The sequence below is a fragment of the Neoarius graeffei genome, chromosome 23, assembly GCF_027579695.1.
Source record: "Neoarius graeffei isolate fNeoGra1 chromosome 23, fNeoGra1.pri, whole genome shotgun sequence".
Classification (NCBI taxonomy): Eukaryota; Metazoa; Chordata; class Actinopteri; order Siluriformes; family Ariidae; genus Neoarius; species Neoarius graeffei.
Window position 1 is genome coordinate 47,440,575 of NC_083591.1, and position 72,089 is coordinate 47,512,663.

Consider the following 72,089-nt stretch of genomic DNA (forward strand, 5'->3'; position numbering starts at 1 on the left):
AGCTAGATTGTAATTAATTTGTAACAGACGCGAGATGGACAATCGTAACAGAAGTAATGTAACAGACATCATTTTGGAACTCATAGGCTTGACTTTGGCATATAAATATGTTTTTATTACATCTCAGAAAATTAAAGTTATCTTTTAACATATCATTCATTAAAGATTACATGTTTTGTGACCTGATGGTAAAAAAAGAAATGGTTTTAGGTGAATAAGTTCATGTCCCCATTTCAGTACCCATAAGCGTGGAATCACTCTGGTATACTATTAATGACCAACTCTTCACATTGTTTGATAGGCATGAGCTCACGTTTGGTGATATTAAGGCATAAACCTGAGGCTTTGGAGAACATTTCAATCCCTTTAATCACCACTGGGATTTGATGTTTTTCCTTCAGAAAAATTGTTGTGTCATCCACTAATTGACTTATGACTATATCTGTATCAAGCACACGGAGTGCTGTTAGTTCTGTGTAATTTTTGATATGAATAGCCAACATTTCTACTGCCAAGATAAATACCGTAGGTATGGGCTAATAGGACAGCCTTGTCTTACCCCTACTTGAATTGGAAAACGTGTGGTTGTTCCGCTGGGTAGAGCAACCACACTATTTATGTCCTTATAACATGTCTTGACAAAATTACAGAATCCATTCCCAAAACCAAAGTATTCAAGAGACTGAAAGAGGAAGTTATGTTCTAAAGTATCAAATGCTTTGAAAAAAACTAGAAACAGTATAAAACCTTCATCTTCTATCATATCACTGTAATCTATAATGTCCAGAATTAACCTGATGTTATTATGAATAGATCTACAACCCCAATTCCAAAAAAGTTGGGACAAAGTACAAATTGTAAATAAAAACGGAATGCAATAATTTACAAATCTCAAAAACTGATATTGTATTCACAGTAGAACATAGACAACATATCAAATGTCGAAAGTGAGACATTTTGAAATTTCATGCCAAATATTGGCTCATTTGAAATTTCTTGACAGCAACACATCTCAAAAAAGTTGGGACAGGGGCAGTAAGGGGCTGGAAAAGTTAAAGGTACAAAAAAGGAACAGCTGGAGGACCAAATTGCAACTCATTAGGTCAATTGGCAATAGGTCATTAACATGACTGGGTATAAAAAGAGCATCTTGGAGTGGCAGCGGCTCTCAGAAGTAAAGATGGGAAGAGGATCACCAATCCCCCTAATTCTGCGCCGACAAATAGTGGAGCAATATCAGAAAGGAGTTCGACAGTGTAAAATTGCGAAGAGTTTGAACATATCATCATCTATAGTGCATAATATCATCAAAAGATTCGGAGAATCTGGAAGAATCTCTGTGCGTAAGGCTCAAGGCCGGAAAACCATACTGGGTGCCCGTGATCTTCGGGCCCTTAGACGGCACTGCATCACATACAGGCAAGCTTCTGTATTGGAAATCTCAAAATGGGCTCAGGAATATTTCCAGAGAACATTATCTGTGAACACAATTCACCGTGCCATCCGCCGTTGCCAGCTAAAACTCTATAGTTCAAAGAAGAAGCCGTATGTAAACATGATCCAGAAGCACAGACGTCTTCTCTGGGCCAAGGCTCATTTAAAATGGACTGTGGCAAAGTGGAAAACTGTTCTGTGGTCAGACGATTCAAAATTTGAAGTTCTTTATGGAAATCAGGGACGCCGTGTCATTCGGACTAAAGAGGAGAAGGACGACCCAAGTTGTTATCAGCGCTCAGTTCAGAAGCCTGCATCTCTGATGGTATGGGGTTGCATTAGTGCGTGTGGCATGGGCAGCTTACACATCTGGAAAGACGCCATCAATGCTGAAAGATATATTCAGGTTCTAGAGCAACATGTGCTCCCATCCAGACGACGTCTCTTTCAAGGAAGACCTTGCATTTTCCAACATGACAATGCCAAACCACATACCACATCAATGACAGCATCATGGCTGCGTAGAAGAAGGGTCCGGGTACTGAACTGGCCAGCCTGCAGTCCAGATCTTTCACCCATAGAAAACATTTGGCGCATCATAAAACGGAAGATACGACAAAAAAGACCTAAGACGGTTGAGCAACTAGAATCCTACATTAGACAAGAATGGGTTAACATTCCTATCCCTAAACTTGAGCAACTTGTCTCCTCAGTCCCCAGACGTTTACAGACTGTTGTAAAGAGAAAAGGGGATGTCTCACAGTGGTAAACATGGCCTTGTCCCAACTTTTTTGAGATGTGTTGTTGTCATGAAATTTAAAATCACCTAATTTTTCACTTTAAATGATACATTTTCTCAGTTTAAACATTTGATATGTCATCTATGTTCTATTCTGAATAAAATATGGAATTTTGAAACTTCCACATCATTGCATTCCGTTTTTATTTACAATTTGTACTTTGTCCCAACTTTTTTGGAATTGGGGTTGTATTCTTCATAAAGCCTGACTGAGACTCAATAACACATTGTTCAATACCTGTTTTAAGACGGTTTGCAAAAACATAAGTTAAAATCTTGTAGTCTGTTGTGAGAAGTGTAATAGGTCTTCTGTTATCTAAAACCAGTGAATTTTTCCCTGGTTTGGAAATTAATATTATAATACCTTGTTTCATGGATGGGGAAAGTGTGTGGCTGTTTAATATTTCAAGGAATGTATGGAAAAGAAAATGGCGCATGTCTGGCCAAAAATGTTTGTAGAAATTGGCAGTTAAGCCATCAACCCCCGGGGATTTGTTAATTTTAATTTTACTGATAACTGCATCCATTTCTTGAATCTGTAACTCTCCATCACAAGTGTCCCTGAATACTTCTGTAATTTGTGGAATGTGGTGTTTAATACCTTCAAAGAAAGTGAGTGTCTCGTTCTCTGAGAACTTGGAAGTATACAGTTGGCTATAGAAGGTTAGAATCTCTTTAGAAATAACCCTTTGATCCTTGCATATGTTATTATCAATCAGTAAAGATCGTATTTCATTCCTTTGCTGTCTGGTTTTTTCAAGGCGACAAAAATATGCTGAGTTTCTTCCCCCCTCTTCTATCCACCTAGCCCGAGATCTAACACAAGCACCCTTGGCTTTTCTTGCATACATTTCATCCAACTTTGTCTGCAGAGTCAATAGAGTTTGTTTGTCATTATCTGTAAGTGTGGGCTTGTTGCATGTGGCATTCAGCTCCTTAATGAGCTTCAGTTCCTCTTGTCTTTGAGACTTTTTCAGATTTTTACTGTAAGCAATTGAATATTGTCTTATTTTATACTTACAGAATTCCCATTTCAGTATGTATGAGGAAAAATCCTCCATATCCATAACCTCTTTTATAAGTTGCTTGACACCCGTACAGTAACAATCATGTGAAAGTAACTCTGAGTTGAATTTCCAATAACCCTTAGAATGAAATTGTGGTTCAGGGGGTTTTAGTACCAGAGAGATAACTGAATGATCTGTTAACGGAGCTGCCGACATTCTTACATCGGACACCAGTCCTAAAAGAGGGTCTGATAGCAACCAGTAATCCAACCTAGACCGATGACTCCCATTTGGTTGAAACCAAGAAAATTGTACTTTGTTACCATTGTAGTGCCTCCAAGCGTCTTGTAGCGCATTTGAATGGCAGAATTCTTGAAATGTCTTATTCGGTGAATAAGTATGGCCTCTTGGGGGAGACCTATCCAACCATTCATCGTTTACCAAATTAAGATCCGCTCCTATTAATACATTTTCACATTGGTAAGATAGTTTGCATCTCTCTATTTCGTTTGTCATGTCTTTTAACAAGTCCAAATTCTTCTGTCTGTTGTTGTACCCATACACATTCAGCAAAATGAGCCTTGAGTCATTCAAGTCCATCACTGCAATCAACCAATGTCCATGTTCGTCTGCCTTCACATACAAGTGTTTCCCAGAACAGTTATTTAGCAAAATTGCCACTCCTCCTGACCGTTCTGTGCCATGACTGAAAAAAATCTTTTCTCCCCATTGTTGTGTCCAAAACGTTTCATCCTCCCTCATAGAATGTGTCTCCTGCATAAACGTGAAAGTACTTTTCTGCCCTTTGCAAAACAAAAACAAAGCTTTCCTTTTCGTGTTGTCTTTAAGACCCCTTACATTTAGAGATGTAACTGAAACTTCTGTGGTAAACAACGACATAAATAAAAGAACGATGGAAAAAAAAAAAGAGCCAAACAGGCTACTCTAGTGGCTTTCAATCAAGCACCTGCCGTCAAAAGTAACGGTAAGTTTTTAACTTCAGCAACGCCCCTAATAAACATTTTCCTCCCTTTACATTTTATCGTAGTCAGCTGGTATACCTGATCAGCTTTCCTATTCCTGAATGCGTTGTCCGTTGATGAATCCGAAGGGTCCTCTGAAGAATGCCTTCATTCCCTGCTGTCTCGCTCTTTCAATCTTTGGCCAGAGCGCGTTGCGAGCATCTCGTTCCGCTTTGGTGAGGTCCTCTTTGAAGCGTACCTTCCTCTCGGCGCACACCCTGTCGTCCTTCGCTTGTTTCTAAAGTGCGTCGCGGTGGGTTCTTGAGGTGAATTGTAAGATGATCTGACGAGTCTTTCCTGGTTTCGGTTTCCCCAGTCTGTGAACAGTGTCCAGAATTATGTCCATTTTGTGTGACCATTCTGGTATCATCCTTGCTATTAGCTCTGCTACCTCCTGTCGGGTATTCTTGCCCTCAGTTTCGGGGAGCCCGTTTAGACGGAGGTTCCATCTTCTTTGATATCGCTCCAATTCCTCAGTTTTTTCTTTCAGCTCCAAATTCTCCTTCTGAAGCTCCCGCACCGCATTTTCAAGCACTTTAGTCTTTTCTTGTCCCTCTTTGATGTTCGCAGCGTTAAACTCAGCTGCCTTTGCGACGTTAGCTATCATGATGTTCTGTTTTAGCTGTGCACCGAAGTCCTCTACTAATGCCGTTAAGTTCTGGATAGCAGCTAGGACGTCCACATTAGACACGAATTCCGGCTGTAGTTTCGGCATTCCCTTCTGTTTCTTAGCAGAGACAGTGACATTGGATGGAGGGCCGTGTTGTCTTCTTACCACAGAGCAAGTTGCCTCCATATCCTCTGTTTCTTCTTGGCGAACACGTTAGCTTTGTTAGCCGATGCTAGGCTCACCTTGGCCCCTATTTCCAGCGTCGACTTTATTTCACTTCCCGAGGCTTTAACTTCCTCGAACATCATTTTTCCGTCTTCGGCTGACTAAAAATGAGGTAAACGTTGGGAGAATATTTTAATTTTGTTGCAATTTGGGACTAGGCTTGCAGAGCATACTAAAGGCGCAACTGCTCAGCACGCCATCTTGCCGGAAGTCCATTCTTACTCAAAGTGAGCCAGAATGATTTCATCTCAATGCTCTGATTTGTCTAGAGTCTGTTTTACACTTTGGGGTTTTAAGATTATTAATACTCGCACTGTATGAGATTATGAGTTGATCCCAAGAAAATCCTAAGAATTCCTGCGTGCATCTATAGGGGTGTTCACACGACACGTATTTGCATTGATGCTGCACCGATGTATTTTGTTGCGATATATCTTACACCGGTGTAAATTTTGTGGAGCGTTCACACATCACAAACCTGCTTACTAGAGAGAAGCGTGTTAGCACTGGTAAAGCCCCACTTGCGGTCACACGGCAGTTTTTGTGACCGTGCTATACGATAGTAATAATGCGGAAATGAAATATGCGCATGCGTGAAAATGTACTTCCTTTTCCCGGTTGTCATGGCATCACCAAGCGCCGGGAAAACAACGTGGATGAAGACACCAGTGTTGCCAGATACTGCTGACGTTTTCCAGCCCAAAATATGTTCAAATCTGCCAAAATGCACTTAAAACTGCCCAATCTGGCAACACTGGAAGACACGCAGTTCTGTTGTTGTTGATATTCGCCATTTTGGAAATGCAAAATACCAGAATGCAAATTATGCAATGCCCGTATGTAATCAACTCTCCTCACGCGTAGCGAGTCTACCCCTGTAGCGTTCAGACGTCTCATTTTATATCAGTGCTGCCCCGCAAACTAGCATTTACTCCGGAGTAAATTTCTTAAACCACCTCCCGAGCAGGGTTAGATTTGCACCGGTTTAAGCAGCTTTCAGGGGCTACACCGCTATAACTTTGTACCGTGTGAACGCTCTACCGGGGCAGCCCTGGTGCTACACCGGAGTAAAGGTTGCCGTGTGAACAACCCTTAAATCACTGGGATCAGTACTTGAGAAGATGCCTCAATCACAGCACTGTGAAATTCTCTTCTTCGCATGTCCCAGCTTGTTAGGAAGTTCGGGTTGGAGCACAGGGTCAGCCGTGATACAGAGTCCCTGGAGCAGAGAGGGTTAAGGGCCTTGCTCAATGGACCAACAAAAGAACACCTTGTCGGTGCTGGGGCTTGAACACCCAACCTCTTCTGATCATTAACCTCTAGAGCCTCCACTATTTGTTTTATCTGGAACCGCTTATCCTGTGCAGGGGGCAAGCTGGAGCCTATCCCAGCTGACCATAGGCGAGAGGCAGGGTACACCCTGGACAAGTCACCAGCTCATCGCAGGGCTGACACAAACAACCATTCACAGTCGATTTAGAGCCACCAATTAACCTAACCTGCATATCTTTGGACTGTGGGAGGAAACCCATGCAGACTCGGAGAGAACATGCAAACGCCACACAGAAAGGTCCTCGTCGGCCACTGGGTTCGAACCCAGACCTTCTTGCTGTGAGGCGACACCTACACTGCTAACCACTATACCACTGTGCCGCCCGCCTCCACTGTACATATAATACGTGCCATTATGTACAAAGCTGTAGAGAAAGCAGTGCTGCTTTTTTGTTCTTAACTGACATTGGAATTTGGAGCCATAATCTCTTCTGGACTAAGCTGTCTGGAGTTTCACTGTTCAAATAATTTCTTCCACGTTTCATTTTGAATCTGAGATTTATGTGTGAGATCTAAATAATCACACACATCTTGTTTTATAAAACATTTTTACCAAGGCTGCCAATAATTCTTGAGCTGGCGACAAATATTCAGAGAGGCCAAACTCCCCGTTTGAAAATTTTGGTGTTTTACTTAATGCCGAGATCAGACTGCATGATCTTTTTGTCTTTCACGATGGTCACCATGTCAGGTTAAGCAATCCTAGTGCCATATATTCTTGCTCTGTCTTGGTCATGGGAAGTTTGACCCCGCCCAGTCATTGTTCATGTCCTTGTGTGTCGTTGGGGAGGAGGGTCAAGAAATTGCCAATCGTGGCTACAGAAGGAACGTCAAGGAAGACGTTGTAGGAGTGGTCAACCTAGGCGAGAAAATACAAATAATTCTGACATGCTACCGTAGATTTTTCGCCATGGTGTTGTGGAGCGTCCCAGACACCACATCGCTGTTCTTCGATTCAGTGAAAATACAAGATACGTTCGTCTTTCCCAACATTCATATTTGGGCCTGACGCTGGAAATTTTTTCGGCCATGACAAAATCGTGTCAAAATTAAGTTGGATTTGTGTCGTCTGATCCCAGCATTAGTCATCTTTTTAGGCAAATGGCTCTTGTTTTTATTATCTAGGAAAATAGTTTTAAATGAATGCCTGTCATTTTTGACATTTTCACACATTGTAAAATTAGCTGTGTGACTTTGTAGTCGTGAACATTTCCAATAAACATGTATTGTTGTCGTTCTTTAAGTGGTTGGATCTGAAATGGAATTCTCTCGAGGCATAAAGTGCACTGTGGTTTCATGACATTATTGCTGTGTTCACACTTATACCGGTACGAAAGTGGTATAACTGTATCGATACAAAGTATACCGGTACAGTTTAGTGCACCTGTCCACTCTAGTGAGAAATGTTTGCGGTTTTCTTTCACGGTAGTTGAAATGCGCGTGCGCAAAATGTTTCCGTGGTTACCGAGTAACTTCCTTCTGAGAATATATGGCGGATGAAACAACGTGTGTGTGCTTTTTGTTGTCAGTGTACAGTCTGTATTTCTGGTGGTCATTTATTCAGTCAAATCGTATAAAACGTGCGAGGCAGTTGAGAGAGAGAGAGAGAGAGAGAGAGAGAGAAAGAAAACGAATCTCCCTTTCTCCCCCCTCACTTTCTCCCTCTTCCCTTTCTCTCCCTTTTCTCCTCTTCCTCCTTTCTTCCTCCCTCTTTCCCCCTCCCCCTCTCCCTTTCTCCCCCCTTTCTTTGCTCCATGTAGCTCCACGGTCATTTTGAGCCATTTTGACGTTTTATTTACAGCTGGAAAGCACGGGCGTATTGTATTGTATGAATAACCCGGAAGACGTAGGAATGGTTCATTGCGCTTGCGCATTATATTTGTATCGATACAGAGCCGCTTCATCTGTCCACACTACAGCGAAGCTCTACAGTACCGATACTGTACCAGTACGAAACCCATACATTTGTGGGTTTCGTACCGATACAGTTATACCGCTACAGTACCGGTATAGTTGCTAGTGTGGACAGGTGTTGCGGTACGAAAGTAGTTTCGTATCGGTACAAAATCCCTAGTGTGGACAGGGTATATGTTGTACCTGATGTCGTGAGCAGATATAGAGTGACCGAATGTTGAGTTTTTCTATTCTTCCTGGTTGTCCCTTGGGTTCGAGGAAGACGTGGCTGTGCAGCTATCTGTGAACTCAGACGTGGCTCTGCAGTCCGAGCCTGGACTTGCAGGGTCTGGAGCAGACGGGGTACTGGAACTCAGCAGGGACAAACGCTGCTCTGTGGTGGCGTTCTGACTGTCTTCTGCGCTCTAATTGTCAAAGCGCACCAGCGAGGTCTGTCTTGTGCAGTTTCAGCAAGATTCTGACTGTTCTTCAGATTTTCCTTGCATGGCCGACCTAGTTTCCTCTGTCCTTGCGCTCGCTCTCCAAATAACAGCTGCTTTTGGTATTTGGTTGCCAACCATCCATATGACATTGAGTTAAATTTACTTAAACAAAAAAGCAGTGTAAAGGCACAGATCTTTTACATGGTTCTACATCCTGGGTAGCTCAAGGAATTGAGCTAAATGTAAGAAAGTAATATTTCTTTTTCACTTTCCATGAGTTATGCAGTATGAGCGGATACATTAAACATGCTGCTAATCTTCACTCTTTTTCATTGGATGTGTAAAATTAAAAGTTCAAATATATTCAAAAGTCCTAGAATATGAAAGTAATTAAAGTTTCACACCTAAGAATAGGACCATGAGTTAAATGTTCACCAGTATCACCAGTTATTTCTATTATATTTGCATCAGGTTAATTGTGCTGCTTTGGTTTTTGTTCTGCAGGCAGTCGCTCAGCCAGCAAACACCCCCCCCCCCCCCCCCCCCCCCCCCCCCGAGTGCTGGCATGGGGAATGGAGTACAGGAACATCGGGGGGCGCTCACACAGGGTGAGGTGCTGCCACGGCCCTCCTCCAGCCAATCAGAGGTAAGTAAAGAACAGTCGATAGCAAATCGAACTGTCTGGGGCAGGTGACGCATCAGATTGAATTTTATCTCACTTTTAGGCAAATTAGTAAACGGTGCCGTGAAGTAACTAATATCCTTTGTTAAGTGGTAAAGTCAGTGTTTGATATTAACGCTTGCTTCAACAGAAAACCAGAAGCAACCGGTGAAGAAATGTATCCGTATATTTTGAACAGAGGTGATTTTAAAGGAACAGTCCACCGTACTTCCATAATGAAATATGCTCTTATCTGAATTGAGACGAGCTGCTCCGTACCTCTCCGAGCTTTGCGCGACCTCCCAGTCAGTCAGACGCAGTCAGACGCGCTGTCACTCCTGTTAGCAATGTAGCTAGACTCAGTATGGCCAATGGTATTTTTTGGGGCTGTAGTTAGATGCGACCAAACTCTTCCACGTTTTTCCTGTTTACATAGGTTTATATGACCAGTGATATGAAACAAGTTCAGTTACACCAATTGAAACGTAGCGATTTTCTATGCTATGGAAAATCCGCACTATAATGACAGGCGTACTAACACCTTCTGCGCGCTTCGACAGCGCATTGATACGGAGCTCAGATATCAATGCGCTGCCGAAGTGCGCAGAAGGTGTTAGTACGCCTGTCATTATAGTGCGGACTTTCCATAGCATAGAAAATCGCTACGTTTCAATTTGTGTAACTGAACTTGTTTCATATCACTGGTCATATAAACCTATGTAAACAGGAAAAACATGGAAGAGTTTGGTTGCATCTAACTACAGCCCCAAAAAATACCATTGGCCATACTGAGTCTAGCTACATTGCTAACAGGAGTGACAGCGCGTCTGACTGCGTCTGACTGACTGGGAGGTCGCGCAAAGCTCGGAGAGGTACGGAGCAGCTCGTCTCAATTCAAATAAGAGCATATTTCATTATGGAAGTATGGTGGACTGTTCCTTTAATATATATTTAAAAAAAAAAAAGGCTAAGAAGCCATTAGTGAGTCTTTTTTTCCATTAATGCGAAAAAAAAAACCACACACGGATGCCAACATTAGCAGTCATGACATGCACCTTATGATCTTTATGCAATGTCTGTGTCAAAGTTAAGACCTTCTGTATGAGTCATAACTCACCAGTATAATTTGCTAATCACTCTGGATAACTAGCCAGAGTTGATTTTTATTGTTTAATTTCCTCTGTCACCTGAAAGTCCGAGGTCTTTCCTGGAATTCTGTGTAGGATGAAAGCTTGATTAAGTTATGGCAACTCCTGTCTACAGTCTAATGAAAGAATACTGTGTGTGTGTAGGCAGGCACCAAGAAGTGTGTACATCCAAAGACAGTGTGAAAATATCCTGATGTATCCGTACTGACAGGGACGGCTGGTGTAAGAGTGCTGACCAGGCTAAGGCTCCCACTGTTTCAGAGATCAAAAGACGGCAACCTTTTTATTAGAATCCATATCAGACGATTTGTTTGTTAATACTTTGATTTAAAGGAGAACTGAAGGCAGATTTTTTTCTTCATCAAATTCTATTTATCTCATTTTATTAAATGTAGGAATGCGTTTTTGATAGCTATTTTGTCACTACTAGAGCAAGTTATGAGTGTTTGAAATATGCTATGTAATATATCGGTCCATATGTCAAAGCAACGGCTGTAAACGAGATTCGTCGAGACCTGTGCGAGACATCGTAGGACGGACGTAAAACGTACAGCGGAAATCAAAGTGACCAACATCTGCCAACGTTGTCAAAAGATGCACGCGCCCTCCTTCGAACGCTGACGTAATCAAGCCGGAAGTTTTCCCTGTGTCCGAAATCGCTCCCTACTCACTATATAGGGCGCTATATAGTGGGGACGCCATTTTTTTATTTTTATTTTTTTAGCGCTGTCCGAAACCTTAGTGAGGATTATGTGGGACATGCGCTCAGTATAATATGTATTTATCACAAAAATACATTCATGTATTTATTATTTTTGAAAACCCACCAGCCGCCTGATCTGGCATGTTTTAATTGCGCAACAGTAATGATGTAAATACCAGCGCGACGGACTCGTCCTTATCCTGTCGTCTTTCCAACTCTTCTCAGTTGGTTCGAAGTCGTACGGAATAATCTCCATGTCACGTACGCGAGGGAGGCGGATGTATATGCAGAAGTATACAGTTTAATAAAGTGCAGAATATATAGACAGCGAGACAATATATACATAAGCAGGCTAGATCAAAAACGAGAATACAGGCAAAATAGTCGGTTGAGCCGCAAACAGTACATCAAAGGCTAATTGAGGACAAGAACGAGAAACAGGCACAAGGATCGTGAAACAGGAAATCAAGACAGCGGGTAGAAAGGCTCGGTAATGCGTATTGTAATACTTCGCGATGCAAATGCATCAGCACAGTCCTTAAATAGGCAAACACATAGTTCCTTAATTGAGCTCAGGCGCGCCTTGTTGACGGCGCGCGTGCTGGAGTCCACTCAGCGTGCAGCTCGAGACGCCCCTTCAGGTGCACACGCCGCAGCGCGCAGGACTGACACTTCATCACTGATGATGAAGCTGGCAAATCTCGAAATTAATCTAAATTGGAATGATATGGCGATCTGGCCGCTTTGTGACCAGTTTTCAAAATGGCGGCGCCGACACTTCACGTTTGAAGTCTCGCGAAGATCGCGCAGATAAGCGACGCCTGCCGTGGACCAAACGAACTACATTCAACATGGCTAAAAACCGAAAAGGCTGATAAGTGTAATATAATGTGCCAATATGAGTCACGATATGAGGTTACTAAAACCGAAAACGTTATTGAATAACACGTGAATTAAGAAATAAAGCAAGTTTAAAAAGGACTTCAGTTCCCCTTTAAGGCAGAACCATGTTGGTGCAACCGACAGCAAAAGCACCACCTGTGGTCACAGGGAAAAAATGCACTGAAGTGAAGCTGGAGCTGATTTTCTTTCTAGCCCAGACTGTAGATTAATTCAGATTATCAGTGATCACACAGAGACTGAGATTTAATCTCGGGTTGGGCTGACGTTTTTCAGACACATCCGTAACACGTCTTCAGCGGTGATTTTGAAAAGTTGAATACGAAATGCACGTCCAGTCTCAGGTGTGATCAGTGTGACCTGAGGTGAAGTAGATAATCTACCATCATTTTTCCCCTAAAATGTGTTTGAAGGAGAGACTAAACACACAGAGTACAAGCTATACAAATAGAAATGTAAGTTTAGTGGGGTTTTTTTTTGAGGAGCTAGATCTCCAGTAGCTGGAACTAATATTTAGTTCCTGGTTAATTTACCAGACCAGAACAGGGACTAGATAACTCGCTTCAAGCATAACATTTTTCTTGCATAGTTTTGTCTGCACTCTGGCACGCACATGAACGTGTCATTTTTGCCATGTTCTGATACTGGGTTCAAAACTTTATAACCTGATGTGCAACTCTCAACTGGATTTGATCCAAGATAAACAGTGTGGGACGTTAGAATATCGACCAGAATAGTGGCACGCTTTAAATAAAATCGAATTTTTTTGGTCTTGGGCATATAGTGATGTGAAGCTTCTGTTGTGATACATGATTATCATCATCTGTTAGGATAATCTCTTGAATAAACCACCACTGAAACTTGCACTTAAATATTCTTAATTCTTGCATAAGTTTGGCTTAATAATTGACAGGATTTTACAAGACTTCCAAGAAGCACAATTCTACAGCTGCGCATTTCTTTCTCTCTCTCGCTCGCGCACGCGCACACACAGTACATAACTGGCCAGTTCATGTCATTACATGCTGTACTGAAACCACATTACAGGCGCGCACAAAAAAATGCCAGTCATGCCGTCTCATCACTCTGAGGTCTAAAGTGTTAAGGGGGTACATTATGGACTGGATAGCCGCTGTTGGCATATCGGTCATATTCAGCATGCCTTTCCTATGCTAAGAATAAAAATGATTGCTTGGCAAACATTTAATGCTACACTTATCTAAACACTTATTTAGCTAGCCAAATGATTAAAGTAGCCTTCAGGATTTTTCTGTACAGGATTTTGCAACAAAATGTGTGTTTACTGTATATGTGCAGGGTTTTAAGCAGGGCCGGTCTGTGTTGAACTCCTTGCTCTCTGGAGCCTTCGCAGGAGCTGTGGCTAAGACAGCTGTAGCTCCGCTGGACAGGACCAAGATCATCTTCCAAGGCAAGATACATTTATACAAACCAGCACCATCGGTATGAAATGTTCTTTCGTACACTAACCATCTCTTCTCATGCCTAGTGTTCCTGGGATAGGCTCAGAATCCACCTCAATTACCAAAGATGAATAATATGTACTTATTGACCGGACGGGAAAATATTTAGCTTGAGGTTGTGCCGTACGGACCGTGCACAGCAAGGTCTGTACAAATTAGAGCCGTCACGATACGCCTCTCTCACGATACGATACGTATCGTACTTTCTCAACGCGATACAATTATTTACGATACGATATTATGCAAAGTGACATGGCACAAGAAGTTGAATGTAAACTTAGATATTTTTATTTAAAATAAGTCTTAAACAATAGTTAACAATAAAAACATCTCAAACTTTACCTGAAGTATAATACTGCTTATTATGCTTAACCATAAAACAATCAGTCATACAATTACTGACTAGACAATGTGAGACATAAATGAGTTTCTGTTCTAACAGACAGCTGCATTTACTGAAATCCTGAGATAAACCTAACACGCCAATATGGTATCTGGTCAATAAAACTTAAATGGTGCAAAAAAAAAACCATAACTGATATCTTAGTGGTGAAATGAACAAAACAAATATTATGATATTTTTCGTGAAAACAGAAATGATTTTAATTAAACAACCCTTAAACAACAAAACTATGTTATAGGCAGTGTTGGGCACGTTACTTTCAAAAAGTAATTACAGTTACTAGTTACTTTTCCCCAAAAAGTAACTGAGTTAGTAACGGAGTTACTTTGTCATAAAAGTAACTAATTACCAGGGAAAGTAATTATTCCGTTACATTTTGTTACCCCCCCCCCCCCCCCCCCCCCAAAAAAAAAAATCAAATTCAATTAGTGTAATCATAATAAAAGTGAATGTTAAATGTGTTTAATGACTGAAATGGACACTTAACAGAACCAATTAGTAACGTTATCTACACTATATTAATATTTTTGTGGGACAATGTGAGATAAGACATCTATCAAATTTAATATATTTTTGTAGTTATTAAAATTGTTACTAATTACTGGCCACTGATGAGGACAAATGCTTTGTTCCTCGACATAATGTGCATTGCACGTAGACATTTTTGCCTTTTATTTCAAGTAATGAAAAGTAATGGCTGTATTTCCAATGTGAAAGCGCAGTCTCGGGCTGACCGCTCGCCATCGCTGTGTCTTCCGATTGAAAGTGTGCGCAGTAGTGCAGTAGGTGGAGCCTACCTACGTATGTTGTCCAAATCTACTCTGATTGGCTTACTATGCCGTTGTCTCGTGTCTCCCCGCCCCACACTAAAGCAGAGTAAAGAAAGGCTGAACGAGCAGCGTGCCAGATGAAAACAGCTTTAATAAAGTAACGCATAGCATTTTATTGTAAGTAACGGGAACGGCGTTATAACGATGTAAAAAGTAATTAGTTAGATTACTCGTTACTAAAAAAAAAGTAACGCCGTTTATTTCTAACGCCGTTATTCCCATCACTGGTTATAGCTAACAGCTGAGTGACAGTTTGCAAATTGTTTGCTGTTTGGTGCCTGCATCTTCTCGAAAGCCAAAATGCTTCCAAACTTGCGATCTGAATTTTGCTGGGGCCTCTTTAATCTTTATCGCTGATTCAGATTCGTTACTATCAGGAGTATCAGCCATTTTGTAAAAAGCGCCGACTGATTTTCTGTAACAGTCGATCTGATTGGATTACGGTAAACGATTTAGCCAATAAAAAGAAAGGATAGTAAACTAAACTTCGAACCGAGCCGAAAAATGTCACTGTCGTATCGTGCTCCGAACCGCAGGTTTAAACCGCGGCGTTCGGTGCTCCGCGGAGTACCGTTACAGCTCTAGTACAAATAAGCCAAATATTTTCCTGTCCGACCCAACCTAACTCGATCAATAAGCATTTTATCATATGAGTTTTTTTAAACTAACATGCACAGTGGAAAACAATGAACGATGGTGCGTGAAAAATGACTCAACTGAGCACAGTGAAGGTGAATTTTATTATCCAGATGATTTATCAGACACAGACCTCACTGAATAAGCTGAAATTGTCAAAGAAAATAAAAAAGGTACTTTCGAGCAAAGAAATTTGTTGTATATAGTTTCTATATACAAGCAAAGGGGGAGGGAAGGAAATTTAGACTACGAACCTGATACTTTGCGAAAAAGAAGACAAAGTATTCAATGCTACTTTGACAACAATAACAGTACGATAAACATCCTGAAAGACGAAGACTTTAAAAAGTTCAAGCACAGAGACCTCAGGAAAAAAATGGAAAAGGCAACAAAGCAAATGCCACAGAAGCCCTGACTGGTGGAGATATTGATTGTATTTTTGAAGAAAACAATTTTAATAAAATTTGTTAAGAAAAAAAGAAATTCACTTTCACTATGCTCAGTTGTGTTGCCCATTTTTCAAAGTAACAATTCAGAGCAAGAGGGAAACGGGTCCAGGGCTGCATACGGCTTTTTCCGGACCGGATTCAAAAATGCGGATATGCCCAGTCACGTGACTTTTCCAGATGGTTTTATTAAGAGCGTGCATGTGGGTCCGTACGGGTCATATGATAAACAGCTGTCCGTCTGAGTTACATGTCGGTCCTGGGATCGAGATGCTGACCTCTTCTGCTCCTCTGACCTGCCTGAGCCATCCTGGTGCCCTGTGTCTGGTTGGAGTCTCATCACATCGCTCCTGTGGAGACCGGCCCCATGTGGACAGTTGGGGGTCGCGCCTGGAGGACGCTCTGGACTCTTGTGGTGGTGCTTTTGTGGCTGGGGACTGCAGTTGACTTGCTGACTTTAGGGCTACAGTTGTCGTGAATGGTTTTGCACTCGGGTTTCCGTCGGTGGGCGGTTTATAGCATCAACAAAGCTGACTTTATGTTAGGATTGTTAATGTTAGTCATGCTGTCTGTTGTTGCCCAAATGAGGATGGGTTCCCTTTCGAGTCTGGTTCCTCTCGAGGTTTCTTCCTCATGTCGTCTGAGGGAGTTTTTCCTTGCCACCGTCGCCACAGGCTTGCTCATTGGGGATAGATTAGGGATAAAATTAGCTTATATTTTAAATAGTTCAAATTCTGTAAAGCTGCTTTGCGACAATGTTTATTGTTAAAAGCGTTATACAAATAAACTTGACTATTCGTGTTTTTAAAAAGTTATGTGTCGTGCATATGATTATGGGGCTGAGGAGTGTGTCCGTTCATACGCTGCTTCCACATTTCTTTTATGCTTTAAATCATTGTAGGAGTGCCACATTTTTATCGCCCTGTTTGAAAAGGCTGGATTCATGAACAACTGGAATGCATACACAACAACAGAAAGGGCGTGTAGTCAGCGCAAAGGGCATGTGGGCCATGTGATGAAATATTGCCAAATCAAATAATCAGCCTATACAGGCATTACCGTCTTAAAGAAATATATTCTAACATTTGTCTTAATTTGTTTTTCTTTTTAGTGTCTTCAAACAGATTTTCTGCCAAGGTGAGTATTTCTGGTGTTGAAAATCAGTACTGAAGGTGTGGTTAACTGTTTGAAGTTCAAGTAGCTGAATATTAAAAATCCTAGACGTCCACATGAAGACGGTGAGAATATAAGAAAAAGAAAAGCCGGATAGACAGTAGCACTGTTATAGCGTACCAGGTTAACAAGCAGGTGTTTTTACTGTCTAGAGAGATAAAACTTTTCAAAAACAACGTCAGCATAATGACCATAAGCATTCATCCTTGTAAAGATGATTGATATTGTGCATAGATTTCGAGGAGCACAGCCTCGCTTGTTCAAAGCACATCATTCATTCAAAAATAAAGCCAAACCCATGCAGATAACTTTTGTCTTTGTGTTGAACAGGAAGCATACCGGTTGATTTATCGCACCTATCTGAAGGAAGGCTTCCTGAGCTTATGGAGGGGCAACTCCGCCACCATGGTGAGGGTCATCCCCTATGCTGCCATCCAGTTTTGTGCCCACGAACAATACAAGAGGCTTCTGGGAAGCTATTATGGCTTCCAGGGCAAGTGAGTACCTTCCATACAGTCCAAGTGTTTTGGTGTAGCTTTCAGAAGTCACACAAAGAGCTTGTGTGAGCTCTGGTCATTATACAAGCTGGCAAAAATGCAAGCAGATCTTTGCTAACTAAATTTCATAGTGAGGAACTAACTCTGAGCTAGGATTTTTAGAGCTGTGAGAAGCGACTATGGGACACTGCCTCACAGTTTTATGTATCCAGAGAGGTAAAGTGCACTGGTCAAGAGCTGCATGCCAACAGCAGGTCCTATTTCTGTCTATTTCAAAACATGAAGCGTTTTAATGTTGGCTCATATATAAAAAATGATTTATTTGGGATATTAGTAACAGCACTAAGATATACGCAGTGCTGGTAGGTTTATGATTTGTGTGTATTAGGGATGCCATGGTACGGTTGGCTCAGGGTTTTTGGGCAATGGTAACGGGACAGTTTCGGTTTTAAGAATAAAAAATACAGGGATGAGAATTTTCCGCCGATTGGCGGATTTCTGACTTTTTCAGACCAAAATGATCGTTTTTGAGATCGATGTAAATCCGTTGAGAATTTTTTTTTTTTTTGGGGGGGTTATGATTAACGATCTGTGGTCACCTTATAACGCAGACATTCCAAGTCTCCCGGAAGTTCCGGGAGTCTCCTGCATATTGATAGAAGTGAGCAAGAGCGTGCGCGTGCATCTTAGAATGTGCGCGCGCGAGGGGGTGCGCGAGGGAGACTGTGTGCAGTGTTGCCAGATACTGCTGACATTTTCCAGCTCAAAATATGTTCAAAACTCCGGCAAAATGCACTTAAAAGCGCCCAATCTGGCAACACTGCCTGTGTGCCTGTTCATGTAGCGCATGCCAGACAAAGAGCATCTTGATTGGGTTACTCAGCAAAATAAGCCAATCAGCTTTCAGTGTGGGCGGACTTTTATCTCTTTTCTCGAGGACCGGAGTTTGAGTCAGTGCAGCCTACAGGACCGGCATGGCAGAGAGAGAGCGCGCGCCCCAAAAATATATATATCAGTTACACGTCATATATAAGTGTGTATCTTTTTATAAATGGGGTTAGCTTATCTAATGTAGCATGTTGGGGAGAATCATAGTATCATATCTATATTTCTGATAAAATTTTAGGTATGATAGCATGTATAACTCTCCTACTTATTGCTCATTTCATAGGGGGACGGAATTGCTGGCATGTGCCGCGCGGGAGCGTCTGCCCAAATTTTTTAGGCCAAGATGAACTTATAGTTTTTGATTTAAAAAAAATTTCCAATATGTAATGCCCATTGTACATGCCTGTTCTTTAATTCAAAATCACCATCTCGATCTTCAAATTGACCATATGGTATATGTATTACATTACACAACATCCTGTCCAGATAAAACCTCGTTAGTTCACACAACAGTTGAAAGGGAAGTGATAAGTGATGTTGAATGTTGCCTGCTTAATATGCAAGACCTCCTGCTACCACGATAACATCAGAAGAAAGCTTAAGAGAATGATATGATAGAACTTTTTTCTGGTTTGCACTTCATTTTAAAGGATTGGAGTATTCAAAGATGAATCACAAAAATGCAGAAATATAATACTGTCGAGCTCGTTTATATTAAAAGGTGCATTGATTTTTTGAAATCATCAAATGTGAATTGATTAAAAACAAGTCTCTTGTACCATATTAATCATTTTCACCTGGGAGTCCACCAAGAAGGGGAATTTATTTCCAAATAAATTGCGAATTATTGCTGATAAAATTAATGGTTTTGGGGTAAAAAAAATAGCCAAAAATAATTAGCCCCCCCGTGCCCCGCCCCGGTTTTTTCAGACTTTTAAAATATTTTTCATTCTCATCCCTGAAAATAAAAACGTCACGCTTAAACAACAAATTCTTTATTTTGCCTGAAGGAAAAATAAAACTTTCTGTTCAGAAAAAAGGAAGCATGACTGAGCAGGCCTGGATTCTGTCTCTATGGTGTGAAATCAAGGGGAGAAAAACAAATAAAATGAAAAGTGCTTCTTAGCATTAACGACCTGTAGGTGTCTTGCCTTCTGTAGTTTAAATAAACGGGGTACATACTTGTATAGGAGATCTTTCTTCTTCTTCTTTTGGCTGCTCCTGAGTAGGGGTCGCCACAGCAGATCTTTCATCTCCATTGCGCCGTTTTCTGCATCCTTCTCTACAACACCTGCCACTTTAATGTCCTCTCTCACCACATCCATGTATCTCCTCTTTGGCCTTCCTCGTTTTCGTTTGCCTGGCAGCTTCATCCTCAACATTCTCCTTCCAACATGCTCTGCATCTCTTCTCAGAATGCGCCCGTACCATCTCAGTCTCATCTCTCTTAGCTTAATTTCCAAGCTCTCCACATGTGCCGTCCCTCTGATGTTCTCGTTCCTTATCCTGTCCAACCTCCCATCGCAAACCTTAACATCCTCAACTCCGCCACTTCCTGTCTCTTCATTAAGGGTACTGTCTCCAATCCATACATCACAGCTGGTCTCACTACTGTCTTATACATCTTACCTTTCGCTTTTGCTGGGACTTTCCGATCACAACTGACTCCCGAAATCCTTCTCCAACTGCTCCACCCTGCCTGCACTCTCTTTCTCACCTCACTATCGCAGCCCCCATTTTCCTGCGCAGTTGACCCCAGGTACTTGAATTCACCAACTTTCTTTACGTCTACTCCTTGCATCTTCACTACACTCTCATCGCCGTTCTCATTGATGCACATGTATTCTGTTTTGCTCCTGCTCACCTTCATTCTTCTTCGTTCCGATGCATACCTCCATCTCTCCAAACCCAACTCAACCTCCTCTCCACTTTCACCACATATCACAATATCATCTGCAAACATCATGTTCCATGGTGACTCTTGCCTCACTTCGTCCGTCAAGCTATCCATCACTATGGCAAACAAAAAAGGACTCAAAGCAGATCCTTGATGAAGTTCCACCTTCACCTTGAACCATTCAGTCGTTCCAACTGCAAACCTCACTGCTGTTTCACTGTTCTCATACATGTCTTGCACCACTCTAATACTTCTCATTCACGCCACACTTTCTCATACAATACCATAACTCCTCTCTCGGCACTCTATCGTATGCCTTCTCCAGGTCTACAAACACACAATGTAGCTTTCTCTGGCCTTCCCATTAACATTCTTCAAGTAAAAATTGCATCCGACGTGCTCTTCCTTGGCATAAACCCGTACTGCTGTTCACAGATTGCTACCTCTCTTCTCAATCTCGCCTCCAATACCCTTTCCCATAACTTCATGGTGTGGCTCATCAGTTTTATCCCTCTGTAATTACTGCAGCTCTGTACATCTCCCTTATTCTTGTATATTGGGACTAGCACACATTTTCTCCATTCATTTGGCGTTTTCTCATTCTCTAGGATCTTATTACGCAATCTCATTAGGAACTCCACAGCCGTCTCACCCAAACATCTCCAACATGTTAACCCGGGCCCTGACCGATCCGGTATGGTATTTCTCTTTTCAATCCGCATGTTAGATTTGGCACGGTTTTACGCCGGATGCCCTTCCTGATGCAACTCTCTCCAGTTTATCTGGGCTTGGGACCGCCACCTCCAGTGGCTGGATTACATACTTGTATAGGAGATATTTAAAAAAAAAAAAAAGCGCAACATCACGTGAGTTATACAGTATATTCCTGTATTTTGGTTTTTCCTCTCTTAGCTTTGAAAGCCTGCAGGTACTTTGCCTCCTCTATTTTAATTATCAAGGTACAAACTTGTACAGGCAGTGGATACCTGCAGGGGCTATGGCTGGGTGATGGGAACACAAATGAGACGCCATGTTAGAAGTGTTTCCACTTGAGTAGCCGACAGTGACAAAGCAATGCTCGTAGACTGTATTTTGTTTGTTTTTACAGTTTTCTTACATTTGTCACTGCATCCACAATCTTAAGACAATGGTGCCTCTTGAGATTTGCTGCTCTCTGTCTTGCTAGTGCTCACCATTGTCATGTTTGAGCTGAGAGAGTATTTGTTTTTTTAGTTTCCTCTCTCTTCTCCAACTTGTATTTGGATACGGTGCTGATAGGGTTCAGGAAAATTTTGACCGGCTCCGGAGATGTTCTGTGGATCTGAATGCACAATGTGTGTGTAGTCCACAGCACAATAACAAGTCTTGGAAAATGACCGGTATATCATAATATCGTGGTTCGTGAGTGGGTATTGAACCGTACGGGGCGTACGGAACGGTTTGATAACATACCATGTGCAGTTGCGTCCCTATTGCAATACAACTGAATACGTTATTCATAACAGACAGACAAATAGGAGGCACAGTATATTTTTAATAAAGCTTCCGTAGGGCACTTGGTCGAGCCGAGTGGTGCGCATTGGGACTGGGGTCCTACAGGATGTGACCAGGAAAGGTGGTTTGCAGGAGGTTTTTATCTTGATCTAGGTGTGAACTACTTCACATCTGTTCACTTGCTCACAGGACAAATGGGGAACTTGTTTATTAGATTAGATAAAACTTTATTGATCCCTTTGGGAGGGTTCCCTCAGGGAAATTAAGATTCCAGCAGCATCATTACAGATAAACAGAGAAGAAATAGAGGAAAACTTGTAGATAAATTACAAATATAAAAAGAATAAGATATGAGGGAGAGAGGAAGGCGGAGGGGGGAAGGAGGGAAAGAAGGAAAAAAAGGGGGGCGGCTGCAGGAGAGAGATTGCACATTGTCCGGTATTGCTTATTGTTAGGCTAGGCTACTGCTCCTTCCTGTCCTCTGTCCTCCTGTTACCCCCCCCAGAGAGGAGTTGTACAGTCTGATGGCGTGAGGGACAAAGGAGTTTTTGAGTCTGTTAGTCCTGCACTTGGGAAGGAGCATTCTGTCACTGAACAGGCTCCTCTGGTTGCTGATGACGGTGTGCAGAGGGTGACTGGCATCGTCCATGATGTTCAGTAGTTTGTCCATAGACCTCTGCCACCGTCACCAGGGAGTCCAGCTTCATGCCGACCACAGAGCCGGCCCGCCTGATCAGTTTGTCCAGCCTGGATGTGTCCTTCTTGGATGTGCTGCCCCCCCCCCCCAGCACACCACGGTGTAAAACAGGACACTGGCGACCACCGACTGATAGAACATCCACAGGAGTTTCCTGCAGATGTTAAAAGGACCGCAGCCTCCTAAGGAAGTATAGCCTGCTCTGTCCCTTCCTGTATACAGTGGGGCAAAAAAGTATTTAGTCAGCCACCAATTGTGCAAGTTCTCCCACTTAAAAAGATGAGAGAGGCCTGTAATTTTCATCATAGGTACACTTCAACTATGAGAGACAGAATGGGGGGAAAGAATCCAGGAAATCACATTGTAGGATTTTTAATGAATTAATTGGTAAATTCCTCGGTAAAATAAGTATTTGGTCACCTACAAACAAGCAAGATTTCTGGCTCTCACAGACCTGTAACTTCTTTAAGAGGCTCCTCTGTCCTCCACTCGTTACCTGTATTAATGGCACCTGTTTGAACTCGTTATCAGTATAAAAGACACCTGTCCACAACCTCAAACAGTCACACTCCAAACTCCACTATGGCCAAGACCAAAGAGCTGTCAAAGGACACCAGAAACAAAATTGTAGACCTGCACCAGGCTGGGAAGACTGAATCTGCAATAGGTAAGCAGCTTGCTGTGAAGAAATCAACTGTGGGAGCAATTATTAGAAAATGGAAGACATACAAGACCACTGATAATCTCCCTCGATCTGGGGCTCCACGCAAGATCTCACCCCGTGGGGTCAAAATGATCACAAGAACGGTGAGCAGAAATCCCAGAACCACACGGGGGGACCTAGTGAATGACCTGCAGAGAGCTGGGACCAAAGTAACAAAGGCTACCATCAGTAAGACACTACACCGCCAGGGACTCAAATCCTGCAGTGCCAGACGTGTCCCCCTGCTTAAGCCAGTACATGTCCAGGCCTGTCTGAAGTTTGCTAGAGAGCATTTGGATGATCCAGAAGAGGATTGGGAGAATGTCATATGGTCAGATGAAACCAAAATAGAACTTTTTGGTAAAAACTCAACTTGTTGTGTTTGGAGGAGAAAGAATGCTGAGTTGCATCCAAAGAACACCATACCTACTGTGAAGCATGGGGGTGGAAACATCATGCTTTGGGGCTGTTTTTCTGCAAAGGGACCAGGACGACTGATCCGTGTAAAGGAAAGAATGAATGGGGCCATGTGTTGTGAGATTTTGAGTGAAAACCTCCTTCAATCAGCAAGGGCATTGAAGATGAAACGTGGCTGGGTCTTTCAGCATGACAATGATCCCAAACACACCGCCCAGGCAACGAAGGAGTGGCTTCGTAAGAAGCATTTCAAGGTCCTGGAGTGGCCTAGCCAGTCTCCAGATCTCAACCCCATAGAAAATCTTTGGAGGGAGTTGAAAGTCCGTGTTGCCCAGCGACAGCCCCAAAACATCACTGCTCTAGAGGAGATCTGCATGGAGGAATGGGCCAAAATACCAGCAACAGTGTGTGAAAACCTTGTGAAGACTTACAGAAAACGTTTGACCTCTGTCATTACCAACAAAGGGTATATAACAAAGTATTGAGATGAACTTTTATTATTGACCAAATACTTATTTTCCACCATAATTTGCAAATAAATTCTTTAAAAATCAGTGTGATTTTCTGGATTTTTTTTTCTCATTTTGTCTCTTAGTTGAGGTATACCTATGATGAAAATTACAGGCCTCTCTCATCTTTTTAAGTGGGAGAACTTGCACAATTGGTGACTGACTAAATACTTTTTTGCCCTACTGTAAGTGATTGGTGTTGCAAGTCCAGTCCAGCTTGCTGTCCAGCCACAGCCCGAGGTACTTGTAGGAATCCACAGTCTCCACCTCAACTCCCTCGATCAGAACTGGTCGTGACCTTGGTCTGAACCTCCCAAAGTCAATGGCCAGCCCCTTGGTCTTCGAGGTGTTGAGCTGCAGATGGTTCCAGTTGCACCACACAGCAAAGTCCCTCACCAGGCTCCTGTACTCCTCCTCTCTGTCGTCACTGTGTTCATGTTACAGCTAGAGATGCACCGATTGCAATTTTTTGGGCCGATTCCGATTTCCGATTTTCCATGGAGTGTGACCTGCCGATACCGATTTTGGCCGATTCCGATTTCATTTTTTCAAACCACTTCACAGCACACACAGACTATTTTCTTTTTATCTTTTCTTTAATAGAACATTCTGCCAGATTTTCAGTAATAAATTTAACACCTCAAAGGTTGAAAACAAACAAAAAGACATTGTTCTTTGTAAAATCTTTCTTCATGTTTGGTATTAACATTAATTCCTGAAATAGGAAATTCACACAAACATTTTTTTCTTTTCCCATCCAATATCTGGCACAAAACCAACTTCCCCCTCATATATTATTTGCCTACTGCTATGGAACACACTTTCATAAGCCTGTTTAGATCTGAAAACTTGTGCCTTATAGAACAACCCATTTCTTCATTCAGTATCAAAATACAAAAATAATTTCCAGTCATACTTATACCATAGCCATTCTATCATCTTTGTCAAATGTGTATTTGTAGAGTAATTTCCAATGGAATCAAGTGCAACCAAGGCTGTAAAACAAACAAAAAGACATTTTTTTCTTTCTCTCTTTGTACAAATCTAACTAGATGTTTGGTAATAGGCCAACATTCCTGTAATGGGAAATTCACACAACCACAAACGTTTTCTTCTTTTCACATCCAATATCTGGCACAAAAATAATTTCACTATATGTGGATATCCAAATATAGTGAATTTCGTTGTTGTTAACGGCGCGCGCACCGGAGCTCGTTAGGCGCGCAGGACTGACACTGTTCTGCGCAAGCGCAACACAATCGGACTAGAAAGCATGTTCAAGCTCCCAGTGGAGCTGCAGCCTTTTAGTTGCGAATTACGAGTATTTCCACTTTCATCTCTATGTGATACACAAGTTTTGATCGGCAGAAAATCGGCATATTTTAATTTTGACCGGCCGGTCGCCGGTCATGGCCGATCACGTGAAAATCGGCCGATTCCGATCGGCAGCCGGTCAATCGGTGCATCTCTGGTTACAGCATTCATTTATTCATGCTTAATTACTGTATATTCAGGGTCACCGTGGTTTCAGTTACGATGGACAGATATTCAAGATAAGAGTAAGACAAGAAGAAGGTAGATATTCACTTTTAGGGAAATGGAACCAACTAAAATTTGTTTGAAAAAACTAACGAGACTGTCTGACGGCGTAGCTCACTCTGGCCCCGTCTAGTCCAGAAGGAACGATCTAAAGTGGGCCACCTTGCACAATAAATGTTGCAAGCTATATACACTATATAGAAGCTACAACGAAGGTTGGTGTACTGATGTCACAGTTCTAAACAAATCATGCAGTCCTCATCTGGAGTCTCATCTCATTATCTCAAGCCGCTTTATCCTTCTACAGGGTTGCAGGCAAGCTGGAGCCTATCCCAGCTGACTATGGGCGAAAGGCGGGGTACACCCTGGACAAGTTGCCAGGTCATCACAGGGCTGACACATAGACACAGACAACCATTCACACTCACGTTCACACCTACGGTCAATTTAGAGTCACCAGTTAACCTAACCTGCATGTCTTTGGACTGTGGGGGAAACCGGAGCACCCGGAGGAAACCCACGCGGACACGGGGAGAACATGCAAACTCCACACAGAAAGGCCCTCGCCGGCCCCGGGGCTCGAACCCGGACCTTCTTGCTGTGAGGCGACAGCGCTAACCACTACACCACCGTGCCGCCTCATCTGGAGTCATTATTCATAAACTGCAAACTGTTTTATGCTCCGCGAGAGTTTTCCTCGTTTATTCTGGTTGGAGTCTACATCCCCCCTCAAGTGTGTATTAATGAGGCGTTACAACACCTGGCTGACCAGATAAACAATGTGGAGAAAAAACACCCAGACTCTTTGCTCATTGTTTTGGGGGACTTTAACAGAGCAAACCTCAGCCACGAACTGCCAAAATATAAACAGCACATTAAGTGTCCCACCAGGGACTCTAACACTGGACCATTGTTACACTGTTTTAAAGGACTCCTACCACTCTGTCCCTCGTGCAGCCTTGGGACTATCTGATCACTGTATGGCTCATCTTATCCCATACTACAGGCAGAAGCTGAAAGCTGCTAAGCCTGTAGTTAAGACAGCGAGGAGATGGTCTGATGAGGCCAAAGTGGAACTACAAGCCTGCTTTGACTGCACTGATTGGAGTGTTTTTGAGGCTGCAGCCTCAGACCTGCATGAACTGACTGATACTGTGACATCTTACATCAGTTTTGTGAGGATGTGTGTGTGCCTACCAAAATCTTCCGCATATACAACAATAAAGCCTGGTTCACTGCAAAACTCGGGCAACTTCGACAGAACAAAGAGGCCTACAAAAGTGGAGACAGAGTTCTGTATAATCAGACCAGAAACACACTGACAATGGAGGTGAAAGCAGCTAAGAGGAGCTATGCTGATAAGATTAAAAACAACCTTTCAGCAAACGATCCGATGTCAGTGTGGAGAGGCCTGCAGAACATTACTGACTATTGAGGTTTTTCACCCACGTGACCAAGTCATGTGAGGCTGCCATTTTGGACGTCACGGCTCGAATCAGTTTGAATGCGAGGAAGGCGTCAAACGAAAAACATAAAAGAAAAAGGAGCGAGATGCAGAAAACACCTTCACTATCCAGTGATGTAGGGCATTTACAGGGCGAGCAGAGGGAGAGGTATTTGCAAAAATTGAGGTTAGCAGGCTTGGAGAACGACGTTTACCTGCTTCCACCAGGATTGTTCACTGACGTACGGAAGTACACGAAGCCCTCGTCTTTACCTGACTTCGGCCCACATGATCTGTATACCTATGTCGTTAAAAACCCATCGCCATACACGGGTATTGATCTGAAAGCGTATAAGAGTTTGGATACCTACAAATATTTTGTGTCAGGCTGGGTAACATGCCTACATCAGTGGGTCGTCCCTGGAGCCGGTGGTCGCCATCTTATTACAGCTAAGGTTTGTTCACATTTTCATTTACTTTCGGTCCTCAGGATAAACAAAATGTTATTAAATGTCATTGAAATAACTTCTTAGTCTGTTGAGACATGGCCTGTTATAAATTTGCTGTTACCAGGCAATGACCAAGAACTGTATTATTAGGGTCAGTGTCTGTGTTGTAGCAGTGCACTAGCAGCTAGCTGTTAGCACTAGCTAATGTCAACATCATAATAGCTGGTATGTTACTGTAGCAATGTTTACGTTCAGTCATTTGGATGACTGTTAAAACCTTTCAGTCTCAAGTTTTTCCTTTACTGTATTTACTAGTTTACTGTAATTATGATCCGGCAGCTATTTACACCGGATCCAGTGTAAATAGCTGCCAGAGCGCGCTCCGGCTTGCTCCCCCTCAAATTAAGCAGCGCGCTCCGGCTTGCTTGGCCGGAGCACTCCGGGAGCAAGCCGGAGCGCGCTCCGGAACCTCGGCCAGAGCACTCCAGGAGCAAGCCGGAGCACTCCGGGAGCAAGCCGGAGCGCGCTGCTTAATTTGAGGGGGAGCAAGCCGGAGCGCGCACCGGAACCTCGGCTGGAGCACTCCGGGAGCAAGCCGGAGCACGCTCCGGAAACTCGGCCGGAGCACTCCGGGAGCAAGCCGGAGCACGCTGCTTAATTTGAGGGGGAGCAAGCCAGAGCGCACTCTGGAACCTCGGCCGGAGCACTCCGGGAGCAAGCCGGAGCGCGCTCTGGAACCTCGGCCAGAGCACTCCGGGAGCAAGCCGGAGCGCGCTGCTTAATTTGAGGGGGAGCAAGCCGGAGCGCGCTCCGGCAGCTATTTACACTGGATCCGGTGTAAATAGCTGCTGGATCATAATTACAGTAAACTAGTAAATACAGTAAAGGAAAAACTTGAGACTGAAAGGTTTTAACAGTCATCCAAATGACTGAACGTAAACATTGCTACAGTAACATACCAGCTATGATGATGCTGACATTAGCTAGCTTGACCTTCAAAATGGCGGACACCGGGGCGTCACGTGACCCTGTGACGTCAGGTGAAAAACCTCAATAGGAGACCATCCCCCAACACTGCAGTGAACCATCAACTGGCTGACGAGCTGAATGTGTTTTACTGCAGATTCGACACATTCACACCTCTCCCCCCCCTTCAGTCATTAAAGACCCATTTACACCCCCTGACATTCTGCCACCCCCGCCTCTGACCCCCCACCAGCACTCAAGATCTGTGAAGAGGATGTCTGTCAGCTTTTCCGCAGACAGATGATCAGGAAGGCACCTGGCCCAGATGGTGTGTCACCCTCTTGTCTGAAGGTCTGTGCTGAACAGCTGGCTCCCATCTTCACTCAGATCTTTAATAGATCCCTGGAGCTGTGTGAAGTCCCCTCATGCTTCAAATGCTCCACAATAATCCCGGTTCCTAAGAAAACCAATATCACAGGACTGAATGACTACAGGCCTGTTGCCCTCACATCTGTAGTCATGAAGTCCTTCGAGTGACTGGTGTTGTCATACCTGAAGGACATCACAGACCCCCTGCTGGACCCCCTGCAGTTTGCCTACTGGGCAAACAGGTCAGTGGATGATGCAATAAATATGGGTCTACACTACATCCTGCAACACTTTGACACTGCAGGGACGTACGCCAGGCTCCTGTTTGTGGACTTCAGTTCGGCATTCAACACCATTGTTCCAGACATCCTCCACACCAAGCTCACCCAGCTCACTGTGCCCTCCTCCACCTGTCAGTGGATTACGAACTTCCTGACTGACGGGAAGCAGCAGGTGAGGATGGGGAGCATCGTATCCAGCACTCGGACTATCAGCACTGGCGCCCCCCAAGGGTGTGTGCTCTCCCCACTGCTCTTCTCCCTTTATACCAATGACTGCACCTCAAGAGACCCGTCTGTTAAACTCCTGAAATTTGCGGATGATACAATGGTCATCGGCCTCATCCGAGATGGTGACGAGTCTGCATACAGACGGGAGGTTGAACGGCTGGTCTGTTGGTGCGGTCAGAACAATCTGGAGCTGAACACGCTCAAAACTGTGGAGATGACAGTGGACTTTAGGAGGAGCCCCCCCACTCTGCTGCCCATCACCAACAACACTGACTGCTGTTGAAAGCTTCAGGTTTCTGGGTTCCACAATCTCTCGGGACTTGAAGTGGGAGACCAACACAGTCACCATCATCAAAAAGGCTCAGCAGAGGTTGTACTTTCTGCGCCAGCTCAGGAAGCTCAACCTGCCTAAGGAGCTGCTGACACAATTCTACTCTGCCATCATTCAGTCTGTTCTTTGCTCTTCCATCACTGTTTGGTGACCGATCCAAACCAAACAGGAGAAGAACAGACTGCAATGGACAATAAGGTCTGCAGAGAAAATTATTGGTTTCAACCTGCCCTCCATCCAAGACCTGTACCTGTCCAGAGTCAGGAAACGGGCAGGTAACATCTCTGTGGACCCATCACACCCTGGTCACAAACTGTTTAAACTTCTCTCCTCAGGGAGGCGATATAGATCACTGTATGCAAAAACAACCAGACACAAAAATAGTTTCTTCCCTCAGGCTGTCTCTGTGATGAACAGCTAAAATCCGGATTCATATATCAGTAATATCACTTGCAAAATATCTGCACACTCATACTGTCATTCTGTGCTCGCTGTTACTTATATTTATACTTTATTTATATTTACTATTTCATCTTTGCACTATGCACCATATTGCACCAAAAGGGAAAATCCTTTCTGTGATGAACAGCTAAAATCCAGATTCATATATCAGTAATATCACTTGTAAAATATCTGCACACTCATACAGTCATTCTGTGCACACTGCATATTTATTTATCTATTTCATACTTGACTTACCTGGATTAGTTTGCACTATGCACCTCTCATCTCATCTCATTATCTCTAGCCGCTTTATCCTTCTACAGGGTCGCAGGCAAGCTGGAGCCTATCCCAGCTGACTATGGGCGAAAGGCGGGGTACACCCTGGACAAGTCGCCAGGTCATCACAGGGCTGACACATAGACACACACAACCATTCACACTCTCATTCACACCTACGGTCAATTTAGAGTCATCAGTTAACCCAACCTGCATGTCTTTGGACTGTGGGGGAAACCGGAGCACCCGGAGGAAACCCACGCGGACACGGGGAGAACATGCAAACTCCGCACAGAAAGGCCCTCGCCAGCCCCGGGGCTCGAACCCAGGACCTTCTTGCTGTGAGGCGACAGCGCTAACCACTACACCACCACACTATGCACCTATTGCACCTTTTTTTTTTTGGTTTGTTTTTTGTTTGTTTTTGTGTATACGCTTTTTCTGTTTTTGTACTATGAGAGCTAAGTGAAACCGGAGTCAAATTCCTCGTGTGTGTCCACATACCTGACAATAAAAGTGTTTCTGATTCTGATATACACCCTAGGAATACCGACCTATTTGCCAGAAAGAATCCAAAACGGCGATTTTTGTTGAACTGCTTATTAAGGCTTAATTAGTCCATAACTTAATTAATAATTGTAATGAAGCAAATCTGGGTAGGAGTTATATGCACCCAAGGTACCCCTACCTTCATGCCAGAAAGAATCGAAATCGGAGAAGAAGCAATTTGTGTGGAAACTGCTCGTTAGGGCTTAATTACACCTCATTATTAATTGCAATTATGCAAATTTGGGTAGAAGCCATATGCTCCTCAGGCAGGCAGGCCGACCTTCCTGCCAGAAAGAATAAAAATCAGTGATGAATTGAGGGAGAAGAAGCGATTTTCATGAAATGTGAATGACGGTGGACATCACATGATGGTATAAGCTCCTCGCCGGCCAGCCGGATGAGCTAAGAACTATTCGAGTGAGATTAAAAGCGTAGTCTTGCACATCTCTATGAACTTAAGCGATGTAGCCGAGGTTGAGGAACTGTCCGAGCCACACCCACTTTGGGTTTAGATCCAGATGTTGGTAGTGTATATGGGTGTGATTTGTAAGGCGATTTTTAAATCAGCACAGGTGATTGATGTTATACTTGGAGAGCAATGTACTGTATCTTAAAGTATTAACAGCAACCAACAGTTGGTGTCTTTTTGGGCATCTCGAAAGTGAATTTTGTATTCCTGTCCTCTCTGTTGCAGGGCTCTGCCTCCTGTGCCGAGACTCCTGGCTGGCTCACTGGCTGGCACCACAGCCGCCATGCTCACGTACCCGCTCGACATGGTGCGCGCCCGCATGGCAGTCACGCCAAAAGAAATGTAAGAGACCGTGCTTTTTATAAAAGGAGATTTGTAGTGACCCTGTCAAGGTTTTTTGGAAACACAATGGAGCAAGCGTGTGTGTGTTGAATTACCTGAAGGTTTTATACCGTGTGCGTTCCCCAGGTACAGTAATATAATGCAGGTGTTTGTGCGGATCTCTCGTGAGGAAGGGCTGAAGACACTCTACAGGGGATTCACTCCAACTATACTGGGTGTGGTTCCTTACGCAGGCCTCAGCTTCTTCACTTATGAGACGCTTAAGAAACTCCACGCAGGTGCGTTCTGCTGTGTGTACGTAGAGAAGAGAGAGAAAACGTTTGAGTAGATGATGTTTGTCAGCTACATTTTTGCTTGTTTTGTGTGGTTCTTGGAGATTCCTGGAATACTTCTCAACGTGAAGAAACCTTGAAAGGCTTGAAATTCCGTTCATATCGGCGTCACTTGGTCATTACACGCTTTTCTAGTTTTCACCTTTTCTGTGAATTTCCGTAGCAGCTAGGGATGGTAACCGATGACCGTTTGACCGGTGGTTGACCAAATCAACGTCAACCCGTTAATTTTTTTTTTGGTTGTCGGTTAAAAAAAATCAATCGTTTTGAAGCTGCCGATTTTGGAGCGGAGAACCTGGAATTGTGTGTTGTAAATGCTTGGGGCATGCCATGCGGTGTAAGGACGACAGCTGACTAATCAGAAACACCCATTCAGTCATGTCCCGCCCTCCTCTCGCCCCAGTTGAAGACAGCTGACAAATCAGAAACACCCATTCAGTCATGTCCCGCCCTCCCGCCCCAGTTGAAAACAGCTGCCACTCGGCGAGAGGAAAAAAGTGTAGGCACAGGCTTTTTAGCTTACAAATTACTATTCTGTTTTTTTTTTTTTAATTATTATTAGAAGGCACATGGAGTTTAGTCCTGCCTTGGCCAGTGCATTCTGAAAGTATGTTTCGGTCTGTAGCCAACAATGCATGTTACTGCAGATCATATCTCTCCACACAAACTAAAGGCGCAGATGCCGACTTTTTCACGACTGAATCGTGCAGATCCGATTTTTTTTTTAGGGGGGGCGTTGGAGTGTCTGAATAATTTCATCAGAGTAAATTCTGTATTAAAATGACTAAATAAGCAAATGCCGTTGAAATTATTCAGACACTCCAACGCCCCCCCTAAAAAAAAAAAATCGGATCTGCACGATTCAGCTGTGAAAAAGGCAGCATCCGCCAAAAGGCGCGCCGTTTGCATCCCTGTTTAAACTCGTAGGTTAACCGACTTTAACCGGCTAATGAGGCTCAGTGGTCGGTCAAGATTTTTTTTAGTTTTCGCCGTCATTAGTAGCAGCAAACGTTGCTTCGTTTTTACAAATTTATTTCACACCCCAACAGTGGCGAGCGTAATGAAGTCCGATATTTAGAATGTTGCAAAACCGCCATGATTTTCAGGAAACATGCGATTTGTATTTGTGGTTGAAATGAAAGCTGTTTTATTTATTTATTTATTTAAAAAATTCACCTGGGACTTTGCTGCTTATATAAACCCTACGTTTTGTATGTGTGTTTCAGAGGAGACAGGACGAGCTCAGCCCTACTCATACGAGCGGCTGGCGTTCGGCGCGTGTGCCGGCCTCATCGGTCAGTCAGCTTCATACCCGCTGGATGTGGTGCGACGGCGCATGCAGACAGCAGGTGTGACGGGCCACACGTACGGCACCATCCTGGGCACCATACGCGAGATCGTATCGGAGGAGGGCATCATCCGCGGCCTGTACAAAGGCCTGAGCATGAATTGGGTCAAAGGGCCTATAGCTGTGGGCATCAGCTTCATGACCTTTGACCTCACCCAGATCCTGCTACGCAAAGTGGGTGCACGATAGCCCATCACGTTGGAGAAGACTCTTTAGAGGCAACACTCTAACCCAAGATGTCTGCCTGTACATCTGAGGCAGCCTGGATTGGAATAATCGGGGTCTTCTTGCTGCTCGTGTCAGACCCAGGGAGGAGGAGGAGGAGTGAAATCAAGCGAACATGCTGCCGGAGAAAACAGGAAGTTGATCAACTGACACACAAACACAGAGATGGGTCTGTTGTGGAAGTTTGTGTTTCTACATTTTGCAGGAATATGAAGTAACTTCTTTTTTTTTTGTTTGTTTGTTTGTTTGTTTTCTGAGTTGGAGAATCTCTTGGTAACTGGTGTGTGTGTGTGTGAGAAATAGAGTTACAGACAGAGACAGAACAAATGTATCTCCTGTATGATCTCTCCTTTTACACTGCCGTCTCACAAAGTGTCCAAGTCCAGCGATATCCAGCAAAAGTGCTACATGTTCATGCTGAAGCTGGGCGATTATTCAAATCTTTACATCAGTGTTATGAGAAATTCAGTGGCTCGGTTACCAGCAGCCAATCAGGAGATAGAAATGATGGGGAGGGGGAGATCTTGATTTGTTTAAGCATTGTGACGACGGTTTAGGTTTTAAAAGGCGTGTTGTGTCGTGTTCTTAAAAATGAGCTGAAAAATAGTGAGCATTTAAACTTCCTGGTGCTGTTTAACGAATACACGCGCGCATTTTACAAACTGAGCCGTGTCGGCACTTAGCAGGAGAAAAACCACCGTATATTCACATCTCCCTCAGCTCTGCTTCATGCCTGAACATAAAACAGACGTTCAATGTTTTTATAGATACTATCTATATCTGTAGGTGTTCTCTTTTTCTCTATCTGTGATTTTCCTTTCTCCCTTGTGATGTGTGATGCGTCTGAGCTGCCTTGATTGCTAAGTAGTGCGCGCACACACCCCATCAGCCATGATTTAAAATGTTTTTTATTTCGTTTCATCCGTATGAGTTTGAGATGATCACTTAGGAGTGAGCCTATAAATAAGGGTCACTACTAAGTGAATATAAAAACAGCAATAAGGCTGTAATGGAGCAGAACGGAGAGGTGTTAAAGGGAAGTTTGGAGCGTCATGCTGTTCTTGCTCACTGCTGATGAATGGTGTCCACTGCTTCTATCTTTATCCTGTGCAGTATGTGGAGCCACTTGCACCATAGACGGCTGAGAGCAGGTGTGTGTGTGTGAGAGAGAGAGAGAGAGAGCGCTGACCAGCTGTAGGCAGTAAAATGCAATGCGCGTGTGTGTGTGTGTACATCTCCGTGCTTTAGTAGGTATGCCATGGTGCATATTAAGGTGTGTGTGTATGTGTTGGTTGTGTAAATGATGTTCAGCTGCAGATAGATTTAAGTGCCTACAGAGAGAGTAGACAGACGTACTATAACCGAAACACGCTATCGGATCTTTCTATGTCGCATATCTTTGTGTCTTTGACCTGGAAGTGTGGCTATACAGTAGAAATGATTTAAGCTACACAGCTTGACCTACTTAGAGTAAAGCTTTAACGTGCACTACATGCATCTTTCTAGTTCTAGATACATAACAACAGTACAAAGTGACGAGGAACGGTCCAGTAGGGTACGAGTGCCCTCGTTTCTGATGCTTCTTGCAGTTCTCTGCAGATCTGTGGCGTGTATCTTAATGCCATTTGAGCGTGTGTGATAAAAGTTGCCATAGGTAAGAGCTCATTCTGACTAACTGCATGATTTTCTTAGGTGTTCAGTGAATCACTTTCCAGATCATCTTCAACTCCTGAGGAAATTTAAAGGAATATTCTGAGCGCTTTTTAGTATCATGAATGTAGCGTAATGACTGCGATTCCTCTGAACTGGAATTTCACCACATTTCTGTGCAAAAAAAAGAACAAAAATCTTTTTTTTTTTCCCCCCCTCTCTCCAGATCTCATTTATATTGTATGTAAAGGACACATTATGCAAAACACTTTAATGAAGACACTGTATCTTTGAAGAAATGAAGGAAGACCTTCCTCTTATTCGGTATGATGTGCATTCAGACCGGACTGCTTTTTCATTTCTCATTTCTGTAAATGTGATGGTGCTGCTGCGGACGGCACAAAAATGACTTTTTTTTTTTTTTGGTTGGAAATGTACATGACGCTTCATGTAAGAAAAGCAGCTTTTGGTATCATGTCTTCCTCATTGTAACACGCTTCTTGTTCACGTGTCACAGTTCTGTTGAATTTGACATCGATGCAAATGTGTTCTGTTTCCGTTATTAGACTTTGTGTCCGATTTCTGTTCTGGAGTAGACATGCACCGATGTTTGATGGCGTGCTCATTTCCTCACGCTTGTAAAAATTCTCCAATATTGACATCCAGTACCACATATTAGTATGTAAAGTAAGTTTAGGGTACATTGTCGCTAATTAGTGTACACTGGGGGCGGCACGGTGGTGTAGTGGTTAGCGCTGTCGCCTCACAGCAAGAAGATCCTGGGTTCGAGCCCCGGGGCCGGCGAGGGCCTTTCTGTGCGGAGTTTGCATGTTCTCCCCGTGTCCGCGTGGGTTTCCTCCGGGTGCTCCGGTTTCCCCCACAGTCCAAAGACATGCAGGTTAGGTTAACTGGTGACTCTAAATTGACCGTAGGTGTGAATGTGAGTGTGAATGGTTGTCTGTGTCTATGTGTCAGCCCTGTGATGACCTGGCGACTTGTCCAGGGTGTACCCCGCCTTTCGCCCGTAGTCAGCTGGGATAGGCTCCAGCTTGCCTGCGACCCTGTAGAAGGATAAAGCGGCTAGAGATAATGAGATGAGATGAGTGTACACTGGTTAACAATGGAAAAGTAAAGCAGACTGCAAATCGTCTTTAGAAAAGAGAGAGAGTGAGGCCAGCTGAGGTGAGCACGCATAGCAGTATCGATGAGCGAAAGGTGCTGTGAATTTGCACGCAGAGAAACTATAGTGTGTGAGTGTGTGTTTGAGAGAGAGAGCGCGAGCACTTCAGATCAGTGAGCACTGCGACACTTTCCTCACCCATTTTTAATGCCCACACTCCCTGATCCTGCACTTCGCACTCAGGTTACACTCTATATTAAAAATACTGTTTAAATATCATAACATTTTTATCATCAAACTACAGCATAAGCAGCAACCAACATAAACAGAGCTAAATAAAATGCTCCATGATGCTATATGTAGTAGTTTCCTCGTTTCAGTATCAGTCTGTGTACTTGTACTCAGTCTTTCACGTATGGCATTATGTAGTAACTGCACACTTGCTACAAAAGCAATGAATATTGACCGACTTTTTAAAATCAGTGAAATATTCCTTTATTATCGACCATCATCAAAACTTTCTGATGGAGTGATGTGTTAATACCTGCATTTACTACTTCTTGAGTCAGACGCTCTGTGCTGTTCTTCAGTGGTGAAATGGTGTAATCGGACTATGTTCTGTTTGAGCTGTGACCGTTTTCTTATTCGCACAAATAATGTCAGATAAGTGCAGATGAAATTTTAAAAAGTGAACAAAATAACTGTTCTCAATCTGTTTTGTCTTTTTTTAATAACTCGTTCCTTCAACATAAGCTTTTACTAACAGACAATCACTCTGCCAAAGCACAGTTTGTGTGTGAATCTGTTATTTGGCATTTTATGTGCGTGGTTTTTTTTTTTAATGATATAAATAACCTGCTGCTCGGTGAGGCCTTGATAATGTTTGGAAAATGGTCATTATATTATCAAAACTAATTAATCACGTGATTTCCTTACACATAGCAGGTACTCAAAACTCAAACGTCTTGTTAAATTTGAACTACCTGGACTAGACATATAATATAACTTACCTTACAAGCTGTAAGTGAACTATAACTTTGCTATAACTCCGTGTAGAATAAACTCGCTCGATGATCTTCGTCGATGTGATGAAAGTTCTGCTGTTTCCAGTGTTGATCTTGTCAATGCAAAATGGTTGGATCTTTTTTTTAAAATGAATCACATTGTCGCATCTAACCTCAAGTTTTGTAAAAGAAAAAAAATTGTGTATTGTGCCAATGAATGTGCATTAAACTAACAAGATGAGTGAAGTCTGGTATTTTTTTTGTGTGTGTGTGTGTGTGTGTGTGTGTGTGCGGGCAAAGGTTTGTTACCCTCTTGGATTTAAATTAGGACCATTTTAAGCAAAAAGACATTGTGTGTTGGGGTTCATGTCTTCCTTTATCATCAGAAGTCACAAGAATAGACAAATGATGTACATCAATGTAGTCAGATTGAAAGTTAAGGTTGCATCTCCTGTTCTGAATGTGATCAAAATATTTTCTAAACCTACCCAAATAATTATAATTAGTAATTGTGATTTGATCAAAGTAATCTTTAAAAGGATAGTTTGGGATTTTTGACATGAATCTGTATGGCATCCCCATCAATAGTGTCGTGCAAACACACTGACTTACCCCTGACAGCATCCTGTGAGTCCAGTTCTTGTCCAGTTTTGGTCCAGACTAAAGTAGTCCGGCAAGTTTGTTGGGGTCACGAAAGTAAAACGTTTTTCGTCTCAAAACAGTATGTGTTCAAAAGAGTGATATACCGTATTTGCATCACAAAACCGTTGCCAAATAAAAAGTCAGACCTCGAAATCACTTGGCACGATTTTCTCTCCCTTCTTATCACTGCGCGCTGCCGCCAGGTGACAGCCACGGCTGTTTCATTCATTGTTTTAGTGATGGGAATTTCGGCTCTTTTGGCTCTTCTTACTATAAGGAGCCGGCTCTTTCGGCTCCCAAACGGCTCCTGAGATTTTATTTTTGATTTAAAGGAATACGCCACCCCCAAATGAAATTGAGTCAGTCCCTGCAGTCCCTAGAGTTGGATGAGTGAGCCAAAGCGTTTTGTAGCCGACCCAGCCATTGTCCTGATCTATAAACGCCCAGCTTAGCTTAGCTTAGTCGCTGGCGTGTCCAGCTAGCATTGTCATTGCAAAAGTGAATTAAATAACTCAAGATTTTTTATAATTATTTCTCATGACTTGTACATTCACATCGAGTACACATATCAATGCAAATTAACACGAAGGGATTTACTAGACCAATTTATATCTGGAACTATTTTCAGCCACAGCACAGGCAAAGCACCGCTGCAGGCGCAAAGACACCGCGCAGCGCCTGAAAACAGGTGCGCAGTGCCTGAAAACCCGTTTTCAGGCGCTGCGTGGTGTCTTTGCGCCTTCCTTTTCCTACCTATTCCTTTAATTGCTGCAATTAACTAGTTAATTCTGATTCTGTTTCTCCTCTCTGTTATAATCTGTCCTGCTTTTGAAAAGATCCTCTGTGGGGGGACAGATGCTGCCACTATACACATCCTCCGTGCCATCACGTGTGTAAGCCGTGGATAGAGTGCAGCCTTGGTCTCCCACCAGCTTAGTGGGTCCTGCGTTTCGCTGTCACCTGGCGGCAGCGCGCAGTGATAAGAAGGGAGAGAAAATAGTGCCAAGCGATTTCGAGGTCTGACTTTTTATTTGACAACGGTTTTGTGATGCAAATATATCACTCTTTTGAACACATACTGTTTTGAGACGAAAAACGTTTTACTTTCGTGACCCCAACAAACTTGCCGGACTACTTTCGTCTGGACCAAAACTGGACAAGAACTGGACTCACAGGATGCTGTCGGGGGTAAGTCAGTGTGTTTGCACGACACTATTGATGGGGATGCCATACAGATTCATGTCAAAAATCCCGAACTATCCCTTTAAGCACGAAAGATTGGTTCTTGGACAGTGCTGGGCTTTAAACTCACGACCATTTTAACAAGTTTAGAAACCACTGAACTAGTGCTGACTTTCACATTTCAGAATTATTTTTTATAATCACTGACTTTGACATGCTCAAATAAGCTCAGGAGAATTTTCAAAGCTCATCACTACTCGACAAATTATTTTAGTCATAATTACATTGTCCACTAGATGGCGGCATTTGATTAAATTCTTTGTTCTTGCAGTTCCTTATAAAGGATCCGTAGATTTCTTGCAAATATCATCTATACTGGGTTTGATGATGAGGTATAAAATATGTAATAGGGATCATCATAAATCATCCAACATCGTTTCCACATTTACCTCTTTTTTTTTTTCTTCTTTATAACCAGTCAGGCTACATTTGTGCATTCATTGCCCTCTTTTATTGCTGGAAAGACGAAAGGGCAAATGGTCAGCTATAAAAGTAAAACTCAAAATTCTTGCACATTAAAGAAGAAAGGAATTTATTTCTTTTAAATATATAAAATATATATAAATAATCGTTTTTTGTATAGTGGTGCTTCCAGGACCTACAATAGCACACCATCTCGCACCAAACTGCTTTACTTTTCAACAAGGTTCCGTTATCATCCCTGTTCCCTGAGCAGTGATGATAAAATAACATAAATTTAACATGTTTAGATATTTTTAAAATTTCGTTTATCTTTTCTATAGTTTATGAATAACAGAGTTTCAATATCTCCTCTGAGTCTGTTGTGTAGTTCCTTAACTCGCCACAAGGTGGCGCCAAATAACAGGATTTCATAGTAAGACCTGCGTTTCTGATTGTGACCTGAACTTGACCTTCACGTAGCGACACACTCACTAGGTACTGGGTTATTTTTTCTATGTTTTGGAGCTTATGGCTAGTAGAAAATCCTGAAAGAAATGCTAATTATCTATCTATTAATTACCAGTCCACCTTAATAAACATCACTTTATTATAGATGTGTCAGATTTACAGTTGGGTGGCTTCTATCTGCTTTTCTGGGCCTTATTATTTTTATTATTTTTATTATTATTATGAACACCACCATGTGCTGTGTGGATCTGCTTATCCAAGTGCGTTCTCATTTTTTTATAGCACTGAACCTATCATTAATCTAACCCCCCCCCCCCCCCCCCCGATATAATAATAATAATAATAATCCAAGATACATTTTCTATTCAATTTCCTGCTAATCAGGATCTAAATGTACTTGTAACTGAAAAGGCCGCTTTTTGTTTTTAGACTTAAATTCTGAGAATGAACAAAGGCTGTAAACAGGAGAGGATGCTGTAGTGCTGTGTGGGCGGGGCTAGAGGGATGCGGTTTCTATAGGTACACGGCACGGTGCTTGATTTATTTGCATGTATTCAAATAGCTCATGAATAATTCAAGACTGCATGGCGGCACTGCGGACAGAGGACGCCGTTTACACACACACACACACACACACTTCCATTTTGGCCGCTCCCAAACGAACCATGCATGGAATCAAAGCAGAAATATTATTATTATTATTATTATTATTAATGTATTTTATTATGTTTAATAATACATAAGGATTTTGTACATTTCTGTTTTAATGTTATAATAAGACTGATCTCAATACATTTCTTATTTATAGAATTTAAAAATAATAACATCAGTTTGAAGATGCTGACATTATTAATCACCTGGTGGCTATTTACAGGAATTTAAAGATATTTTGAAAGCTTTGAAAAAAAAATCCCTCTATCTGGGATTATACCATTAATAGTTTAACGGGGAGTTTAACAAATTCATGTCCGCGAGCTGTAATCCGACACCGGAAATGCACCTGAGTGTGGGAGTAGCCTTTTGGTTTAGGCCACTGAACAGGAAGTGATGTCATCAACGAGACAAGCTGAAGAAGACTATTCACAGTGATGTTCTGTAGTGAACCTAACAGCTATGGACTGTAAAATGACTATTATTATTACTGAACATTTTTATTAGGCCTATAAGAAAAAAGAAAATTTTTTGGCGAAAAAAAGACATTTCATAAAATGTACTGTACATATAAACAATAATAAACTCCCAATATATTGATTTGGATATAGCAAATATTTTATAATTTGAATTTTTTTGTATTTAAATTAATTAATTTTACATTAAGATAAAAAAAATCACATTACTGAATGGAAGATCTGCGCGGATTGGTTTGCTGATCATGTTTTATAAACTAATTGTAAGTGATTCTGGGGGAAAAAAAATGAACAGAAAACAGCAAAAACAAGCAAGTAAGCAAACAAACAAACAAAAAAACCCCAAAGCTAATATCAGTCCTGCAAAATGGCCGTCGTTTCTACACTTTATCATATTTGAAATGTTTACTTCTACAAAAATGTTTTTTTTTAAATATATATATTTTCCATTAGCTAGTCTCTCTCTCTCTCTCTCTCTCTCTCTCTCTGGTAATTTCTCCACAAATTACAGGAAGTGTGTTCATGTCAGAGTGAGCCTGTTTTAGGGTTTTCTCTTCCCTTAAATCACCTGACAAAAAGCTAAAAACTTGATTTTTTTAAACAAATCTTTCTCTAGTACAAACCAGCAACCTATAATAATAATAATAATAATAATAATAATAATAATACACTGCACATGTCTGAGCACAGCCTGTGGCGATAACATTACTGGGTGGACAGTGGATTATTTACTTATTTTTTTTAAATGACATTATTTTATCAAAATGGCCTGCTATAATAATCTCAGATTCTAGCACAATGGATTATTTACTATTCATTTTAGGATTTTGGCTCCTGTTAATTCAGGGCTGCTTTTCCATCGAGCTGGATGTGGATTAGTCAGGAGTTAAGCAGATAATTTGGGAATTTCAGATTGGGAAAGGGAAGTGACTCTCTGATATTACAATTTGGCAGCTTTGTGCTCTTCTGCTTGTGTGTATGTGTGTGTGTGTGTAAGTGTAAAAGTAATATGGAGGCCCTACAGATGAACATCAGCCATTTGTGCTCATTCAGTCTGTAAGAATAACGAAGGCACTCAGTCAGTACATAACGAGATTAGAGAGAGAGAGAGAGAGAGAGAGAGCTCATGCATGTGTGAACATATTTAAGTCCACATGCAGGTTCTCACCCCACTCCAGCAGTTCAGTGCACTTTAAGCAGCCCACCCAAGAGGAGAGCAGTGAGGCTGAATAAGTGTTATTCAGTGCACATGCATCTCTCTCTCTTAGTAATTTACATAACTCATACAAGCTGATGTATATTTATTTAATTCCAGTCTCATTCACACTCAGGCTGGAATAATAATAATAATAATAATAATAATGCACAAACCTTTATAATGTACATCATTTTGTTAAGACTGCTCTATGGTGAAATAAAGAGATGCTGTAAGACATGATGGGATTTGAAAACTTTATTGAAAATGGCTTAACATCAACATCATGTTAGATTTTTTTTAAATTCTGACATCAGTATGTAAAATAAAACATACAGAAGTACACACACAGAAGTGATCATTTATTAATATCCATGCATAGATTCTTTATCAATAATGCATATTACCTACCACTTTTTATCTACTTACTGCTTGCAGCCAGCCCGGTGATCTAAAACAAACCAGAGAACAAAAATGCCATGATGAAATGTCCATATTATTAATCAAAAGCAGCCCAAGAGCAAAGGTAAATTCAGCAAAAACTCATTTTGTAAAAAAAAAAAAGTACAAAAGTCCCACAGTGATATTCTGATAGGTGTTTTACTCTCACTGTGTTCGAGCAGAATGAGAGCAGCTGAATAGCATTGTCTTCACTCTAGGGCTGTCTGCTGTCTCATCACACACTTCCCTTGTCGATATCACTGGGGTAAACGATCTGTGTGTAAAGAGCAAACAATCCAATGAAGAAACTATTATTAGTGTCATTATTAAAATAAATAAATCCAATGAAAATAAGTAAATCCAGTGTGTGTGTGTGTGTGTGTGTGTGTGTGTGTGTGAAATCAGACTAACTCCAGACTGACTGATGTACCTATTATCATTTATTATAAAGAAAGACTAATTAGTTTTAAATTCAGATGTAATAATAACCAGTGAACTTCAGTAATACACTCACGGTACAGTTTAAATACACGCCTATCGTTCAAATCCTACAATCTGTCATCTAACAGCCTGCAATAAGGACAACAATATTGTCTCATATTCCGTTTACATTAGCGGATGTGTTTCAAAAACCTGCTGAAGAAATTCAATACTGAAATGGAAGAATACATAAGTACTACCCACTCACTCTTTCTGAGGTGAAATATATACATCCGTTATATATAACCATAAAACATACAACCCAGTCCTCCATTTTGTAAGAGTCTGAAATGCAGACTTTCCTGCTCTGTTTCCTTTTTTTTTTACTTCATATAAATGCACATAATAAAAAAAGAATGAAAACTAAACTGCAAATAAATGAATTCTGATGCTCTTGTGAAAATAGACTGCTGTTAATACACTCCAAAATATAACCTGAATACATTATATTTCAGTATATTACATCTTTTGTATGTGTTCTGATGAATAGTTACACTTAGGTTACATCATGTTAGAAGTCATTAAGGATTTAATTAGATAGTGCTTTATTGGATGTTGAACTGGAGGCATTATTCACGTTTATAAAAAATGATTCAAAGCATTGCGACTAAAGTGCCCTGGATTGTACGCACCGTCATTAAATTTGTGAATTTGGGTTTCAGAAAAAAATGTTAGTGCTTTTACTAAGAATGGAACACAAGCCTGAGCTAAATGAGTCTCTCCGGTGTGTAAAAGACTGCTGTACTGGAGGACTGGAGGCTATGCCCCCCCCCCCCCCCCCCCCAAAAAAAAAAGTCTCTGAACCTATGACCTCTGAACCTATCTCAAGACACAAGTCTCCACACAGACTGTCTGGTCTCACTCACTCACTCACTCCTCTCTCTCTCTGTCTGGATCCTCGATGTGACCTCTTGGTCTGGGAAGTGTGTGTGTGTGTTGGGGATGAAAGGGAGTCCTTTGGGAGGAAACATAACATGGCCTCTGGGACAACAAGAGCGCACACACAGAGTTAAGGCATTCTTGTGATTTGCTATATATAAGTTATTCCACAAAATTGAGTTGTACATGAGCTGGCAAACGCGTAGCACTGAGTCAGTTGGAAATTGAGTGGAATAACTGCTTTATTCTATCCACATTCACTGGATTTTGAGAAACAGAACATTTTTATTTATATCCAAATTCGAAAAATTAAAAACTTTATACAAAACATCCAACAGAATAATTTCCGCTTAGAATGTAAACAAACCGATGACATGACAGTAGCAATTTGTGAAAAATGCTATAATAATAATTATTACTGAAAAATAAAAAAGATACATTCTTACCATAAAATACTTTTATTCCATATTTTGTTGCTTTTTTTTGGTATTTTTTTGGCATTTTGTGTTCAAGTTGAGTTTTTATTTTGTCCTCGGTTGGTTCAGCAACACGCGCCGCCATTTTGTTTTTCTTTACTCACGGTATATGAGCTGATATCCTAGTAGTAGAGTAGCCAATCAGAGCGCACGATTGCTCATATCCAGTGAATGTGGATAGAAAAAAATATATATATATAGCTTAAGCCACATTTTTAGCCGAAGAAATTCAAATATTGAGATGCAAATGATCAAAGTCTGTGTTCACTTGGTGATAAGTAGCACTCTCATTCATATATATACCGTATATATATATATAATATTTTGTGAAATGAGAAATAATACATCACTGAAAGGCTACATTACTGTTTTTTTTCCATCAAACATTCAAATTTACAGGAACCTCAAACCTTTAACTATCGCTCTAACACACACACACACACACACACACACACACACACTTGGCTGTAGTAATGACATTATTTAACTGTATAATCGCCAGAGATGATGAATGCTTCATTTCTTTAATGTATACAATATACATTTTTAATCCTTCAAACACATTTTTGCTTGACGAATCGCTCTCTGACTTCAGAAAAATGGTGCGCTTTTTGGCTTCCTTGAAATGAATGCAAATGACTTGAGTGCCTTCATTTATCTTAGTATGCAGTGTGTTTAAGTGGATGTTAAATAATGCTGCGTTATCCACACACACACACACACACACACACACACACACACACACACACACACACACACACACACATAATTTGTTCCATAAAGTTGCTTGTGGACTGTGTAATGATGTTTGTATTAAATCGAGCCATTTCTTAAGAAAGTTTTAGAGACTAAACAGTCTATTGTATGTGTTGTGTGTACAAAGTTTAAAAAAAAAACCAAAAACCTACTACTTATACATCATGAAGGTATTTTAAAATCTTCACGTTACAATGAGATTGGGAAAATGAAATGTAATGGATCCACAACTAGGCCAGACAGAAGGGGGTGCCATTATTATAATATATTTCCAATTAAGAGGGGGTTAAGAGGTGTCAGCATTATACAGCAAGATGGGAGACAGAAGGGTGTCTAGTTGAGAGAGAGAGAGAGCGAGGGAGAGAGAGAGAGTTGGGGAGGGTAGGAGGGAGACATTGGATTTATTGGAAGTACCAGGGTGTCTAAGTCCAAGTGAACAAATAAAATTTGAATCAGTGATGGGGGAGGAAGGGTGTCTGGGTGCAAGTGTTTTATTTATGTGTGTGAGGGTAAGACAGACACATCAGTCTGTGGTGGTGTTTGTGTGTGTGAAGTAGCGAGAGGTGTATTTAGGGTGAAGATCTGGAAATGAACGACTAGACTGAATTTAGTCTGCGTCTGCACTAAACGCTGTGTAAATGGCAACGTGATCGCTAAGCAACTCTTAGCAGTCTAATGAGTGCTCTGTGTTTAACACTCCACACAACGCTGACTGGTTTATAAATACACAAATGTTCAGCATCAGAATTTTCTGCATATTTTATCTAAGCGTGCGTGTTCAAAGGCAACTGCGCTGAGGCCCAGATTTCTGATAACATTATCATGCTAAGTGAGGGGAAGCACAGAAGTGCAGAAAGTGGAGAGAATTTAACTGTGGGCTTTTTTTTTCTATTCTGGGCTTGTATGATTTTTTTTTCTCTCTCTCTCTCTCTAGTTCTCCAGTCACAGCCAACTGATGAAGCCAAGAGAGGCAGAGAGAAAAAGTGTAAGAAAAAACGAGGACAAAGTGAGAAAGTTCAGTGTATGTGGGAGGGTGTTAGTCTGCGTTCCCGTTCCTCTCCTGAACCCCCTCCTCCGCCTGGATATTGTGTGTTTCCAACAAAGACGTAGCCTCTCATTAAAAATCCATGTCATTGGATCACGCCTCGGCTGAATCGGGAGATTGTGGGCAGCCTTAAGAGGCCGTGACTGAGCTATGAATGGGTGCCAGAGGACAGAAATGGCGGCCAGGCCTATGGGAAGCAGGAACCCGTGGAGAGCCGTGTCTAAGGGTCACTGCCTGTCTGTTACACCCCAGAAATCTTTTCTTCCCAAAACTCTGCACAAAGAAAGTTAACACTCGCTGGAAAGGATTTAGGGATGCTGCTTGAAAAAGCCAGGCTGGGGCATGACGTCAGTGTGTAGGCCGACATATTTGATTAATTTGCAGCAAGATGGTTTACGATTTCACAGTAAATATTACTACTACTAAGAGATAAACCATTAGATTTACAAACAGATGCTTAGTATATTTCTATACATCTAGATTTGTGTCAAAATTTTAATATATTTAAAAAAAATAATTAAAATCGTATAAAAAAAAGTTCACAGCTATGAAGGTACAGAAACCTGGCTTCTGGTTTCAATGATCATTTACTGTTTTATTTTATTAAAAAAAAAAAAAAACTAAACCAGTTCCGTGTTTGTTAAATTACTGTTGGCTTTGATTGTGTTTATCCATACTATTTAAGTTTCAAGCTACAGTCTCTGGAGTGGGCGTGTTTTATAAAGATAAATCCCCATTGGCTAATGAGGGTCATGGTGACGTTATGCTAAGCTAGCTATTGTACCCCAATTGTAACCTCCTGAAAGCATCAAAGAAATAGTTCGTAGTGAACAACCAAAAAGTCTTGATCAGTAAAAGCAAAAGCAAAAAATGAACTGTGCAAATGAACAGGGACTTCATCTTACTTTTGAAGAATTTTTTTAATTTCACTGAACACGGCCAATTTTGCTCTGTTAGATTCCCGAGCACAGATGGCTGCAACATTGTCGGGATTCAAACTCACAATCTCTGGACGATTTTCCTTTGCGCTATTCGGAAGCCTTAAAATATGTTTGATACATTTGTATAAATAAAGGTGCCAGAAAAGGTGCCAAAGATGAACCATATTTAGTTCCCAAAAGAGCTATTTTTTGCCTGAACTTTTTTTTCAGCCTTTTTTGTTGTTGTCGCTACAATAAACAGAAATTTCTAGGGTTTTTTCATTGTGGCACCAACAAAGGGGTTAAAGATCCCACAATCAAAAGCTTCTTTATTAAACCCAACAATGTTTCCAAAAAGCATTTTGAGTTTTTTTTCTCCCTTATATTTGACACAAATCTCATTCCATAAATTTCACCAAAACTATTAATTTAGTTCAACAGCTTTAACAAGCAAACAATTGAGAAATGGTTCAAAAACATGAGCAAATTCCTATTCTCTTAATTCATTTATATCAGCATTTACAACCTTGTAGTCTGGACTTGCATGCTGCAGCTGTACGAGATCTTTTCTAAATTCAGAACTGGACCATACAGTAGGTGTGAAGTGCGATTCTGCTGACGGTGGCCATCTTAGTAAGCCGGCTAGCCGAGCCCCAGCAGGACTGTGTAAAACCCCAGAGATGGAGGAAAGAGGCCACGCTCTGAACTCTTTGCTCCGTCCTCTTTCCTGTACGCCTATAATAAGCACTCGCTCTGATCTGAAGCACAGCTTTAATAGAGCGTTTTTCACACGTCTTTTCATTATCTTTTTTCTAAGCCATGAAATGAGACCCACAGGGCAAATATGAAAGATGGTACAATAGTGCACTGCATATCGTGTGTGTGTGATCGATCGAGAGAGAGAGAGAGAGAGAGAGAGAGAGAGTAGTGGTGAAAACACACACACACGCAGGTGATCTGAACATCCTCTCTGTAGATCTTTGCTCGTATAAAACCTACAGAGCAAAAAATATGTAGATCTTTGCTCATACATGTATGCTTATGTTCCTATACTAATCATGGCACAGTACAGGAACTCACTCTGTCTCCTCCCATTCCTGAAATTAGGACCCCTGGGTCCCTATCCATAGCTGTCTAGTCTGCATGCCTAACAGAAAAGGCAGGTGGTACAGACACATTGCTCCTCACCTGGCTGCCCTCTGCTTCCCAAAATAAGTGGATGATGAGCGAGCAAACCTCTGGACCTTATTATTCATCAGAACTTCACAGACATAACCAAGCAGAGCTGTGCTGAAACTTTCTCATTAGGAATGAACAGCTAAATTTGGGCTGAAAAACATGATCACAGCTTGCACACTCAAAATATGACTAATGGCCTGGATTTTGGCATAATGCGCCAAACAACAGTGTTTTTTACACTGCATGCTCTAAACATGAAGGAATCCACACGCGAGCCAATGGCACATTGGTTTTAGTCTAGTTCCAACTCGTCTGCATTATTATGATTGTGCACACTTTGAGGTGTTAAATCACACCTTGAAAAGTGTTTGGATCAACATTCTTATCTTATTAACTGTTGTTTAATTATTTTATGTTAGTTACAGCAAAATGGCTTGTTAACAAATGTTTTTTTTTTTACATTTCCTCAAATATAACGATGAAATACTTACTGAGGCAACATTATTTTAATTTCAAGCCACGCTTGATAATAGTACAGTAAAATTAGAATTACACAGTCAAGACTTTATTAAAAGGTAGACTGCTTTTCAGATTTTTCAAGTGTAGGTCATAAAAATAATTTTCCCCAGCACCTAATTATTTTTGTTTAGTGGACCGAAAGCTACTGAATTAAAATCACAGACTTCCAATTGTATTAGGGTTTTTTTTGAAACAGAAGAATGAATGAATTTAGGGTCACATGGCCCTAAATTCTCTCCTATTTTTTTCCTGCTTCACCATGACCCAATTCAAGATACTACGTCATGCATCACGTGGTGGGCTTTCCCCGTTCGCACAAGGCATTGTGGGATACAAATTTGAAACAGGAGAGGGATATGGCAGATGTGAGTGTGTGAATGAAACATGAAAGACCAACTACAGTTACGGAAAGCGAGAAGAAAAGACGTTATGTTACAAATGAAAGGAAACGCAGGACCAAACTAATAAATATCGGCGGTCAGCGAGCACCTCGGTGTGATCAGCTGTTCGTTTAGTGACAGAATGATGGAACTGTCAGTGCATGGTCAAAGGTAAACCTGTAGATGGCAGTCATGCAACACTGTGGATGCCAGCTGCTGTAAAACCCAAAAGAAGAAGAAGGTAAACCTGCACATGCGCACATGGACTTCCTCTGTCTGCTTGACTGTGCGAAGCGAGTGATTTCATGCACATTATTTACTTGGGAATCCCTTCAAATGAAATAACTTCCCAGCCACAGAATGGCCTATTTTTTTAAGCTATTGCAGAAATAAACATATATCACAATGACCAAATTTCAGAGGGAACTAAATTTCACCGATTTTATGAAATCGAAAGGCCGTCTAGCTTTAACAGAATAAAACGTAGCATCCGGATCATAAACTATTAACTTTTTTTTTGTAGAAATGAAACAAAAATATTTGTTCATGGATAGAAATTTTGCGACACAAACAGCAACAACAAACATACCTGTCAACTTTGAGGTTTGAAAAAAAGGGATATTTCCCAGATTTTTAACTCAAAATAAGGGAAAATTTCGGAAAGTCATACCCTTCACCAAAAGTGGGTGTGTAGTTGAATGGGGGGCAATTTTCTATCTAGTATTTGTGATTTCCTGTACTCTGGTGCATGTTGGTGATAGCCAAGACCCAAACTCAATATGCTTATGGTTTATAGAGTGCATTTGTGAATAAACTATACATTCATTTTTATTTGCTTTCAGTGGTACCAGTTATTTCCCAAATTAAGGGCTAAAATATGTATCTTATGTTAAAATAAGAAAGGTCATTATATAACCGGTCAATAAATTCAATTCCATTGCAATTTATTATGGTTTTACCATAATCATGGCCTCGGAACACTAGATAGATAGATAGATAGATAGATAGATAGATAGATAGATAGATAGATAGATAGATAGATAGATAGAGTAATAAAGAGTAATATAAGATATTAAACCAAGAGTGATTTAAAATGGGTAAGTTTCAGATAGAAAATAAAATAGACAATGAGTGGATAAAACAGTTAATACACCAATTAGTTTACACTAGGCTATTTATGAGGTCTTAGCCAGCACATACTTAATGTGTAGCTTACCTTTGATTATTTGGGAGGCTTTCGTTTTCCCCATGGAAAATTTCTTTGCGAGGGAAGAGTCTGGGAACATTCCAGCCACGCACTTGTTGAAATCATCAAAGAAAGAGAGGCTAATGTTTTTCTTAGCTATTAGCATCGCCATCTTCACCTCAGATCTAATCAGTGTTGCCAGATACTGCTGACGTTTTCCAGCCCAAAATATGTTCAAAACCCGCCAAAATGCACTTGAAACCGCCCAATTTGGACGGGAAACCGCCCAATCTGGCAACACTGGACCTAATCACTTGTTCAGCCTCGCCTCCGGACGTAGTTATGAAATTACTGATGCCTGAGAGGGCGGGGACGTGAATTCATGGCCCGACTTCCTGCTGTAAACTCCTGTCAGAGGCGCATTATGAATTCTGGACCTACCGACTTTTTTATATTGTGAAAATACGGGACTTTTATATAATGTGAAAATACGGGATATTTTCGGGAAAATAAAAAAACGGGAAGACAGCGGGAAATAAGTCAAAATAAGGGATTTCCCAGGAAAAATGGGAGGGTTGACAGGTATGACAACAAACCAGGCTAGTCTGTGTATTTTTAATTCTGTCAGTTCTGTAAAAGAGAAACTCTCTAATGTAGGGTTTTACATGAAACCTGTAAGGGTTCTCCCAGTGGGACAAATTGAAGAATGCCTAACAATGCTAAATAGAACCTCCTTCTTCATCTTTTTTTAAAATAAACATTGGTGGCACTGGATGTGGTTCTGCGACCTATGCCCCGAGAACCTTTAAGTTAAACTGGACTACATAAAGGAATGTTTAGTACACTGTTAGAAACTAAGATTCCAGAAACAGAGTAAACTGGTTGGCTGGTGAGTTGGAGTTGGCCAATTCCAAATTAAGGGGTGAAATTGATGGCTAATGACGGTACTTGTTACAAGGGGATTGTAGATCCTCATAACAGAGTGTTTCCCTTTTCAGAAAAAGGTTAAAAGCAGAACTGCTTAAAGTTAGAAGCCTTGAGGAGTGTACTTGACTGGTGACCAGTGGAAAAAGGACAGTTGTATTTTTCCGGTGCCGAAAGTTCTTCTTTTTCTTTTTTAAAAAATATTAAGATGACAGGATTTCCGCTTGGCGGCACGGTAGTGTAGTGGTTAGCGCTGTCGCCTCACAGCAAGAAGGTCCTGGGTTCGAGCCCCGTGGCCGGCGAGGGCCTTTCTGTGCGGAGTTTGCATGTTCTCCCCGTGTCCGCGTGGGTTTCCTCCGGGTGCTCCGGTTTCCCCCACAGTCCAAAGACATGCAGGTTAGGTTAACTGGTGACTCTAAATTGACTGTAGGTGTGAATGGTTGTCTGTGTCTATGTGTCAGCCCTGTGATGACCTGGCGACTTGTCCAGGGTGTACCCCGCCTTTCGCCCGTAGTCAGCTGGGATAGGCTCCAGCTTGCCTGCGACCCTGTAGAACAGGATAAAGCAGCTAGAGATAATGAGATGAGGATTTCCGCTTGGTTTTTCACATCGAAAAACGAATTACATCGTGGAAATATAAAGCTGTTTGTGGGCACGGATTAAACTGAGCCCTGGACGAGGATGTATTTTTGACGTTACGTTATTTAGTCACAGAATAAACCTGTCATTTATTTATCTATTCCAATTACATATTTGGGGATATTTTAGGAGTAGCGATATAGGACATGGAGCATATGAAGACAGGGACAGAGAAGAAGACAGAGATGGACAGAGCAAATGAGTGACAGGAGGTAGGAGGTTAAACCGTGCCCGCTTTTGTGGCACCCCAGCTGAGCAGACATTTTGTTGACATGGGATAAGGTTTTAAGCAGTGGGTGGGAGAAAAAGAGAAGCAGGGGGAGAAGTTTGAGGAGGGGGAGAAAGTGAGAGGCCCACAAAAGTGTCATTACTAAGCTTGATTTCACTGAGCGCTGAGATGATTAAACCTACAGCGAGAGGGAGAACGAGGGGGTGTGTGTTGGTGGTGTTGGTGGTGGGGAGGGACAGGAGAAAGGGGGTTTGATGCAGGGACAGGTCTATTGAAGCAGTGTTGGTGGAGGAGGGATCTTTTTTCTGCTGAGTAAATGAAGCTTAAAGTGGTGAGTATAAAGGAATCTAAGCCAGCAAGTTCAAGCGGACCACTCGCCCCATTCATACTCATCCTTCCTCAGCTGGCGTTCGGTGAGGTAATGGCCTCTCCTCTTAAAGGGGTAATGGCAGCCATGCTGTTTAATATCAAGTGCAGTTACAGTTAAGGGTCTTGTCATGTTTCAATAGCAGCGTGGATTATTTCTAGACAACCATTAATTCGGTATCCCACTTGGGTTTGTGTTTCTTTGTTGTAAGTGGACTAACCATGCCTGTGCATCTTGTTTAAATTCAGTCCAGACAAAGAAGTAACTATTTTACTATTAATATCAATTTCTCTTGAATAGCTGCCATCAGTTGATCAATTAATACCTTCAGAAATCTCACAGGTTAAGCTTTACCAATGCCAAATTTGATGTCGGTATCTCAAAGGGTGGGCGAAACAGTCCTGCACTCTTTTGGAGTGTCCTTATCAAAACGATCTGTTACTTTCATATCTGAGTCAAAAGGACTGCAGGGACAGTGGGCTGTCAAAAAGTTGCTGAGAGGGACAGAACCTCAGTCTGCCAAAAATATCACACAATAAGTAACCACATGGTGCAGTGAAGACTGCTGCACGTCCCATTGTTTCTGAATAAATGCCCATTGTTTTGTGTTCATGGAAATTTCTGCCTCGATCAGGAACAATGTCAGTGATTCTGTTCCATGTTTGTCTTCATCCTCGTCGTTATGACATCACTAGATGCTTTGTATAAATAATACTGGAACTAACGCTAGACACAAAAGAGAGCAAAGGTGCCATTCAGGCTGCCACTGTGACAGGAGGACTGGCCAACGAATTATGGCAGCCAGTAACCAAGGGAAATATTTGCACTATGAGCAGAGGATGGATTAAATATCTTGCTTTCACGATATTATACCTCTGTGATATTTCTACTAGGGAATGTGAAATGAGGGGTCCCCCAACCACGTGCTCTGTCGGTCTGAGAGCAGCATCATAAAAGAAGCGAGAACTTAAGCAAATACAGCCTCTGACTGATTATTAAACAGCCAGGCTCATTTACATTTGGTCCCAGACAGGCAGAGGCTAGACCGGCCGTGCAGATGAGGAGACGAGCAGACAAGGACCCCCCCTTTCTCCTTTGACCTTGACCTTTGGGGTCGTTCTTCACCTGCTGCACAGGCATTCAGGCCACTATAGGCGGCTCATGCACTTTCCATGTGTTCCCACGGCCCCAAAAGCGCCCATGAAGAATGAGAATGTTCTTGAACTTAATATTTAGGTTTGCTTTTTTTTTTTTTTCCAGACTGCTACTGTCTGGTTCTGCTGGTCTATGGTCTACCAGCCCCTCTTCCACTTTAAGATTAATATTCTCAACTTAGGCAACACCAGTGAACTTGTACATGGCTGCTTTATGGGCCGTTAATGTCTGTAATGAGGTATTGCAAGAGATCCGTGCCAGAAATAGTTCCTTAATTTTGAAACAACGAGTGGGAGAAAACAAAAATTTTATTTTGTATGCTTTGCACCATCCAGGCTTGCTACTTTCAGTTCAGTGAGCAAAGAGGGTCATTATAATACAGAGGAAAACTCTCTAGCGCTCTTACTCTGATGAATAGGCGTACTGTGTACTGATACAAACCACCACCAAAAACAAAAATACAAAAGCTACTTGTAATATTCAAGTAAGTTTATCTATTAAAAGAAGCTGCACCCCCTGAATGGAGAAATGTCCATGTAAGATGTGCAACTAGTTCTGCATGCTTGCTCATGCTTCATTTCTTTTAGGTTTTTTTTCTACACTTTAGGTGTACATATTGCATGTCTAAAGTTGGGCATTTGCTTCTTTGAGAGCTAATCTGTCTTTGATTGGTCCTGGTCTTGTTTTTTTATTTCTCACAATCACACTTCATAGAACTGATGAGCTAAAATGTTACAATTCAGGAGCATTTTTCAGAACGAGCACTATAATGCTCAGCCATGTGTACTGCTGTATGTTCTCCATGTTCTCAACATTCAGTAGATGGCAGACAAATCACTCCTGGCATACAAAGGGTCAACACTGCCGCTCTACTCCTTGACTTCCTGTTCTTATTCGGAGGTGATTGGCTGTGGGCAGATCCTTGCTTCTCTTATTGTGCAGACCCGGTGGCTTTGTGTCACCTTATTCTACGACTGAGCATCTGAGAACCTGATCCATGTTTGTTTCTAAGATGGAAACCCCAGAATTTAAAGGGTTTCACTGATATTGGTATGATGGATCGGGTTTATTCAGTAGTGGTATTATTTGAGATGGGAGGGGGGCCGTGTCAACATGTCTTCGCATCTGTTTAGGCTGGATGACATATGTGCAGTCAGGCTAGACTGCATATGCAAATCACTTTCTCACACAGACATATACACCGAGCCAGACACTATTCACTCGTTTAACCCCACCCTAAATGAACGCACACCCAGACTTGATTCAGGCACTACACACAAAATAATGGGTTCCCTTCTGTCCGAGACAGACAGACCTCCCTGAGCAACCCCATCCCCCAAAGATGAACCCCAAAAACCCCCATGTTCAAGTGCAAACCCACCACACATTCACTGTGGACCCCGGTGAATCCCCCCCCCCCCCCCCCGCCCCATTCTACTGCCACCAACACGCTCAGCCGAGAGCAGACGAGCAATGCGGGAGCTCCATTTTATCGCTGTTGTGTGTCTATACTTTGCCTCTCCAACCCAGGCAAACCCTGTCTAGTCTATTCATTGCCGCCGCCATATCAACCCGAAACAAAGGTAGTTCTGTTTGTTTGAATGTACCTAATGACATCGTTCATTTAAATATGAGAAGCTAAATGCAGTTATATCAACCGTCTTCAGTCTAAGCTGCTGGATTTCTACCATGGCGGACCACACGACAGCAGAAAAGGCAGCTGGCTGACAAGACTGAGGTTTAGAAGAAGTTTGCTTTAATCTTATGTAACGTTCAATATACAGGGGAGATGTCCTCTCCGTTTTTCAAATATAGAATTAAGATCTAATGCTGTATTTTAGGGTAGGCTTAAATGAGCAAGATGATGTCCCAGATTTCTGACAGCTCTTGATCTAAAAATAGGGCTTTCATGTCCGAATTAGACACTATTTCCAGAGTGGAGAAAATGAGTTTACCACCTGGAATAACAGTCTTGACTACAGTGTTGGTAAAGGAACTCACAATGAATACATTTACACCTCCGATGCAGGAAGTGCTTTGACGCTGTTAGTCATATTCATACACAGACGCTAACAGAGACAATGCAGAGTGCTACTGCCTCCTCAAAGCAAAGCTCAGATGTCTGTTTTGTGATCAGGATTAAAAATCTATGTTCATGTGACACACTCTGTCATGCCTGATAAACCTGATCTGAGTGTGAGCTTTCTGAAAGACCAAAGAAGCAGATGATCACTTACTGTATATCGGCTTTACCAAATTTGGCAGATGCCAATGCTGGCATCAAAGACATTATAAATTATTGATAGTGCCCACATGATGGCACTGATCTGTTCTAACAATAGGAGGTCTGAAGCGAAACAAACCCTCTCCCGTATGGCACATGTTCCTCACAATGGGCACGCCACTCACGCAGATGGGTCTGACGACACACTCACTGAGCAAATCTAGTGAGCTGTGTGCATAACGATGAGGTAATTATGGTCTGTCTGCCCTCCTCGACTCTCCCCTTGTCTTTACAGTGAGCAATTTGCATAACCGGGGAGGGGAGGGGAGGGGGGGGTCTTTCGGTGGAGACATCTAGCTCCCATATGGCAGCATTAGTGCAGCACCCTCCCAGCACTACTGACAGGTATAAAATATGGCTGTTACAGGGCATAAGATTAGAGGAAAGAGCAGAAAAGATGGAGAGATAGACACATAGATGGAGGGAGGGAGGAAAGGTGGGGAAGACAGCGTTCTTTTCTCAACATGCTCCCATCGAGAGAGTTTCATGCTTAGCCTTCATGCTCGCAAACAATTAGCTATGTTCTCAAGCCACGCCAACTAAATGAAGGATATGCAAATGTAATTAGGTCTGATTTGCATATGGCTAATGGTCACACAGATGGCAAACAGTAAAAAAGGCGCCACCATCTTTTTGGAGGGAAACAGCCAGTCGACAGCGGTGGCAGCCATTTTGTCTGTGGCTGTGCCAGCCAGATGCTCCTGGCGCCAGCAGTATGACAAAATTGGGGCAGATTGGCATCGCCGCCCCATAACGCTCTCTTAAATGAACAAAGGCACTAACACAAGGTCCAGGAGACAGTGGTATAAAATGCGCAAGACTATGCGCATGCTAGTAATCGTATGTGTGTGGGTTTGTTAACTAAATGCTTTATTGGCTTCATAAGCAATAGCAGACAAAGTATATAATGCATCAGACCAACTTAATTCTCATATACTATTCCTCCATTTCGAAAATCTATGTAAACAATAAACATCATGCAATCTTAAAACCATTGTTTGTAATTAATCTAGTATTAACTAGGGACGCACCAATCCGTATTTTATCATTTTCAATATGATCCGAATATCAGACCTCTGAATACTGATTGATATGCAATGCAACACCAAACTGATATTTATAAAAAGGTGTTGTGCTTTAGCGCGTGGCCTTGAGAAATACTGCTTTCCGATTGGCTGGCAGGAATGCATTAATTATGCATTAATTGCTTACTGATTGGCTGATATATAAGGAATTAATTCATACCTTAGAGATAGTTCAAACATTTATTCACACTTTCATATCAAAGACGTAACCATAATAAGGAAAATAAATAGGCCTAATGATTTAAGCTAAGCCTATGTTTACTCTTCACTGTTGTTCAACTAAATGAAAACGAGAAAAATATTTAATGGGTGTTAACATTTGTCTTAATTGGTTAAGGCCAAGGGTTCCCAACCCTAGTCCTGGAGTACCCCCTGTCCTGTACATTTTAGAGTTTTCTCTACTCTCAACACGCTTGATTTAACTAATCGTGGGGAAGCCATGGCCTAATGGTTAGTGAAGCAGCTTTGGGACCAAAAGGTTGCCGGTTTGAGTCCCTGGACCAACAGGAATGGCTGAAGTGCCTTTGAGCAAGGCACCTAACCCCCAACTGCTCCCCAGGCTGCTCTGGGTATGTTGTACGTTGCTCTGGATAAGAGCATCTGCTAAATACCTCGAATGTAATGTAATGTAATCAGCCCTTTCTGAGTTGAAGTGTGTGTTCGAGCTGGGATAATGCTAAAATGCTAGCAGACTAGCATCCTATTCAGGGTGTATTCCCATCTTGCACCCAGTGTTACTGGGACAGGTTCTGGACCCACCATGCCCCTGACCAGGATAAACCAGGTTACTGAAGACAAATGAATGAATTTAGATAGGTGTCACCTCTTATTTGTGTGCTGATTTCATGTGTAAGACCTGGGTAATGTGAGTCAGCATCACACACATTCATGTCATAAAATATGACAGTGGGTCAGATTGGAAAATGTGTGAAAAATATATTAAAGCCAATACTTTTAGGTTTATTCCGATTGTGAAATGTGAAGATATTGAACAGACTCACCTTCGCTGAAGTCTAAGGTGACTTGATTAGACTTTTCGAGCTGCTGTTCTTCTGGGTGCTCCTCAGTCTCTTTTGCTCTGTCTCTTGTTAAGTCCATACCATGCTCAGGAACCAGGACATGTCCCTTTTGCTGACTATCTTGTGAGCTGGTTGGTTGCGAAAGAAGTGGCTATTACGGAAGATTCAGAATGAGTTTCTGCTGCAGAATTGTGGAGCACAGTGGGATGTGATACAAGTACAGCTGCTTTCCTCTTTCAAGTCTTCCGCTGAATAAGCAATGAGTTGCTCAGGGGAGGAAGTCCATCCTTGTAGATATTTGATATATTTGAATGATGTTTCTTGCCACACAGATGTGGAAGGTGACATGGATGGACACAAGTGGAGAAATAGCACAAAAGTGGGGGAAACACAAAGCGAGGACCTTTACCATCGTCAGGAAAAAAAAAAAATTATTGAGCCCTGTTTGGATTGTAGAGGTTTCTCCAAAATAACATGGCCTCGAGAAAAACCAGACTCACAAACACATGCATGTGTAGGTGTGTGGTAGTCATGAGTGTGTGTGTGAGATTGTGCAAAAGATAGCATATCTGTATGTAAGTATGTATTTGTATGTGTGTCAGTGTGTATGACCATTTGTGTGTGGGAGGTCATCTGGCCTGCAGGCTCAGGGCTAGGTTGGGTGATCTAGCATCAGTCTCTTTTTCCCCTGTATTGATTTCTCTCTCTGAGCTCTGAGCTCCAGAGGTGCTGTTGACCGAGCGGGGTTCAGGATGCTTCTCAAGCCCATGATGCCTCACCCTGGCTGGCCTTGGTGCACTCCCACCCTTCCCTGCGATGGAGAGACAGACTTGCAGAGGAGGAAGAGAGCCGGTGGCGATGTTGGACTTCATCTCTGCCTCCCACTCTCTTTTTTTTCTTCTCATCCTCTCTACAGAACAAAATGGAAAACAAAGAACAGAGGATTCAGAAATCAGCATTGTATCTCAAAGGGCTTCATGAAAATGATCATACTTCATTTGTAGTTAAATCTGAAATCACCTGTAATTTATATAATAGACATACTTTTCACATGCTTAAGGCTTGCAGGTTGTGTGTAGTTGGGTGACTTTGTGGTCAGTTTGTGGGAATATGCAGCAGTATGGAGATGGAGGGGTGTTGTGGGGCGATCTGGGTTTTTCAGACACAGTAACTCCATTCATGGAGCACAGACATGGGTGTTAACTCCCTGTCCGTTTGTGACAATAGAGCTTGGCTAACATTTACACTTTCCTCACCCTATTGTTAGCTCAGTCCAAGCTTCAGTTATTGTTTTTTATGTCAGTGAATGAAGAGATTGTCTTTTACTCTGGAGGTAAAAGACAAAAGTAGCAGAAAGTAGGGAGACGTTTATGTCTTTTTCAGTCAAAAAGGAGGCAGTTCTTTGCTATTGGATTTGGACTTGACTTGGAAGCAAGGGGTAAAAAAAAAATAAAACAATAAAAAATTGTTTGAGGACTATAGGGATGGTTCTTTACTGTATGTTTAAACACAAGAATTGTAGTTCATTTTCCACAGACTTGAGAAACATTAGTCAACCTGTAGATGCTAAAGAAGGCAACTGGACTTGCTGGAAATTCTTGAAGACGTTTCACCTCTCATCCGAAAGGCTTCTTCAATTCCATGTGATTAGTGGGGAGTTCCAGGTATTTATCTTCTAGTGGACCAAAAGCAAACCTAAGGGGAGTCATTGAGGTCACATGGGTCGTTGACACTCTTCGTCATCCTGTAGGTGTTAGGGTCACTGGAGGCCAGTTGTGAACGGACGAACAGGTGTTGACCCTCTAGGCTACTAACCCGGCCTCCAGTGACCCTAACACCTACAGGATGACTGAGCGTATCAACAACCCATGTGACCTCAACGACTCCCCTTAGGCTTGCTTTTGGTCCACTAGAAGATAAATACCTGGAACTCCCCACTAGTCAGACAGAACTGAAGAAGCCTTTCGGATGAGAGGTGAAACGCCTTCAAGGATTTCAAGCAAGTCCAGTTGCCTTCTTTAGCATCTACGGTTTACGATGACCTGGATGACTGAGAACCTTCACAGATATACTAGTCAAACTGACACTTAAGCATGAACAATGTGCTTCAATTAACAGTGCATCACCATTGTTTGAGGTACAAACAGTGCTGCTAGTCACAATGCCAATCTTAAACAGGTAGTAGTGGAGCTGTGGAAAATGGACTTTACAGTGTCAGTGGTAAAACTGGCACATGGACTAACAGTGTGAATTACAACCTAAGGCTATGGTAATAGCATCTGCGATGTTGTTGTTATGGCCTGCACTATCTGCATATCCGCATACGCCACTACACAATCAAAAGCACAGAGAAGGAGAGGGAGACTAAGGAGAGAGAGAGAGAGAGAGAGAGAGAGAGAGAATGCAAGCAGTTTCAGACATGAGGATGGGGTGTGAATCACAGGAGTCCTGCTGGGCCTTTGGCTTTCTGTTTCATCTGGAACTGAAATGAAATGAGTGACTAGTGCGAGACATCTATCTCTGATAGCATCTAGAGGATACAGCGAGGGGTGATAGCATGAGAGAGAGAGACAGAGAGAGAGAGAGACAAAGGTGGGGAATAGAGTGAGAGAGAGGGGGAGTAGCAAGGAGTAAGATCACAGTATACACGATAATGTAAAAAAACCTCTAAGGGTTCAAGACTTTAAGTAAATCAAACGGAAAGCTTCTTGGCACAAAGTAGTGCTCCCGGTGCTACAGTTCTGATGCATTTAGGAAGCTGTGAGTACATTAACATTTCAGCATCTTCTTTGCCTCAACTGAGATGAACAGCACGAGCACCTCAGAGGTGGCCGAGTCAGTCCCAGTGCACACATTCTCTTTCTCTCTCTCTCACACACACACAAACATGCACACACCACTCTTCACTCTAACTGCTCTTTATTTGTTTCCCCTATGGTTAACTCTGACAATTTGTCACCATAGCAACCTCCCCTCCTCTTCTCTGCATCCCTCATACCAGGCCTGGGGTGAAACTCACCTCAGGGGGCGAGGGAGTGAGGGAGTGAGGGAGAGACAGACGGAGATAAAGAGGAAGACGGAAATGAATGGACAAAGCAAAAGATTGTGTGTGTGTGTACTGTATGTGTGTACTGTTTAAGTGGTTTATCTCAGCATATTTCATAGTGCTTGCTGATGTAGGCATAGAATCCAAAAAAAAAAAAAAAAAAACCCCAAAAAAACCCCACATGGTGAATCAGGTACCTGTAAGCAGAAAGTATAATTGTACGATTTTATACGGTAAAACTTAAACAGGTTCTCCTACTTGTCAATTCATAATAATTCACACAGCTCAGTTTGTCTAAAAAGGTTCACAAGGATTAAGGTTGATGTTAAGGCTGTAGTTTGTGTTTCTATCTTTTCTTACTTTTTTATCCATATGAGGTTGTGATTTTTATTTCAATCATGTCTGTCTCTCTGTGTGTGATTTATTATGAATCTGAACATTTTTAAAATAAAAATTAAGTCTGTTAGTGTTATTTTAGGAATAATTTCAATTTAATTATTTATTTTAGTGTTATTTCAGAATATAGTAAAATCAGTATAGCTATAGGGATGTGACAAACAGATGATTTGGATCAATGCATTGATTTAAAAACCAACAATTTAAATGAATCAAGGCAAATGGATCAATTATAATCAATTATAAATCAAGTACGATTGACAAAGGACCGAAAGATTTACCTTCTAACTTTAACTCTAGATTTAACTTTGAAGATCCAGTAGTATTGTTAAATCTCGAATCGTTGCCGTAAGAATCAAAAGCGTATTGTTTCGTATCGTGTGCAAGCCTGAGGTTTACCCCTGTACATGATAATCTGATATATAAAACCATTGTGATTCACTGATTCATTGTTTCACTGATTTCAGGTGTCAGGGTGTACAACTGCTAAGTAACTGATTGGATCTTTAAAAGCTATTTTTGTACAAATCTCATTTCAAATTTCACTTATTTTACTAGTTAAGCAAAACACATCTCATCTCATCTCATCTCATTATCTCTAGCCGCTTTATCCTGTTCTACAGGGTCGCAGGCAAGCTGGAGCCTATCCCAGCTGACTACGGGAGAAAGGCGGGGTACACCCTGGACAAGTCGCCAGGTCATCACAGGGCTGACACATAGACACAGACAACCATTCACACTCACATTCACACCTACGGTCAATTTAGAGCCACCAGTTAACCTAACCTGCATGTCTTTGGACTGTGGGGGAAACCGGAGCACCCGGAGGAAACCCACGCGGACACGGGGAGAACATGCAAACTCCGCACAGAAAGGCCCTCGCCGGCCACGGGGCTCGAACCCGGACCTTCTTGCTGTGAGGCGACAGCGCTAACCACTACACCACCGTGCCGCCCCCAAGCAAAACACATACTGTATGTAAATGTTATTTGTATACGTTGAATAAAAAAAATTCTGAAATGACAGTTTTTGTAACAAAGCTCCATATTTACCGGTATGTTGCTGCATCATGACAAAATCTTGATAGATACTGTATGATGAAGATCTTCAAGCACAGCCGATGATATTTTTGCCATTTTGCCCATTGTTCCAACTCTGAGATCTATTCATTTGTAATGAGGTAAACTTCTTAGCTTTACATTGTTTCAATGCTTTTAAAAACGCTAAGAAAGATGGATATTCGTGGAGTCAGAAATCGTCATAAACTTGAGAGATAAACAGATTTATCAGAGCCAATCAATCCTGTGTGTCTCTGTTCTCAACAGCGCTAATCTGACAGACTGAAATGCTGAGCTTCACCACACACACTATTGATCAAAAGAGCTCATCTACAGCTGAGCATGTAGAGCCGGCAGCAGCAGTGTTCTCTACTCAACCCAAAAAAAACGGCCTAACACTTCACACTCGCAGTATTACAGCCCAATCAGAGACATGCAGCTCCTCTGAGAGAACAGGTACCTCTTTGTATGTTTTAGAGAAACAAGAAAGAACCTGTTCAGCAGATCCTTTGTTCCAAAAACCTCATGATTATTATTGGTGGTTGTTTTGTATGATAGTTTCCTTTTGTGAATGCTTAAGCGGGAATTTGATGCATTTGATGAATTTGTGTATTTGTGAATTTGGATTTGTAAATATTTTTATCTGAGGTGGAACCAAAGTAAAAATAGCTAGCCTTGACTCTTGGTTAAGAAGGTTTTGGGAAGGTATATAGCCAGAAATTGCATGTTATTTTCACACAGAAGGATAAATCTGATTTATTTCCTAAACTTTTTTTTTTGTCCGAGTGTCCATGTTGCATACCATATTTCACGCAGTCACAATTGCTCAAATATCTGTTACAGGTCAAAAAAAATTTCACCTAGTTCATAATTTCCAACCTATGTAAAATTTTGGATTATCTAAGTCTTAGAAGGGATTCTCCATCATTTATTTTGTCTCTCTTTCTTCCATCCACTTCCCCTCTGTTTATACCTACCTAATGTTTCCTCTTGTCTGTCTGTCTGTCTACCTATTCCTATCTACTTAATTAGTATCTTTTTTTTGTACTTAACTGTGATTCAAACTCAGAACCTTCTGATTCTTAACCAGTAGACCAGCGATGATTGCAATGGAAAGAGTGAAGCCATTTTTAAACTTGCTTTATTTCTTAATTAACGTGTTATTCAATTACGTTTTCGGTTTTAGTAACCTTATATCGTGACTCATATTGGCAACTAATTGCAATTAAATATTATACTTATCGGCCTAGGTGGCACGGTGGTGTAGTGGTTAGCGCTGTCGTCTCACAGCAAGAAGGTCCGGGTTTGAGCCCCGTGGCCGGCGAGGGCCTTTCTGTGCGGAGTATGCATGTTCTCCGTGTGGGTTTCCTCCGGGTGCTCCGGTTTCCCCCACAGTCCAAAGACATGCAGGTTAGGTTAACTGGTGACTCTAAATTGACTGTAGGTGTGAATGTGAGTGTGAATGGTTGTCTGTGTCTATGTGTCAGCCCTGTGATGACCTGGCGACTTGTCCAGGGTGTACCCTGCCTTTTGCCCGTAGTCAGCTGGGATAGGCTCCAGCTTGCCTGTGACCCTGTAGAACAGGATAAAGCGGCTAGAGATAATGAGATGAGATGAGATGAGATGAGACTTATCGGCCTATTTGGTTTTTAGCCATGTTGAATTCAGTTTGTTTGGTCCACAGCAGGTGTCACTTATCCGTGCGATCTTCACGAGACTTGTGCGAGACTTCCAAATGTGAAGTGTCAGCCAGGTGTCAGTGCCGCCATTTTGAAAACTGTTTTCCAAGTGAAATATTGCACAAAAACGAGTTTAAATGACGATTACTGTCTACTTTTTTCAAACTTTCCTGATTGCTATCAAAACAAACAAAACTTCCGACTTGATTACGTCAGCAATTGGAAGAGGGCGCACGCGTCTTTTGACAACGTTGGTAGATGTTGGTCGCTTTGATTTCCGCTGTATGTTTTACTTCTGTCCTACGATGTCTCGCACAGGTCTCAACGAACCTCGTTTACGGCCATTGCTTTGACATATGGACTGAGATGTTACATGGAATATTTCAAACACTCATAACTTGCTATAGCAGTGACAAAATAGCTATCAGAAATGCATTCTGATATTTAATAAAATGAGATAAATAGAATTTTGATTATAAAAAATGTGGCTTCAGTTCTCCTTTAATGAGTCCAGTCTTATTACATCAAGTAGTTTAAAATACAAAGTCTTCCAAAATCCTAACACTAGATATAGTAAGTCTCCCTAATACAAGTAGCAAATTATAAACTGGGTTAAAAATTCTAACCCAGGTTGAAAAATTCCACCTGACCTACAATTCTGACCTGGAACATATCCATCTTGGGTGTTATAGTAACAGTGACAGGAGTGTGTATGCTGTAAGGGCCAACATGTGGATTATGTTATTATGTTATACATGAGAACAATATTCACTTGTGATCCTGTCACAAAATGGTTGGCATACACCATTTTTGTAGCTACTACAGTTACTGTAGACAAGGTTTTGCGATGAAATGCCTTTGTTCGCTTTTTTGTCCATGTTGTTTTTCTTCTTCAAATTTCTAGCATCAAGAGATGCATCAAACTACACATTCCTAATGAAACTGGTGTCCTGACATCCAATTCTGAAAAAAAAACACATATCTAATGATGTGTTTTCAGATTTTAGCGACCAATTTGAAAGTTCCTCCAAAAAAGCTAAAAACAGCTATACTATACATTCAGCTGCTTTAAAGGAGAACTGAAGGCAATTTTTTTTATTATCAAAATTCCATTTATCTCATTCTATTAAATACAGGAATGCATTTTTGATAGTTATTTTGTCACTGCTATAGCAAGTTATGAGTGTTTGAAATACGCTATGTAATATATCAGTCCATATATCAAAGCGATGGCCGTAAACGAGATTCATTGAGACCTGTGCGAGACATCGTAGGACGGAAGTAAAACGTACAGCGGAAGTCGAAATGACCAACATCTGCCAACGTTGTCAAAAGACGCGAGTGCCGTTTTTCGAATGCTGACGTAATCAAGTCGGAAGTTTTGTTTGTTCTGATAGCAATCAGGAAAGTTTGAAAAAAGTAGCCAGTAATTGTCATTTAAACTCGTTTTTGTGCAATATTTCATTTGGAAAACAGTTTTCAAAATGGTGGCGCTGACATCTGGAAGTCTCGCACAAGTCTCGTGAAGATCGCGTGGATAAGCGACGCCTACCGCGGACCAAACGAACTAAATTCAACATGGCTAAAAACCGAATAGGCTGATAAGTATAATATTTCATTGCAATTAGTTGCCAATACGAGTCACAATATAAGGTTACTAAAACCGAAAACGTAATTGAAGAACACGTTAATTAAGAAATAAACCAAGTTTAAAAATGACTTCAGTTCTCCTTTAACATACAGTACATTACAGTTAGCTGTAAGGTGGTTTTACAGTGTAGTTTTCCCAGCACAAGTCTCTGCACTATCCTCAAAAACAAACACAGTAATGTAGGCCGCTGCTTTGTTTATCTAGCTCTGTATAGACAAAAGCTCCCAGAGCCTGGGAATCATCTGCGTCTGTGAAATCGTTACCAGTATCCCCTCTTTGCCTCATTTTCTCTCAAAAGCCTGGAGAGAAGGGCTATTCAACCTGGAGGCTGTACGCTCAATCCTTTCGCTGTTTTAACATTCTATACATTCCCACACAAAGCATGCACTGATTCGCATTAAGCATCCTCACATTGAACTAATTAGAGGGAGTCCTCCTGTTCTTCATTTCCATTTGAATTTGGAGAGAAAAGCTAGAGAGGAGGCGGGGTGAGGCAGACGCAACACGCTGGCTCGTATTAACTCAAAAGACGAGCTTGTGTCTTTGAGTTTTCCAGGAACATGAAGAAGGGTAAACAAGGCATGGGGGAGCTAATTGAGCGTGACATGGCTGTGAGTGCGTTCTACGGGGGAACTGTGGTGAAAAGCTCTGAGCGTGAACGCTGCCCGAGGCCTTGCTTTAACGCTAATGACGACTGCATTATGCTAATACGGAAGCGTCCGTGAATCAAAAAGGACCAAGAAGCTTTTTAAGCTTTCAGCAGCACGTTTACAAAGCACCCTTGATAAAACGCATTGGTGGATTTACTTCTAATTCAGCAGGTTGACAGTACGAAGCAATAAAAGTGCCAGATAAAGACTGAGAGGAAGTTACTGATGTTTTATACAGGTGCTGATATGTTCCTGGTGGATATGGGAGTGAGGACAATCTAGTAATACTGACTAAAAGCCCATATTAGGATTCAGTACACAACTCCTTACAACCTCTTATGATATTGTGTGTGTTTTCAAGTATACACTGTGCCAACAATAGACCGAGCATCATAGTATAGGATCTAAACAGGAAGTTCTCCACACACAGTACTGTATTAGGATGTTACTTAGGACAAAAAAATTGTCTTACTGAATACATTTAACAGTTATTCCACGAAATCGAGTCGTACACGAGCTGATAACTGATGAGGCGCGTAGCACCGAGTCAGCTATAAGCCATTTTTGATGAGATTGAGTAGAATAACGGTTTTATTCTATCCACATTCACTGGATTTTGAGAAACAGAGCATTTTTATTTTTGTTTTTTGCAAATTCGATAAATAAAAACTTTGTACAAAATGTCCGACAAAATAATTTCCGCTTAGAATGTGAACAAACCGGCGAAATGAAAGGAGTAATTTGTGAAAAATGCAATAATAATAATTCTTAAAAAATACAAAAAGAAATGTTCTTACCATCAAATATTTTTATTCCATATTTTGTTGCTTTTTTTTGTATTTTTTGGCTTTTGTTTTCGAGTAGAGTTTTTAGTTCATACTCGGTTGATTCAGCAACCCGCGCCGCCATTTTGTTTTTCTCTACTCATGGTATATGAGCTGATAACCTAGTTGTAGAGTAGCCAATCAGAGCACACGATTGTTCGTATCCATTGAATGTGGATTGAATAAATCCCATTAGCTTGCCGCATTTACTTTACACAATATTGTGCTTATTTGATTTAAAAGAAAACTCTCCAAAGATTGGAATTTATATTCCTATGTTTTAGCAACTGCCACACATTATGTCTTCATGAAAATGAAATTACAAACTAAAACTAAGACCACACTCTGACCTTCTAAATATTGATGCTTTATGTCTAAATGGACTATTTCTAGGAGATGATTCCTGCATAATTCTTAATTTATAGCATAAAAATTTATTAATGGCAATCCTAACTGCTTCTTAAAAATCTATTTTGGAAGCTAAACATTTTGTCATCACTATCTAGACATTAGATATTCTCACTGTAGCCAGAGACATAAAACAAAAGCAGCAATGGGTGAAATTGCTTTTATGGATTGTGGAAATTGTTTCATACTTAATAATGGATAAGGCTTTAATTTTCATACATCTACATTGCTTTATAAAGCTCTGTAACAGTTATTACATATTATTCTATCCACATTCATTGGACATGAGCAATTGCACGCTCTGATTGGCTACTCTACTACTAGGATATCAGCTCATATACCGTGAGCAGAGAAAAACAAAATGGCAGAGTGTGTTCACTGGATATGAGCAATCGCATGCTCTGATTGGCTACTCTACAACTAGGCTATTAGCTCATATACCATGAGTAGAGAAAAACAAAATGGTGGAGCATGCTCACTGGATATGAGCAATCGCATGCTCTGATTGGCTACTCTACAACTAGGCTATTAGCTCATATACCGTGAGTAGAGAAAAACAAAATGGCGGCACATGTTCACTGGATATGAGCAATCGCGTGTTCTGATTGGCTACTCTACAACTAGGCTATTAGCTCATATACCATGAGTAGAGAAAAACAAAATGGTGGCGCATGTTGCTGAACCAACCGAGGATGAAATAAAAACTCTACTTGAAAACAAAACCCCAAAAATACAAAAAAAAAGCAACAAAATATGGAATAAAAGTATTTGATGGTAAGCACGTATCGTCTTTTATTTTTCAAGAATTATTATTATAGCATTTGTCACAAATTGCTCCTGTCATTTCGCCGGTTTGTTTACATTCTAAGTGGAAATGATTTTGCTGGACATTTTGTATAAAGTTTTTATTTATCGGATTTGCAAAAAATAATAATGCTCTGTTTTTCAACATCCAGTGAATGTGGATAGAATAAAACAGTTATTCCACTCAATCTCATCGTACATGGATTATAGCCAACTCGGTGCTATGTGCCTTGTCGGCTATCAGCTCATGTATGACTCATTTTGTGGAATAACTGTTAATTAGACATCTACTATATTCACTATATATGAGCAGGACACATGTTCACACCCCACCCTAAAAAATACTTCTGTTTGAGTTTTTTGAAAAAACAAAACAAAAACAAAACAAAACAAAAAAAACATAATGCTAATCATTTCTGATCGTCCTTCCCAACAACTAGCCCCCATTTTTTAAAAAAAACAAACAAACTTCTTTTAAGTTCCTACGTAGGATTGAATGAGATCATTATTCTAAGTGCATTGTCATGCTGTCAGTTCTACATCTCTTCCACATTTAACGATGACTAAATTTAACGATGGCTAAGATTTGGAAACTACTCCCCACGTGACCCTCATCTCTGTCTTTCACACATGCACACACCCTCTACTGGCTGCAGATTATGGACATAGATCACAGATCTTATTCAGTGAAAGACATTCCAGCTAAGTTGCTATGTGTTCCACTAACAGAGCCAGCCCCCTTGTGCTAGTTTGAGTTTTCTGTCTCACTCGACCAGTCTGTCTCACCCCTCCACCCCCATCATGCACAGACCACGTACAAGGCCAAGTTTAGCTGCAGACTGAACTAGTCAGAAAAGCATGCATTTCAATAAAACACTCATTTGTTTACAGCCTTTTTCCCCCTATACAGCAAACATGTATTGTATTCAATATTTTGAATAAAGTAGGAACAATTTCATGTATGATGTTTGATCAGTTTTATACTTAAGACCTTGCATGTGTACTAGCTGTCTGACAGAGGCAGGTGTCTGACACTAACCGTGTGTTCTGTCTCACTCTCTGTCCCTCAGACAGCTCGTTAATTTGCACGGCTTCGATATTCTCTTTCGCTCCACGTATACATTAGAATTGTGATGTGACCCTTACAGGCTGTGCGACTGTTTTGCGTCTCGCTGGGCGTGGGAAAAAGAGCTCCACTCTTTTCACAGCTGCTTCTCCCTCTGCACCCCACCAGCAGAGGCCCAAATGCACCCTTGCCCACCATCTCCCGGCTTCCCCCCATCCTTCACCCCCGTCTTTTCCATTCAGCCTCCAGTCTGCTCCCTTTCAAAAAGCCCCCCCCGCTTCTTCACTCATCGGCCTTCATAAATACATCTCATTATTCAAGCTCTAGTTTGCATAGAAATGTTAAAGAGGCCAGCCTCCTCCAGCTAAGCCTGCCGCTGCTAAACAACACTGCACTTTAAATAGGCTACTTTACTCTTTCCAAATTTTTTTCTTTACTTACACACCAGACACTATTTTGTTTTCAGTTTCAACTGGTTTCTATCCAGAGTGTGACTTGCAGAGCGTTGTTTTTACTCGGTGTGCTTTTTCATATACTTGAAAAGAAGTGCAAAATTACTAAGGGATAAACAAAAAAATAAATTGCAGCATCTTTCCCCAGAGGAGTAGTGGGTGTGAGGTGAAATTAGCCCTCTTCTGTTCCACACTAGGCACCCTGCTGTACAGCCTCCCACACCGGCACTTCCCCATTCACCAAATTCATTTAGAGAGATTTATTTCCTCTCACACCTCATAATGTAGAGGGCATAATTTAAATCAACTTATGAGAGCAGAGCTGCTGCAGAGCATCATATGCATACAAAGCTTGGGGGGAGAAAAACCTCTCGACCAGTCAGACAGCTTCCTCTCCCATTTCGAATTATATACTTCACGAGTGTAAAATATGACCATGCTTTCGAGTCAGATTTGGTGTTTATATTCAGCATATCCTGCTCCAAAATAGATCCACTGTATATATATATATATATATATATATATATATATATATATATATATATATATATATATATATATTTTTTTTTTTTTTACAATCCATTAATTCAAAACCAGCTAAAACTTTATGGATATTGTGTGGCCTGTTGAATGCCTGTTTGTAAACTGAATTTATAGAGTGCCTCCAAGCTTGTTAAACTCTCAGTTTCACTACAAAATACTTTATTACTGCTAAACTCTGGTACTACTGTAGATCATAAAGGCATGCAATCATCGGTGTAGTTATAAGAAATGCGCAATTTGCTCCAAGACAGATTTAACGTCTACAACGTGTTCAGATTTAGAATCAAATGAGAGTCATGTGGTTTGAGTTCATAGGAAAACCATTTCATACTTGTAAGAAGATATACAAATACTAAACCTATTCATACTTAACCTTTGTAACCTTTCTTATGTGAGACGATATTGGTTTACATGTTGGTTACAGTGCTGACATAGGGCATCATCTCTAGGGCAATATTTCCAGTATTTCGTCATTAAATCCTTATTAATGAGGCAACTTGAAGGTGGAAGTGAATATCAATGGATTATAACTACTTTGGGGCTGGTAATTTTGTTCGATTTAAAGTTGCACAGAGACATACTGTACAGATACTGTACGTTTGAGAGAGTATATGGAGCAAGAACTGTGTGAATGTACAATCTGATAAATTTATATTTTACAGTCTGAAATTTTGCAAGATACAGTATCAGGTTAATCTTGCACACGACATTTCTGTAATGAAAAAAAAATCATCATAGAGCAGAAACGTTCTTTAACACAATGTGGACTTGTGTTTATTTTACAGTCTGAATGTGAACACAAGTCCACATTGTGTTAAAGAACGTTTCTGCTCTATGATGATTTTTTTTTTCCAGTACA

The 72,089-nt window shown here is 41.5% G+C and overlaps 1 protein-coding gene across 1 annotated transcript; it reads left to right on the plus strand.

Annotated features, from left to right (window-relative positions):
- The first annotated feature begins 9,294 nt into the window (after positions 1-9,294).
- On the plus strand, positions 9,295-36,374 carry slc25a42 (solute carrier family 25 member 42). Its single transcript, XM_060906297.1, has 7 exons — positions 9,295-9,411; positions 13,495-13,606; positions 17,085-17,110; positions 17,477-17,643; positions 31,819-31,935; positions 32,062-32,213; positions 33,494-36,374. The coding sequence occupies exons 1-7, from the start codon at positions 9,331-9,333 to the stop codon at positions 33,802-33,804; spliced, it is 966 nt and encodes a 321-aa protein (XP_060762280.1). The 5' UTR covers positions 9,295-9,330; the 3' UTR covers positions 33,805-36,374.
- Positions 36,375-72,089: the final 35,715 nt, after the last annotated feature.

Bases quoted from the DNA above. Each gene is read 5' to 3' on its own strand.
- slc25a42 (XM_060906297.1), top strand. From the start codon at position 9,331: ATGGGGAATGGAGTACAGGAACATCGGGGGGCGCTCACACAGGGTGAG. The intron at 13,607-17,084 runs GCAAGATACATT...TTTTCTTTTTAG, and splicing joins GACCAAGATCATCTTCCAAG to TGTCTTCAAACAGATTTTCT. The intron at 17,111-17,476 runs GTGAGTATTTCT...TGTGTTGAACAG, and splicing joins CAAACAGATTTTCTGCCAAG to GAAGCATACCGGTTGATTTA.